The following is a 70,860-nucleotide window of genomic DNA, read 5'->3' on the forward strand; positions in this document are numbered from 1 at the left end:
TAATATATTAAATATTTTTTTACTAAAAATATATTATTTTATTTTTATTGATCCGATTTGACTAACAAGACGGACAGCGACGCACACATGTGGATATGAGTTCGCCTGCTCACAAAATTTGAGTGTCCCTTAGGCCCAAATTCAATATTAAGATTTGAATTATTTATATCAACTTTAAATTTTCTCATCAAGCAACGTGAAATAATAAATATTCCACACACTTAGCACACATACACTCACACACAACGAGCTCGGCCAGAGTAAGACTTCTCGTGTCCATCACAAGGGTCAGGTCTTCTCGTGTCTATCACAGGGTCAGGTTTGTTAAGGTAAAGCGTATCGAAGAGCACTGCGATTGTAAAATCTCCATCGATACGGAGAAAGACTTCAGAGAGTTGGGCGAGGAGAATGATCCTGAAAGTCCCTGCTAAGAAAAATTTTAGTTCCAATGTGCCTACGTACCTCTCGTTAACTTAGTATGGCTTAATTGTCATTCTATGTGATAAATAATGTAGGATAAAACTTTATTGTTAGCAAATTTGACATCTCTAAATTAAAACTTAATTGTTACAAATGTGTCTACAAAATTCTACATATATAAAGTAAATGTTAATCAAATGTGTCCAACTTAATGTTAATCAAACCAAGTAAAAAAAATTCTAAATACAACTTAATTGTTAGAACTTAATTGTACTCTAAATTTTAGAGTACAATTAAACTTATAATTTGTTAGACGTGCCCAAGCTTACTTTTTCTTTTTTTGCTTTTGTAATCAAATGTATTAATACAGTGAAAATGGGTATTAGAGCGAGCACCTCTGGTTTATTCTTCTCTTGTCACGGGGTATTATCCTAATTGTTATTTTAATTTTCAAGTTGAAATAATCTGATAAAAAGCCAATTAACAAAATAGAAAAATCAAAATTTAGGACCTAGAATAAGAATAAAAAGATTGATAATAGTTTAGAGTCCAATGCAGCCGAACCACTCCATCAAACCAATTATTATAAGAAGATAACAATATTACACTTTAATTATATTAGGCATGTCACATTGTACAAAAGTAAGACAAGAGATTCATAAAAAAAAAAAAACAAATTTGACAAGTAATTTCAAATAATTATTATTATAACTATAGTACCAATTATAATTAATTGAGTCAAAATAAATCACAGTAGAAAAAACAGTCAAAAAGATAGCAGCCTACCGAGAGTCAATAGAGTCTTTTCAATAATTTTTTTTTATAAAATAATAATGGATTTAATTTTAGGTTTAATAGATAAAAATATTGAAACTATTTATTTTTCCTTAACTAAGAAAATTAAAAATTAAGTCATGGATAAGAAAAGATATGGTTGGAAGGGGTTATTGCATCGCCTAATTGCCCAAGACTTTACTGTTTAGGGATCTTATTTTATTTGAAAGAGTAATAGTCAAGTCAGCTACACTTTGTCTTCTGCTTTGATTTTCTCTCTCATGCACTCTTTATCTTATAATTTCCCGGAAGAAGAACTGCATACACAGAGAAGCCCAACTGCAAAAAACAAAGAAAAAAAAAATGAATGTCAAAGGCATATGTGCTCTGGTTCTGTGTGTATTCACAATTTCTTTGACAATCGAAGCACGTTTGGTGCCAGTTCCACCTCTCTTGCAGAAACTCAGCTCCAATATCTTTGATACTTCCAAGTATGGCGTTCTGCAGCTCAACAATGGCCTGGCTCGAACTCCCCAGATGGGGTATGCCCTTTTTCTCTCTTGTCATGAAAGCACAGAACTTGCTTGTTGATTTTCTCTTATTTTTACCCTTTAATAGATTAGGTTCATAGAGTAAATCAAGGTCCATTCTTTTAATCTTTTTCCGGATTTTAGGGTTATTATGATGGTTAGGTAAATGTTAGAAGTTGGCTTTGGGTTATAGAAAATTTGCTTTAATTGGTTGAGGGAGGAGGGGGTATTCCGTTCCTTTTGTGTTTTGAATTTATTCGTTGGAATTGGGTTTTGCACGTGATTGAGCTTTGAATTTCTTAAGTTTTTTTTTTTTCTGCAAATGTTCTTTAGTAAGTTAAACTGCTAATGTTTTAGCATGGCTTCCAGATATGCTTTGCTACTTTAGAGTTTTAGATGATTTGATTTTGTTGGGTCTGTGTGGGGCAGATGGAATAGCTGGAATTTCTTTGCCTGCAAAATCAATGAAACAGTTATCAAGGAAGCAGGTATCATCTGGTCCTTTGTTAGCTTGTGAATTATATTGGGGAAAATTTTGGATGCGGGATTGTATGGATTTGTTGATTTCAATAAGTCGATCATGGTGCAAAGACGCCTTAGAGCCTGTGATGTGTTTGCTATAAAGTGCAAAAATTTATTGAGAAATAGAAACAAGAATATTCTGGATGGATCGTGTTCATTTCTTGTGTTCATTTGTTATCATAAGAAATTCATATACACCCACTGAATTGGATAGTTCACTATTATGGATATTTTATGATTTTCAATATGTTTATTGCAAGACACGTTACTGGTGCTTCTGCAGTCATGGCTGCGTAAGGCACTGAAATGGAAGTTGTCAGTTAAAAATGGTGGTATGCCAAAGCAAATGAACCTATATTAGAAACAGCTCCATACCTGTCTGGAACTCCATTTTTTTGGGCTGCCTTTTTGGACTATCATGCAGGTCCTACATATCTAGAACAATATACGGACTTGGGCTTTCTTTGATTATTATGTACTGATAATTTTATCAATGTATCACTCTAAGAAATTGATGCCTGTGAATTAGAACAGCAAATAAATGTGCACATGCTTGAATTTCATTTCCTCTGAATGCTCAATTGGAAAAGTGATCCCCCATCAAAAAGACAAAAGAAAGAAAGAAAAAGGGAAAAATTACCTATACCCGATGTATGCCATTTCTATTATTCCGTCTAAACCAAATGTCCCAGATACTAACATCTCTTCTTCTCATTGATAGCTGATGCACTCGTCTCCACTGGTCTGGCCGATTTAGGTTATGTTTATGTTAACATAGGTAAATTCCACAAAATTTATACCTCTGTCTCCTCTATACAATTTGGTTCTGTTTTATGCTAATTTAATTGCATAAAGTGCAGATGATTGCTGGTCGGCTCCGCAACGCAAGGAGGTCAATGCGAATCTTATCAGATTTTTTGTTATGGTTGTTCCAAAGTTAACTCTTTGTACCAAAAACTACAAATGTGCCAGCTAATCTAGCTGGTAATCTGTTGGCAAGTTATTCTACAGACATGTGATTGAATATCCCCTTCTCCCGTGGGGAGGGGGTGGGGAGTGAACCTTCACCCTGTCAGGCATGGAGCATCACCATTGTACCAGAGCAAGAATTGAACAATGTATTCCTTTCCTTGTGGTCTATTAGGTCACACCATCCTTCTCCTTCTCGGACATTCTAATGATTGCTTTAGATCTGAAAGCCATTTTGTCTTCCTTTTCTCTTCATCCTTGAGCAACATTTCCCCAGTGCACACAGTTAAATTGACTTAAAGGGGTTATGTTTTTATCTTTATTTTTTGTATACATATTGGTTGTTAAGCTCAGCATAGTAGAAACAGAAACATAGAGCTGAGGTATGATCCATAGCCTCTACTTTTTCTTATTTTGTATTTATTCCAAATTGGTTTTACAGGGTCAACTAGTCCCCGATCCAAAAACTTTTCCCTCAGGAATTAAAGCTCTTGCTGATTATGTACATGAGAAAGGTCTCAAGCTCGGAATTTATTCTGATGCTGGGTAGGATGAATTCCCTATTCTAGGGTCTGAAAGTAAATGTTAGAGCATGGAGATGTCTTTATTTTGATTGTTCTGTATTGCTGGTGTGATCCTCTCACTCTTGTGAGTTGACTGAATTTTGTAGGACTTTTACATGTCAAGTACGACCTGGATCACTTTACTATGAAAGTGGTGATGCAGAGCTCTTTGCTTCTTGGGTTAGTTTCTGTTATGTCTTATCAAATACGAGAACTCATTTTTTTTAGTAGATCTTGGAATTGTCACGTTTCTTCAAGTTCATGAAAGTTACTATAAAATATCTAAGAAGCCACCATTGGCAATTTTAAATTATATATGACTTTTAATCATTTAGTACAAGATGGACATGGGGTTTATTCTAAAGGTTTAAGTTTGGTAGTTTGCTTTTAGGGTTTTAACAATCAAAGAGTAGTCAGAACAACTAAGTTGAGTCTGTTCTGATTAGCAAGTTTCAGGAGAGAACTTACTAGATATTGGGGCTTCAGGAAAATCTAGGTTTTCTTGATACACAGAAAATCTTAGGGCTAACATGTGAAGATTAGGATTTGGATCAAGGTCCTAGGGTATTAAAGCTTAACTTATGGTGACAAAAAAGAGGCTAGATGTTATTCATGCACGTGCTTTCTGTAATTTTAATTTATAAGAATCTTAGAATCTCGCTGAGTTTTTATGTGGGCGTCACCTGGAAGGATTTGATTGTGACCTAATATAAAAAGTGAGAACAAATCAGCAGACTTAATTATCTAAAGATTCTAAACTTTTATACTTGTCTCTGCAAGATAGCTTATAGAAGTACGAGACTCTCTTGCTATAGACTAAGAATTTCCTAGCAAAGGATTTTCAAAACCAACTTGACAATCATAAAACAAACACCTAAAAGATTAAACTATAAATTAAAAGGGTTATTGAATTCCCACATATCAGAATAACTACAAAATACCCCTGATTTAATAAGTTTCCCCTGTTTTAATAATTGTCATCAATGGATTCTTGGATTCAGATGAAAATTTTATTTCTGTTTACCACATTTTCTCTCCATGATCTTTCTTTATTTGATATATTGTTTTTCAGGGCATTGATTATCTGAAGTATGATAACTGTTACAATCTTGGAATCAAACCAGAGGAAAGGTCTGGCCCATTTTAGTGTGTTCCTAATCAGGATACTTCAGTATATATGGAGTTTGTTTTAATTTGGTTATGTAATTCCAGATACCCACCAATGCGTGAAGCTTTAAATGCAACTGGGCGCACAATTTTTTATTCAATCTGCGAATGGTAAAATAAGGTTCTTGGTTATGTTGTATAGCTATTTGATTTGATTCAATGCACCTTAAGAGCACTTTCTGTCTCTTCCTGGGTTGGCAGGGGTGTTGATGACCCTGCATTATGGGCTGGCAAAGTTGGAAATAGTTGGCGAACAACAGATGACATCAATGATTCATGGGCAAGGTTCTGAATTTCCCAAGCCCTTGGGTGGTATAATGAGCAAAGTTATTTGTTTCATGTTCACAATCACATTCACAATCCCTCTGGCACATTATCTTAGTTTTTCCCCCTTGCAACTATAATGAGAAGAGGAAGAATTAGATTTTATGTCCCAGGTGATGTCTCCCTGAGTTGAGAAAATTCAAGTACTTAATAGTGGTAAATTTTGAAGGTATATTTTCATTTTTTCTGTTTATCATTGCATTTGCAATCATGACCCCACCAATATTAAGTATTTACAAGGTCTGTGCACATGGGAGTGAACCAGACCAATGGTAGAGAATTTCTGGGCCCAACAAGCTTACGCAATGCTAAAATCAACCTGGTAATATTGACAATCATTGTACCCTTATTATCTAAAATCACTGTACTAGGTTGGTTAAGGCTAGCTACAAACTTCAGTTTTTGATGTTGCTAAATTCGGGAGTTACATACTATTATATGCAAATTACACACTGTTGCTTGCACCATGGAGGTAGCCACTCACATTTTTGCTTGCAGGAAAACAGATATTATGATATTATATGCATCAAAATTTGATTCCCGTCAAGCTTGTAGAGTAAATTTAGCTTCTTCCTGTATGATGTGCTCCCAATCAAATGCATTTTCCTTTTGAGATTTCTCCCCTTCCCAGATAATGTAATTGCTAGTTTTCCTTATGAATATATGCCATCGTTTGCTTTTTGTGACTGATGGATACTTTATAGGAAGGAAATGTAAGGGGATCAGGAAATTAATAGTTGAAGAAAGATTTTGATGTGCATGCACTTGTATTTATATCCACATTCAACTTGCTGAATAACTCTTTAGAATACTGAACCTTCTTCTCATTTCTGTCTTTAGCATGACTACCATTGCTGATCTCAATGATATGTGGGCAGCATATGCTGGTCCTGGTGGATGGAATGGTAAGAGTCATCTTTGCAAAGAGTTTTGACTGAGCTGACACTGTGTGGCCAATCTCCAATTATGTGTGAAAATCAGGATATATTCTGCATATCTACCCTTCTTGCAGATCCCGATATGTTAGAAGTTGGCAATGGTGGCATGACTTACCAGGAGTACCAAGCTCATTTTAGCATTTGGGCTTTGATGAAGGTGTTCATTGTGACCTTTTGGATTTTCATTTCCTATTTCTCCATATATCCTAGATCTTTCTATCATATTATTTTGATACAATTAGTAAGTCTTGTGGTATTCTACTTCTCTCTTTCTCTCTCTCGATCTCTTGAATGACTGTTGTGGCAACTTTTTCATATAATCTCCACTACTCCATGGTTCATTTCTGGGAACTATCTTAGTTCCATTAATTTATATGAGCAATTTTTTTCCCCAGATTTTTCCTCATGACAGCTGTGGCATATTCACATGTCCAACATGCCAGCATCTGTATCTGGACTGAATGTTTTGAATATTAGCATCTTTTAAGATTTCATTGATTTTGGCTACCTCATAACACAAGCTAAAAGAAGCAGCAATGTGATTGCTGGTTCAAGCCTGGTTAATAGAGGCATAAATTAATGCACTGCATATCTTACCTCTGACTGCCTTGGGGTCCTTTAGGAATATTTCTTGGACTATTTTAGCTACAACTTCTTAAAATTGCTTTGTCAAATATGCAGGCTCCCCTTTTGATTGGCTGTGATGTCAGAAACATGACTGCAGAAACATTTGAAATACTAAGTAATAAGGAGGTCATTGCCGTGAACCAAGGTGGATTTTGGCTTCTACCTGTATCTCACCCATCTATGTAGGAAGGAGATGGATATGAGGGTGTAGATTATGCTGAATTTTTGTGCTCTCAAGTCTTTGTTTTCATTTTCTAGTTCAAAGATACATTTGCATGTCAAAATAAATGCATATTCACATTGAATTCCACATTGAGATTATCTTAGGATTTTGCTTCTTTCCTCAGACCTACTTGGCGTTCAAGGCAGGAAGGTGCATGTTTCAGGAAGAGATGGTTGCCGTCAGGTCTTTTCCTAATTCCACCCTTCTGACATTTCAAGCATTACAGCCTAGCATATCTTTGATGGTGTCAATTTCAAAATTTTCCTGCTCATTGTATATTAGTCTAATTATGATGTTAGGATTTGGCCAATCACAGTGATGTGGTAATGTCCCTTAGCTTGAGTTTGTGTAGTCAAAGTTAATTAAACCCGAGTTAGATTTAATGATATTATATGATAAAGAGTATGAGTGATTTTAGAATTTGATGAGTCCTAAGAGTTTTAGGTGTTCATTGGAGGTTAAAACCTGGCTTATTTCTGTAAATCCGAGATTGAAATTTTGAGCATGGATGAATATGAAAAATCAGAAATCTTCTCCCTTCTTTCCAGAGAATATTCTTCTTTTGTCACCACTAGGAGCAGCTAGAAAATAGTATAAGAGCTGTTGTTTGGCATTTACATCACTGATCTACTCCTAAAAGCCAGAGCCTTTGCAGCTGGTGTTCCTTCTCCTCTGCCTTATTTCCTGCCATGGCAGTTAGGACTGTGAACAGCCCCTCTTGTTCCTCCACAGAAAGAGAGACCTCTCCTCTCTGTTGGATATTGACAAGAATGAGTTGTTGCTGTTCCAGTGAAGTTCCCATGTATGTTCCCATCATCGAGTAATTTTTTGCCTTTTTGAGTTCTGCCATCTCTCTCTCTCTCTCTCTCTCTCAAACTTTTCATATCTGGATCTCTCCCCCTCTTTGGACACAGTGAACCCCAAATCTGTTGCTGCTCTGTGAATGTCCCAAGGGAATCACCTCAACTCCCCCCATCTTTGGACACAGTGAACCCCAGATCTGTTGCTGCTTTGTGAATGTCCCAAGGGAATCACCTCAACTCTGGAAAGAGACACGATTGCATCGCCTTCTCCCCTCTGCGAGGCATGCAGTGCCTGCACTCAGCCATCCCACCTTTCAGGCTGGGTCCAAATCTTAAAGAAAACCAAGAGTCAGAGAAAAAAGTTGGCAAGGGCTGGTAACATAAATTGGAGTAACATTCATCCTGGAAAGTCATGGGTTCTGAGTTGTAGAAACAACCTCTTTGGAAATAAGTGGAAGGTTGTGCGCAAATCAACCTTCTGCCAATTCTCTCAACACAGGAAGTTTCGTGCGCTAGGTACACCCATTTATTCAACCACCTATTTTTTCAGGAGAAAATTATGATTTTTGGTAAATATGAAAAATGTATTCATCTCATTAGACTTGTGGGATTGGTGGAGACGGAATTTAAGAACTAGAGTCCATTGAAAACTTGAAAATAGCTCAACTGAAGGACTACGAGGAACAGACTAACAATGATGCTGGTACTTTTGAATCGATTCAAAGGGGAATGATTGGTTCTATTTTTCCAAGAATAATAAGAGTAGAAAGGCTAAAGAGGCATGGGATGTACTCTAGCAGGAATTTCAAGGAAGTGCGTAAGATATGATTCATGAAACTACGAACTCTTAGAAGAGAGTTAGAGAGTACGAGAATGAAATACAATTAAATGGTTCATAAGTTTTTTATGGGCTTGCTGAAGTGGTGAATCAAACGAAACATTATGGTGAAGCCATGAATGATAAAAGAATTGTAGGAAAAGATTTTGAATAGTGTGTCTAAACAATTTGATCCTATGGTGGCTGTTTTTGAAGAAACAAAAAAATCAGCAATTGTTCAAGCACTTGCACAATCCCTAAAATCTTACAAGCAAAGATTGGCATGACACTTCAGAAAGCAATTTAGAATGAGTTTCTAAGCTCAGTCTTGGCACTAAACCATGGGCAAAGAGAGACATAGCAGAGAGTCATGTAGAAGTAGATATGGAAGAACAATGAAAGATTTTATCCAGTTTAAAATAAGAGAAGAGATTAGTGATATACTTCCAGTGGGTGGCTTGTGTATTGTCTCTTGGCTAGTTAATTCAGAAGCAAAAATCTGAGTTCAAGTAACATTTATTGCAAATGGGGTTGATCTTGAAAACTGTTAATTGCTGACAGAACCTCTGATCTCATTGAAAATTTATGGCAGCTTGCCAAACAAATGCTGAGAAAGGTGGGAAAATTGGGGAGGGGGGGGGGGGGGGTGGGGGTGTTAGTGTATAGGTACATAACACTTCTACACTTGCACTTCAGTATCCACTCTTTAAGATACGTATATTTTTTGTGTTACTATGTTATCTTTGCCAGTATTTCCAGCATCCATTAATAATCAAATGAGTGAAAATGGTCCTGCCTACCTTTTCTGATCTACCTAGAGGCATCTGTCTGGAATTGTCACCTTGATGGCACTAGACAGGGATGATTGACCCAGAACATTTTCTAGTACAGATTCAATGTGAAGTTCATAGGTATGATTAAAAAAATAGACAAAAGACAAGAAAATATTTTGGAATCAATTTCCACTGGCTTAAGGAAAGGCGATTCGTTTCACTAGATTTTTCAAGTTTCCAGAATATTGGGGCTTTGTGCGGGCACAGTGGCTTGAGTTCTTTTCTCTTCTTTTATTTCCTTTCTAACTTAATGGGACTTGGAACTCTTGGTCGCTTTGCTGCAGTTCTTTTTTTTTACCCCAATAGACTAATTCCTTTTCTTGCTTTTGTTTCTTTCTTCCGTCTTATTTTACTGAAGAGAAAAGTGAAATTATGTTGGAAGTTGGTTCATTTGATATGATCCTTTGTTCAGGTTTGGGCAGGTCCGTTGACAGGGCTGCGTCTGGCAGTCGTTCTGTGGAATCGATGTTCTAAAGCTGCAACTATTACAGTGGCATGGGGTGCACTTGGACTGGAAGCCTCTACCAGTGTCTCTGTGAGAGATCTATGGAAGGTAATAACACACTTTTGTCTGCTCAAACACCTAACAAGTTAGGTCAAATTTTAGCGTGAGGTCCAAGCGCTAGTTCCTGGAAAACATCATTCTATACGGATTTAAGTTCTCATAGCCTATTGCACTTTCTCAAATGTCAGTTTGCTACAGTATAACTTGAAAAATACCCAGATTTTAGTCCATTGATATGGTTACTTTTTTCCCCCAAATCCTCCAAGCACTAAACTGGTTGTGTCAACAGCAAATGCATGTCCCAACCCGTAAAGATTGAAGACCTAGATGATACGTCCTCTTTGCAAAGGAATGTTAAGCCTGTGTACAAAAATAACCTAGCCCCGACCCTTGTTATCCATTAGGACAGGGACACCCTTGGTTATGCAATTTAAATAGAAAAGAAAAAAGGCAAGCGCATCACAAAGTTATTTTTATAAAGGAACATTGTTGTTTGGAAATCTGTACGTCAAAATCTGATGTGGTGTTGGTGGCATCAGGAGTTTCTGCCATCCAATATCCTATCATTCATTCATTAACGTTAAAGGCCTAATCATTTTGAGGTTCTTATCGGTTGCAGCATGAAGTTGTACTGGGCGATGCCATCACATCATTTAGTGCTCGAGTTGCTTCTCACGGCTGTGAGATGTACATTTTCACTCCCCAGATGCCCTCTTACTCCGAGATCTAAGGCGAGGCTCAACTTTCCAGCAGCCACGCCAACCACTTTCCGGGGATCTTAAAAATAAGTGCTGTAGCACTTGAACCCGGACAAAACGATGAATGACTATTTGAATTCAAGGTCTGCATGCACTGTACCAAGATCCAAATTTGGCATGTTCTTCCTATGGGAATAAAATGGCCAAAATTCCACTTTGTGTATTTTGAATGGTGCTTGTGTAAGTTCGTTCATGGATTCTTTTATAAAGAACACTTTTTTTTTTGGTTCACTCGTTAGCTTTTTTAAGAACATTGTCTTGTCATCAGATCCATTGCAGGAAGAAAATGGGGAAAAGTTGCCACGCATAAAGCAGAGCCAAGGCAAATCCACCAACACCAGAATATATAATAAATGATATATGCGCACATCTTGTTTTGGGTAGTCCGGAGGGCCCCAAAACAGTAGACCTGGTTTCGACATGGTACGAAACCATCATCAGTAACCATCTTAACAATCTTCAGAAGACCCTCCTGTGTGAGCATGTTACTCTGTAGTAGATATTTTTAACCCAGAAAATAAAAATAACTTCAACATCAACATCAGAAGACTAATTAATGCACAAGGAGGAACTCAGAAACACGGGCACATAAGCATGAAATTTCAAGTTGGAATATAAAATAAGTGAGCTCTGCTCTGTAATAATAGTAGCGGCCATATAGAAAGTTCAGCCACTTCGCAAACACGACATCAAGAAGCAAAGACTGCATCTAAAACGTGAGGCGCCACATCTGTATAACCTCATTTTATTATTATTCTCTTCCCAACTCAACCCAAGTATCAACATCACCTCGAAGCCCGTTGTCAAGGAGTTCCTTCAAACACACTCTTTTTCATACACTTCACTCGCATATTTCCAGTTTATAACTTTCCATATGTTCGTCAGGTAATCTGGTCTAACATTCTTGTACTGCATCATAGGGGGCAATAAAATCACATATTCAGAGCGCTGAAAGCTAAGCTAAGCACAGATTGAACAGGATGCAGTAAATTCACTACTTTTTTAACTTTTTGATTTTTCATCATGAGCTAGACAAGGCAATTTAATTTCTGGGCTTACAGCCATACATCAGATAAAAAAATACCTGCAAGTAGTATGCATGCTCCCAGACATCTATCCCAATAAGAGGAACTAATGGCCCTTTAGTTACCAGTGGATCCTGCGACAGTAGTTCAAACACATTAAAAAACAATGACATGAATTTTTTCTTTTCTTTCTTTCTTTTTTTTTTTTTTTGGGGGGGGGGGGGGGGGGGGGGGAGAAAATGACAACAATAATTACCAAACCACTATAAATTGCACATAATCAATTGTGATAAAAAGCATTAGAGTTGCAAAATCTACAACTGCAGCAGACGCGGTGCATAAAAAATAAAAGAGCAAGTACTAAAATAAGCAAAACAACATAGTGATTCCATTTTCCTAAAGGATCTCCAACATCGGTTAAAAGAGAGCCATTCCTTCCAAAGTAACAACTTTACAAACCACTCATCAATACTTTCTAATGCATAAAAATTTCTTCCCTATTGCACAAAGCAGCCTTAGTAGATATGTACCAGCAGTAATTTCTGCAAAGGAACTCAAATAAACATATATGAGTCTCTATCCCCTGGCTACCAAGTAAGAGTCCATAAAAAATCAAGCATCCAGGCATCTCAAATTTCAACCATTTATGCATTTGTCAACAAGCCAACAAATCAATTTTTAATATTGTCGGGGAAGGAGGAAGGAGTAACAGAGTTAACAGAACTGATACCAAAAGAACACAAGAGTTAAAGACCAAACTGTCATTATCATTAATTTGATTCCAATTGTTACTGTCTTACCTGATTTGCAGTGGTCTCTACCACAAGCTTTTTAAGCTCTTTATCAGCACCAAGCCACTGTCAATAAATATAACACCATGGGAAGATGAAGAACCCAGCAGAATAAAGAAGGAAAGGGCTCTCATGAACACACCCTAACATTGACAAGAAGTGCAACTAATATTACATAATTCAGCATATTAAACAACTAAAGCACTTACCACCCATCCAGAGCCTTGTAAAGCAGCACCTTCAGCATTCATCTTCTGCATCAACACTTCCAGAGAACCAAAATGTGTGTCAATGGCCCAACCCAGTGACCCCTTTGGAGGCTCACCACCTCCTTCCTGCAACAAGTGTTTGGCATTAGTTGGAGGCTAATTGAAAGAAAAAGGTGTAGTCAAGAAATGGAAAAGGGCTCAGCATATATCTTACACGAACTGGAGCAAGATTCTTCCAGAAAGTTGAGTGGTTCACATGACCTGTGGAAGAATATCGATGAGTTTTTTCTGAATCAATGAGTTGAGAAGAAAATAGAATGGAACAACAATTAAACAGCAAAGTACATCACTACCAATAAAAGACGACAATGAAATGAAATATGTTTGCCAATTTTCTGTTCAAATAACAACTCAAATCATAAATTGTACAACAGGTATCTGATTCAAAAGATCACAAAGATGAGAAGAAGCCGTTTCTGTTTTGTTTTCTTTTTCAGGTGACCAGCAACTTCTAGAACAACATAAGAATAGCGGCGCACATGCTTGCAAGCAACAATAAGTTCTCGAAAGGTATATCCATCTCCTAAAAGATGAATACTATTTTGCCATATATATAGCAATTGAAGGAGTCAACAGTTTATTCTATCAGATCTCATGCATATCTTGGAAAAACAGACATAAAGCCATAGTACAACATTTGTAAACTGAATGGGAATTTAAAGAGCTATTTTGCTAGAGCATGTAAATGCAAACACTGGTCCAAAGGTCGTGCGTAACTGACTCTTGAACAAGCACAAACATCTAATAATTTTAAAACAAGTAGTGTTGAGACCACCACAAGAGCAGCCATTAAGCAAAATATGGAAACAAATAAATGCGTAGTAATATATATGTAGATTGACATTTAAGGATAAATAATATAAGTCTTTATGAGTTGATAAAATGATGTGAAACCACAAATATGCAGTCATGATTTTTACGAAAATATTACACAATTACTCAACCAAAAAAATATGAAAAATTAGTACATTGAATAAATTAGTCCATACATCACGGAGCAAATGTTTTGACAGTCCAGTTATTAGCACATAGTGCCTTTAATTTGGAATAAAAGTTTAGTCTTGTTGATCACAATTTTGAATTTCAAAGAAGCTTGAAGCTGGCAGGGCCAGATGACATGACAATCACAAGTTGCTGCAGCTAGATCTTATTGATCTACCCTTACAATTGATATGTTGTAAATTCATGACCCCAAAATATATAATTCACATCCTGAAGTACAGAAGAGCAAATCACCCCCTTTCTCGCTTTTTTTTTTTTTTCTCTTTCCTCTAAAACCATTCTCTCTCTTCTATTTTCTTCTCATATTCTTCACTAGGACTTCCTACATTTCTTTTTTTCCCCAATTCACCTTGTCTTATTTACAATTTCTTCTTCTTCCACAAGTTCCGCACACCGCCTATTTTATAAGAGTCTTACGCTATCTTTCTAGCTAGGATTTGTCAAGGGAAAGAAAATAGAATGAAAACAAAATTTACATAGATGTATCCAAGTAGATATGCCAATTGTAAAAACTAAATTACGTAGTCCTATGTGGGCCGGGGGTTGGGGGGGGGGGGAGAGAGAGGAGGGGAAAACCTCCGCCGTTGAACTTGATGGCGGACTGCAGCTTGACGACGGTGGCGGCGTCGCCCTTGGCGAGGGCGGCGTCGAGCTGCTCGAGGGCCTTGTTGAAGTTGGTGATGTAGGCCTGGTGGTGCTTCTGGTGGTGGAGCTGCATGATCTCAGCGCTGATGACGGGCTCCAGAGCGCCATAGTCGTACGGCAGGTCAGGAAGCGAGAATGTCTGCAATCCCCTGATGCTCTGAAACCCTAACCCTAGGCCGCCTCTTAGGATTTTCCCGGCGGCCACCGCTCGAAGAGCCATTCTGGAGTCTTCTGTATGTATCTTCCCCTAGAAAGAGAGAGAGAGAGAGAGAGAGTAGGGATGGATCGATCTGTTTCTCTGACTTTATTTATATTGCAGATGATGATGATGATGACAACGATGACGAAGACGAGAGGAAGAAAATGTAATAAAATAGTAGTAGCAGTCTTGAGTTGAGTGAGAGTGCGGATAGCGCAGGGCTCGCCCTCCCGTATTCACAAAATTCACATTCCGCCATCCTCGAACCCTCCTTCCCATCTACTTGTACAAATTTTAGTATTTTTTTTATATTTTCAAAAATTCAGTGTCAAATTAGTTATTCAATTTTTTAAACATTAGATTGATTATTGAATTTTCAAAAAAAAATTAATAAATCATTTAACTTTTATAACTCAGATCTATGTTAGTTAATCATCAAATTTGTGTTTTAATGTCATTAATAATTAATTAATGGTCAGTCCTCATTTATAAAAATTCAATTATGTGCTTAACTCATATTAAAATTTAATGATTAATTTGGCCCAATTTGAACTTTTTTTAAAAAAAAATATTTCTAAAAAGACAAAATGTCAAATTGACCATTGTATTTTTCTGGGGGGGGGGGGGGGGGGGGTTCAAATATACTACTAAACTTTAAAATGATGCCAAATAAACCACTAAAAATTTATTAACAAGATTGGGCCTTGCTTTTCTTTCTCAAATTTGAGATTTAGAATATATTACAATGTTTTGTTTCTTATGACAATTAGTCAAGAGTTTGCAAGTAATAGACACAACAAATTTAAGATAGCAATTTTAAAATATTAGTTAGTCACTAGGTAGTAAACTATATGATTTAATCAACACTTCCGAGTAAAGTTTTATAGAGTGCATAAGTTGACACAAAAATTTATTTAAGCACTTGATAAGTGAATCTTTTTGTACCTTCTAAGAATTTTCTTTCCAATTTTTTGTAGGTATGAATTGATACCTTTGATTATCAGTGTCCTTACACAAAAAATAAATAAAATATAAATTTTAAATATTTTTTTCACAAGTTTATCACTATGATTTTGAATTTTATAAGTGATTTATCTGTTTAAAAACAAAACAAAACAAAACGACAAAATGGCCATAGTATTTTAATTTAGAGTCAACAACTTATTAAACTTTTATAAATTAAGTCATGTTAGCCAATATATTGATTGTGTCCAATGGCACTAAAATGGTTGAATAACCTAATTTTATTTATAAAAGTTTAGTAGTTTATTTGGCTCATTTTAAAATTTAATGGTCAATTTGACACCTTCACCTATTTTTAAATTAAGGTTAAACATTAAATGAGTTATTGTATTTTAAAAACTATCAAATAAATTATTATATTTTTTTTTAAACATCAAGCTACATGGTCATTATTATGATAGAGGGTGGAAGATGATGGCATCAAATGATCACTTTACTTTGAAAAAAGTTAAATAAACTATTATGTTTTTTTTTTTAAATCCAGGACTACATTATTAATTATTTTGATAAATGTCTTGATGTCATGGATAATATTTTAATTTCATTAGCGATGTTAACGTAGTCTTAAATAAAATTCTAATTTGAGTTTTATATCCAAAATTACATTTAAATGAACATAAATACAATATGAGATTATTGCATTGTGAGGTAATTACAATTGTGTGGTATTTTCTAAATCTTGATTTGGGTTTCAATTAGATCACTTTCCATCACTCTCCTGTAGAATTAAAATAGTCATTCTCATAATGTAGTCGCCTCACGATATAATTGTAAAAATCTAAATTTTATCAAAAAAGGTAAAAAAAAATAAATTAAAAAGATATAAATATTTATATAGATGCATACATACGGACAAATATCTACAACATAATTTGTCATACTAGAAATCTAGAATGTCATAACATACTGTCAATTTTAACGTACTATAAATTTAAAACCCAAAATGTAACCCCCAATATGAAGGAAAAGTTGGTGACTTGTATCTATTTGGTTAAGCTCGAGTTGTTGGAGACAGTCGTAGGATTGACAATTGCGATGTCCGACTAAGAAGGAAGTCTCTCCATCGTCGTCGGAGAAAAGCAAGTGCCTGGTAATGGTCGTTGTTCGTTTCCAACAAAAATAACCCACCAAAATCAAAGTAATTAGGACTAGCCGACTAGGAGGGGAACAAGAGATGAGATGGAGGGCAATAAAATCTCCCATTTAGTTTATGCATACGGGTTTGTATTTTAGAAAGGAAAATGCTATTTGTATAGAAGCTTGGTTACATAATACTTACAGGGATGATATATTGTGAAATATCGAAATATTTTAACATCAAAATATCACGATATTTCGTGATATATTGAGTTCATCCCCTCCTCCCTCTCTCCCCCTTTCCCTTGTCGCTACAACCTCACCTGCGACCGTTCTTTGCCTCTGCCTGCTCTCGCCATCGCCTCGCCTCGCCTTGTCGTTGTCGTCGCCTTGTCGTTGGGGCCTACGATATGAGAGGGAGAGTGAGAGTGAGAGAGAGAGGGGGGGGAGAGATATGGTATTGGGTGTTTGGGTCATTTATTGCAGGGGTAAAATGAGTATTTTTATTACCTCTGTAAGTATTTCTATAACAAATTTTCTGTACAAACAACATGACCCTTTTAGAAAATACGTTTAGTTTAACATATGCAATGAGTTCATTTCCGCGAGGCAGTTATTCAATTGAATTGCTGCTATTCCTTTCATTCCATGTATCTGATTTCCAGATACATCATTCACATGCAGAGGTGTTAACAAAGTTGGGCGAGGGTACCAGTCAAAATTTGTCAAGGAGGAGTCTTTGTAGGTCGGGCAAAACAAGCATGCCCAATAGCATCTAAGTGCCCGCTGGAGTTCGAGAAACATGACTGATCTCAAATAGCACATTGATTACCTCTCCTCTTATTGTCAAATGTTAAATGTGGTTTAATCAATCATCACGAGGCCCAATCCTTCACATTCCTAAACTGGCGTCCACCCTAAGTTCAAGAGAAATAATATGAAAGAGACCTCATAGTCAATCAAGGATGGGGAGGCAGCTAGTTCACCTGCCTAAAAGAAATAATATATAAGAGACCTCACAGCACACCAACATTCCTTTTTACAGCTAGTTGTCCAGGACTTGAAGATTCCAAACCCTTGCAGGCCAGCCATGCAGAGTTGGTATGCCACAGTATTTTTGAGATGCATAAGCAACAGTGCCGGTCTGAATTATTTAGGGTCTAGGACAAAAGTAAAATTTAGACTCTCATATATATTTAAACTTAGCGATGAGTTCATTTTTATTTTTCAACTAAGATTTAACCTATATAAATTAACTAAAAATTTAACTTTCAAGCCAAATAAATTGTCTCAATTTAGACTTCAATATATTAAAATTTAGAAATACTTTGACCCTTCAACAGACTTAAATTTCAATATATTAAATTTTAACATATTATTCAGAGGCCCAAAACACTAAGCGGACTTCAAGTCCGCTGGCCTTCAGCGGACTTGAGTGCTGGGTGGACTTTGAAATCCACTTAGTGCTGGCACTAAGCAAATTTCATGTCCGCTGACTTTTAGCGGACTTGAAGTTTGCCTAATATTATTAGGCGTTCAAGATCTTTTTTTTAAAAAAAATATTAAATTAATTAATAATTATAATAATATAATATTTACTAAAATCATTTTAGGCCCCGAATAATGAGCCCAGGGCGATCACACTGACCGCCTTGGCTCAGGCCGAGCCTGATAAGCAACTTTATACACAAACTATGAGAGAATATAACACATATGGAGAAATTTTTGAGGAGAACATATTCAAGAAAGAGAGAGTTTTCAGCTTTTAGCCAAAATATATTTTCTCTGATCACATCTTTTGGTGTCTCAAACTCCAGCCTAAATACTACCTACCTATTTAAAGTAACCTATAAAAATCATGATGGATCTTACTGTCTGAATTGGCAATCTCAATTTGAATTGATTTAGATTGCATTCCAAGTATGAATCTACTGCATGTATAAAAATGGCACCACAAGAGGACCAAGATCTTTGTTCCTAAATTTCCAATCCTGCCCTTAGTTATAATTTTGTTTTGCGCTCCTATCCTATTTTGTCTTGTGTTAAAATTTGTCCTCAACTATTGCTTTTATTTGCAACAAAAATCAATCCCACTAAGATTTGTCAGCTATATGAATTTTAAATCTTCAACCATCTCTATCCATTGGCCATATTCTCTATAGGGCCATTATATCACATGTCATGTTAAAGAGATTTCCACAAACTTTTATGTGATTCTCCTCTCACTCTTTTGATACAAACTTCCTCCATTCACCTACATGTATAATTGAAAATCCTCTATAATATTATCGTATCGGTTACACTTATGTTTGCACATGTTGCTTTTAATTACTCAACAATTTCAGCTATACAACAAAAACGGTCTTATAATTTTGTTTGATAAGTCAAAAAACTTATCTTTTAAGTTTAAAAGGATTTTACGATTGCATAAAATAATGAAAATATTTCTTCACTTACCATTATGCCTTTATTTTATGATTAATAACCTTTATAATCTCCCTTACTTTTTAAACAATTTATCCAAGATATATAAATTATTATTTTTTGTTTTTTGATATTTGATCCCCAAGTCTCACTGTAACTGTGACGTCTTGGTATTTTGAAAAAAATAATATTAATTTATTTCTATATTTGAAATAATTTATTTGATATTTATTGGAGATTTGTGAAATTTAATGGAGGAAATTAATATTATTGTGTTTGTGAATAGAGAGGTTATCGAAAGTTTCTAAAATTTTTGGGATCTAAGTATAATTTTGGAATCTAAAAGTTGACTTAATATAAAATTAATTATTGCATATATATAAACGAGGGAGCCTTGTAATCCGATGGTTATGTGCGCGTAAGAGATGTAAGAGGTCTTGGGTTTAAATCTTAAGGAATAAAATGTCATGTGCACGCAAAAGGAAGGAAAGGTCGCGGGTTCAAGTCCAAGTAGGTACGAATTTTCTAGAAAAATTGAGTAGAGATTTAGTGGGGAATAAAGAAGATTTAAAAGGACAATGGGCAATTATGAGACCTAAACAACAACATATTCAACATTTATTCTACTATAGATTTCATGTTTTTGGATTCGACTAGGTTTTACGTTGGCTGTCGGCTACCTAACACAACCCTCCTCCTTTATCCAGGTTTGGGACCAGCAGTGGATAACATCTCTAGGTGGTGTTATGAGACCTAGTGAGCAATAAATTAAGTAATAAATAGACTTGGTTGAGGATACCTACTTTTCAAAAAGACCCCATGTAGAATTAACTATGCTTACCCAAAACACTTAGTTTACACGACAAATATAACTTATAGCATTTTCATCTTCGCTTCTTCCCATTTTAAAAGTCAACTCATATTCTCAAATGTACCAAAGTATGTCTATTACTGCACCAATATCTATTTCAACAAGAGCATAAAAACCCTTATGACCTCCTCATTTTGTAGGATTCATTCCTAGTGCCTCGAATTCAAATGTGGACTCTTCAACCACATCGAATCCCTCTTTGTCACATCTCATTCAAATAACGCTTTCTCTTCAAGAATAACACTGCATACTATATCCACATAGCATATACACCTCTTAAGCTTCATCAGAGAACCCACGTGTGCTTTCTTATTATTTTTTATCTTATAGATCCAAACTAGTTGAGTACCTATCAGAAGACCTCTGCCACACATCCAGACCATTTATTCGACTAATACTACACAATTCATTCAGAACACTTTTCATCTAAATACCTTATTTTCTCTTTGGAGCTACTTTTCCACGAGCCCCACTCAAGTGAATCCCTCGAGTGACTCTTTAAAGAGCTTTTTAACTCTTCTTAGTTTTCCCATATAACAAATCGAGCTCTTTTGACTGTTGTTGACCATCTCTGAATGAACCTTACTTTCTCGCACATAGCCTTATCGACTAAATGTTGAATTTTTTTAAAATAAATAAATTTTAATTATTATAATTTGACAACAACAATATTTCATGTCAATAAGAAATTAGATACATATTATTGGTTTGCTAGATTATTTTTCTTGTACAGTACATACTTATACATGCTAATTTGTGTGAATGGCAACTAATCTTCCTTTCCCCATCTAATTTTTGTATATTGACACCCAATTAAGAAATTTTATTTATTGACTCAGATTTTAGGAATGGGAGAGCGAGCATAGCCTAAGATTTTAAGGACCCAATCCAACCCGACCCGACCCGACCCAATATCTCCCTGTGTAAGTTGAGAGTCGAGATTGGGAACGGGCAATTGGAAGAAAGGGAAAGGGTGATTCCGTCATTTTGCTAATTCGGCAACAGCAATCGGTGTCTCTCTTCGGCATTATTTTCATTATCCCGATGGGATGAATTATCTCTCCCTCCTGTGTTGTGCCGGGTGTCAAATGCCGAGAATTTGTCAATCATTTGTCGATCCTCTGGAGTCAATGGAGCCAATCTTTTTATAGTTCCTGCAATAATTAACCCCCCAATCAATGGTTCCGTGGTGGTTGATCGATTTGGAACTTCAGGCAAACGGCTGCTTTGAGGTCTGTGCGTCATCGAACGACATAGATTAAGAAATCTAGGGTTTTTTGCTTGAAAGATGGTTCGTAAACGTTTTAATTGTATGTGTTTGGGTGTTGACAGTGATGGAGAATACACGAGATCTTTGTAGCGAAGAGGGCGATGGAGATGGAAGGAACAATAGCACTTGTTCCACTTCTTCAACATCGTACCGTTTGTTCGGCCGGCAAACTACAATTCATCAGATGATGGGTGGTGGTAAAGGTAATTTTGGCAGTTCTCCTTATTGTTGTTGAAGGACATTCATATTTACACTTACACTCACGCATACAACGTTTAGTATATGAAATTATTATAGTAACTTTGTGTTGACCACATAAGAGTAACTCACTGGGGAAGTTCATATCTGTATCTTACACAAGTACTCATAAAAGATATATTTTGAACGCTTCATGGGAAACTTAAATGTTTTGGTTCTTTTTGATGCACAATTCTGTTGATAACTTAATGATTACACAAGAAAACGGTGGGAATGTCACGTAATCTGCGTTTGGAACTCGCAGTAAGGGAAGAAGAAAGAGAGGAGAAAGGAAATGAAGAGACTGAAACCCTTTTGTGTTTTCTAGGATCAACTCGGGGACCGGGGTTGTTGTTATTATTATTATCTCTCTCTAACATTCACTAGCTACCTTTACTCCATTTGTTTATTTTTAGAAGCAAATCCCGGGCCTGGAGTATTGTAGCCCTCATGCATACCCTGCTTCCTGTTTCATGGACTTTGACTAACTGTTTCTTGATTTACTTTATTGTTAGCTGCTGACTCTGTGCTGTGGAAACAGTGCCATTCTTTCATTGATTTTGTGTAATTTCCTTGGTTCACTTTGTTTTTAGCTGCTGATGTTGTATTATGGAAGCGGTGGCATATTTCATGTGGCATCATTGTTGTTGCTACTGTCGCATGGCTCATTTTTGAGTGGTCAGGGTTATCATTCTTATCAATATGTTCAGATGTCTTGTTAATCTTGATTGTACTGCTGTTTCTTTGGGCCAACTATGCTGCTTTCAGAAATAAGTATGATTCTTCTTCCCTTTTATCTCTTTCAACTGGAAGATCCTCAATGTTTTAGTTGAAATCATTACTCTTGCTGTTTTCTATTTACAGACAACTCCAGACGCTACCTGAGCTAGTCTTGTCAGAAGAAATGGTCAATAATGCTGCTGCATCATTTCGTGTAAAAATCAATTATGCACTGCTTATGGCTCATGATATAACTCTTGGCAAAGATTTTAGGCTTTTCTTCAAGGTAACTGACTCTAGCAAGCCAATATGAGGGAACATGATGTCTGGTCAGTGTACAATGGCAATAAATGGTTGATTGCTTTCCTCTATTAATATATTAATGTTTAGAAATTGTTCTAGAAATGATAGTTTGAAATTAAAAAAGGGAAGCTACAGAGAAGATGTTATATTCTTTTGTATATGTTTGTATGTGCATGCAATGTCAAACATTGGTGCTTGTTAAGAGGGTGGGGGGCAGGTATGTACACTCCAAAACCACTGTAGTAGTTGCATTGATTTTAACCTTAAAAATCTAGAAGATGGTTTGCTGGTGATAACTTGGATTACAATAGCAACAACATATCAAGCTTTAATCCCACTAGGTAGGTTCAGTTATATGAATTCTAACTCACTAATAATTTCTATCTATGAGCATATTTTATGTAAGACCCTTATAGCTCATATAACACCTAAGAGTTTTCCATCCAGTTTTTCTTCATCTTCCTCTACCTTTTTCAGTAAAGACTTATTCAAAAAGGTAGCAGGTGTTTGGCTTGGATTGTTCATGCAAAAGGTAGTATGAACCACAGGATGGTGTGTGTCATTCTGTCATACCAAAAGAGATCATCTTTACTTGCCATTAATTTAACTTGGTAATGCAATTTGATGGAAAGATATTGCCATTGATAGAGAGATTAGAGGTCTTTGATTTATGTAGCTGAATGCGTCTACTGAGATTAATGCTCGTGATTTTTGTTGTTATATGCAATATGATGGAAAGCATGCCCAGTGACCGACAGTAGGTTAATATAATCTTGCTTTATGAAGTCATTCTTATCAACCATCTACAATACTTGTGATATAGTGTAGTCGATGAAGATCCAAATTAAAATTATTGATGGAGTCAAATATGTTTATTTGAAGCATACATCTAATCATGATTCTGAATCTTCTTATTCTTGGAATTTACAGAGATTTTATTTATGGAATATGGTGTTTAAGTTGTTACTGAAATGAGTAGGGAATGTTTATATGGCCATTTTGGGTTTTCATAAGGTCTATAAAATGGCTCCTAGTGGAAGGATGGACGATGGTTTAAAGAATGAATGATTCCTAAATATTTGAAACAACTTTCTCTTTCTCCCCCGCCCCTCCTCTTCTCCAGCATTGTCTATGGATTTATCTATGCATTCTTAATCTTCTTGACTGCAAGGATGAATGATGGTTTAGAGAATAAATGAAATTTAAATATTTTGAAGAACTCTCTCTCTCTCGCGCGCGCGTGTGCTCTCTCCCTCCCTCAACTTCCTCTCCATCTTTGTATGTAGATTCATCTTGTCATTTGTAGTCTTTTTCTTATATTATTCTGTAATCCCTCTTCTTCTTCTTCTTCTTCTTCATTAGCTCTCTGTATCCCTCTTTGTTTGTTCTTTCTTTCTTTCTTTCTTGTCTTATCTGCATTGCATTTGTCCCTCTTTTTGTTTGTTCTTTCTTTCTTGTCTTTTCTGCATTTATTAATGGACTCCCTTCTTTTTCTTTATTATCTATATGCCTTCTCAGCTATGTTCTGGATCTTCCCTGATCACGCATCTTCTTCTTATCTTTGGCACATCTTTATAGTCCAATTCTAGTCTCTGAATTATTTCTATTTTGCTGCCTCACAATGGTAGCTTTCTTACTACTACCCGATAATTTTTCGTCGTCTGTGCTTCCCTCATCGTGGCTGCATTTGGTTTCTGTAAATTTAGTGGTATTAGAGCTGAAGATCCTTTGAATAAAACAATGTGAAAGATAAGATTGATGCAGCAAGTTCACTCAGGGGAACAGTTGCAGGAATGATGATGAAGAATAAGTAAGAAAACTACTAATTTAAGGCTGAAAGGTACAAGGAGATAGTATTGGAGCTGGAACCTTATACAAGTAAAAGAAGAAGTGGCAGGAATCAACAAAGAGAATATGCTGAACTGAAAAAGATGAAGAGAAAAGTTTGGGGTGGGGGACAGGGAGAGTGAGAGATTGCTTCTTGCACAGATATGTACTCTTTATTCATTCCTAAACAATCTTCAGCCTTAACTAGGATACCATTTTTATACGCTTTGCAAAATGCTAATAACTTTCCTTACCCTTCACGGTACTGCTTGAGCCCCAATATTCTATTGCTAAAATCGCAATAACTTCCATCATATGAAGATACAAAACTATAATTAGATTTATATTCATAATAAAAATCTTTGAATTGGCAATTTAATGCGAATCCTTCATCAACTTGGCAACTCCATCTTGCCTTATGATAATTTGTCTTGGCATACTGCAGTTTATTCTGTTGACTGAAATCTGTCTTCTACTTTTACTTGTGTACTATGATTCACTTTTTCCCTAAAGATGTCTTAAACCATTGTTCAATTGGCAGGTGGTGATCTGCCTATGGCTATTGTCTTTAATTGGCAGCTTAATCTCTTTTTTTACACTTGCATATATTGGTATGTATATTTTTCCTTACCCTTCATCTTATTCCTGTAGTTCAACACTTTGTTGGTTTTTTTTTTTTTTTTTACTTGACAGAATGATAAGGTTTACTCTCACATGATTCGTTACAAATTATTGCCTACTTACATTTGTAGTCTATTGGTATTGCCACAAGAGAGAGGCTGAGCCTTCAGGTCTGTTGGTATAAGTTTTAGGCTATTGTTTTAATTTTAAAAATATTGAGTCTTGCCTGATTTAGGCTGAATATCTAGTTAGCATATAAATTTTCTGCTCTTTTATGTGCCACGTTTTATGTGAACCATGATACATATGTGTCTTTGTGTGTGTCCATTTACATGCAACACTTCAGGGAATATGGAGGATCTGGTGTATACAACTGTACTCTTCTATCTGTCAAATGCTGTTTTCGACCTTATTTGACTTCCAATGGTCAACTTATAAACAAAATCTGGAACTGCATCATTATGTGTGCAGTGATGATAAAGTGGTTGTTTCTCCCAAGGCATTTGGAGTTTTTCTACCCAATCTTTTTTTTGTCAACACTTTTGAAATGATGTTTGGTAGTCCAAGTTCAGAGATTGATGCTCCTTAATTACTGTCACATTCCTAACTCCTAAGGGCAGGATGGTAATTATAGTTATTTCATAAGCTGGTTGTACCTAGTTGGTTAGGGCTGTGCAGTACCGGGTGTACATTCCTGGCAGTTATGGCAGCTGGAGGCTATATATATAAAGCCACAGCTGGTAATGAGATATATATGAATGAGAATACAGAACTTTTCTCTCTCTATTTTGTTACTCTCTCTCTCTCTCTTGAATATTCTTTCATGTCTTCCTCCTTGAATTCTTCAATTCTCCCAGCAGAATCCCTTGTCAGCTTCAAGGGAGCTGACAATTGGTATCAGATCGAGGCTTTCTTGGCCTCCTGCTTGCACTCCAGATGTTAGCTAACAGAGCTGAATGATAGAAGCCGCTGCCTCTGTGATCAGAAACCGATTCCGACCTGAGCCTGCAATATGCAAGTGATCGATTAAATCAGAAGAGTCAATGATGGAAGAAGGGACGAGGATGAAGCAGCTGGAAACACGTTTGGATGCTATGGAGCTGGGGTTCCGATAGCACCAAGAACAACTCGACGGTAAGATGGATATCTGCCTGCGCCAAACCTAGGAAGAGTTGAGTTGGACCCGAGCAGAGGGTGCAGCCACTCCAGAGGAGGTCACCAACCTTCAAGCTGATGTCATGAGTCTCTGTGAAGAAGTCTCTGGATTTGGCCAGCAATTGAGCATCGTGTTGAGCTTGTTCTTTCGGTTGCCAAATGCTAACCTTCTAGTGGACTTTCCTCCGAGGTCTACCACAGCCCGATCTTGACTGGGATGAGAGATAGGCCGCATGTCACCAATCCTCTTGGAATAGAGGAACGACCAAAGAGTTCACAGAGGGGACCACCAGTAACCATGAATCACATCCCTATGCCGAAGCTAGAAATTCTGGCATTTGAAGGAAGCAAGCGGTGCTGGTGGGTCTGACGTTGTGAGCGATTTTTCCATCACTACCGAGTGGAAGAAATCCAAAAGGTGAACCTGGTGACTATGTACTTGAATGATGTGGCTGACTCGTGGTTCCAAGGCTGTAGTAGCAGGAGAGCTGTTCTGGTTTGGGAGGAGTTTGTAACAGATTTTTGTGTCTGCTTTGAGGAAAGGACCATGACTGACATTGTGGAGGAATTTAACAAGTTAAGGGAGGTCAGTTCAGTGGAAGAATACCAAACCAGGTTTGAGGAATTGAAATATTTTCTCATGATTTCACATCCTACACTGGACGAGCAGTATTTTATGTTGAGTTTCATCAGCAGATTGAGTGATGAACTCTGACCAACAGTGAAGATGTGGCAGCCAGTCACTGTTGAACAAGCTGCAGAAAAGGCTCAGCTGCAGGAGTTAGCCTTAGAGGCAGTATTTATGAAGCAGAGGAACACAACTAAGCGGTATGCTGGGAGTAGCTTGCAGAATGGAGGACTCATCGTAGTTAAGCCCAGCCAGCAAATATGCATAAAGGGAATCCGTTTCCGAAGAATCCACCTAATCTAGTTCCGGTGAAGTCCTTATCAGTGGAACAGAAGAGGCAGCTGGGGTTATGTTTCCACTGCGGAGAAAAGAATTCCCTGGAGCATCAATGTAGGAGGCAGTTGTTACAAATGGAAGGTCTAGAAGTTGAGGAAGAAGAAAAAACAGAGGATGCGGGTGAGTTGGAGGACACCAGAAATGGAGTTGCCAGGGAAGAAGGTGGAGAGATATTGTTGCACGCCATAGAAGGCTGCCTATCAGAAAAGATAATTAAGGTGAAAGGCTTGGGGGGTAAGAAGAGAGTGGTGATCCTCATTGACAGTGGAAGCGCGCACAGCTTCCTGGATGAGGATACTGCCCACAACTTGCAGTGTTCTGTGTAGGCTACTTTACCGCTTTCAGTTACAGTTGCTAATGGAAGTTAAATGGTGAGTTGATTTAAGTGTCTGGAGTTCAAATGGATGATGCAGGGACATGAGTTTACTGCCTATCTGAGGATCCTTAAGTTAGGAGGCTGCCACATTGTATTAGGGGTAGACTGGATGAAAACGGTGAGCCCCTTGATTTTTGATTTCAACAAACTGGAGGTAGTCTTTGAATTGGCAGGAAAGAGGGTAACGTTGATAGGAAGCATGGAAGAGGGAGACTGTAAGATGTTGACCGGCTGGAGGATGCAGAGGTTATTCCAACATGGGGAAGCTGATATAGCCCAACGGCATTCCTTATATGGAGTGGAGATGGTGACTGATGGGGAAGAGGTTGACAGCACTACAGTGGCAGAGGAAGGTGATCTTTCATGGCTGAATCCTACTCCTAGTTTACATTCTCTTGCTGAGGACAAACTTACAAACTTGTGACTCTTTACATGCATTGTTGATTGAGTTTTAGGATCTGTTTGCGGAACCTACTGCCCTACCCCCAATCCGTTTCCTTGACCACGCTATCCATTTAAAACCCAATACCGAACCTGTTACTGTTCGATCTTACAGATACTCTCCTTTTCAAAAAGCTGAAATAGAGAAATTGGTCAAGGATATGCTAACCAAATCCATAATCTAGCTAAGTCAGAGTCCTTTTGCCTCACCCGCCCTCCTAGTTAAAAAGAAGGATGGAATATGGTGGTTTTGTGTTGATTACTTCCAATTAAATTCCCTCTCCATCAAAAATAAATTTCCCATTCCAATCATCGAGGACCTCCTAGATGAATTATTAGGAGCCACCTTCTTTCCAAAGCTCAATCTAAGATTAGGATACCACCAAATTAGAATGAGACCAGTTGATAGTCCTAAGATGGCCTTCAGGGCTCATCAAGACCTTTACAAATTTTTAGTCATGCCATTTGGCCTAACTAATGCCCTTGCCACCTTTCAAATCTTAATGAATCTTATCTTTTAACTCTTATTTGAGAAAATTTATCCCTGTAATTTTTGATGACATCTTAGTGTATAATCATTCCTTGGATCAACACCTGAACCACTTACAGATAGCATTCAAGATCCTCCAATCCAATTACCTATTTGTAAAGAGGTCCAAGTGTACCTTTGCTGAGAGGAAAGTGGGGTACTTAGGCCATGTAATTATGAGGGAAGGAGTGAGCACTGACCCAAATAAAATTGTTGTGATGGTGGAGTGGTTGAGGCCAGAAACTATTAAGGAATTAAGGGAATTCCTAGGCCTCATGGGGTATTATAGGAGATTCATTAAGGATTATGATGTTATTAGCATACTGTTGACTGAACGACTGAAGAAAAACAACTTTGGATGGAACCGCAGGGTAGAGACAACTTTTCTCACATTAAAGAAGGCAATGACACAAGCCCCAATATTAGCCTTACCTAATTTTTTGAAATCGTTCATCTTAGAGACAGATGCTTGTGAGACAGGGGTAGGAGCTGTGCTGTGTGATAGACCTTTGGCTTTTCTTAGCCAAGCCTTAGCCCCAAAGCATTTGGGACTAAACAACTACGACAAGGAGTTGATCACCGTATTGATGGTAGTGAAAAAGTGGATATATTATCTGGAAGGAAACTAGTTTGTGATTAGGATGGACAATGAGTGTCTCAAATTTTTAATGCAATAGAGGCTGCACATGCAATTGCAAAGAAAAGGGGTAACTAAACTGCTGGGGCTTGACTATACAATATAGTACTAGAAAGGGAAGGAAAACATAGTGGAAGATGCCCCATCGAGAAGGGAGGAGAAGGGGAGTTATCAAGCCATATCTGCAATGGTGCCTGATTGGGTTAAAGAGATCATAGCTAGCTACGAGCTATCTCCTTGGGCCAAGCACCTCATGACAGAGCTAGCAATCCGAACCACTAATTTAAAAGAATGCACTCTTTTAGTTGGGTTGCTCAGGTACAAGGGGAGGCTGGTGATCGGAGATGACGACTAGCTTAAGAAGAGGGTTATGCATTCATTGCACAGCTCACCCATAGGAGGACATTCAAGATTGAATGTCACCTACCATAAGGTAAAACAATTATTCTACTAGCCTGCACTTAAACAGGATGTAACTGCATATGTGCTAGGGTGTCCTATTTGCTAGCGCTGCAAGCATGAGTATGCTCCTTATCCAGGGTTGCTGTAGCCACTTAATGTCCCCAAACAAGCCTAGGAGCAAATTTCTATGGACTTTGTGGAAGGGCTGTCTAAATTGGAAGGAAGGGATGTCATACTGGTGGTAGTGGATAGGTTGACAAAATTTGGGCACTTCCTAAGTTTGTCCCACCCCTTCACTGCTCCAAAAGTTGCAAGGCTACTCCTAGATTCAGTGGTTAAGCTGCATGGGCTGCCTCTGTCCATTTTTTTTAACATAGACAATATATTCACAAGTAAATTCTAGCAAGAGGTTTTTAGAAGTTTGGAAGTTGGGTTGCACATGTCTATGGCCTACCATCCCAAAATGGATGGGCAGATGGAACGGGTGAACCAATGTTTGAAAACCTATCTAAGGTGCATTTGCTTCTCTAGGCCACGGAGTTGGAACAAGTGGCTGCCATTGGCCCAATGGTGGTATAACTCAAATTTCCCCAGCTCCTTGAAAAGAACTCCATTTGAAGCCCTATTTGGGTACAAGCCACCCCTAATACCTGCTGTCATGAAAATTCAAGGGCTCAGTGGATCAATACTTGCAAAAAAGGCAAGAGACACTGCAAGTTAGCGCATAACAAGATGAAATAGATGGCTGATAGAAACAGGAGTGAAAGATCATTTGAGGTAGGAGACATGGTGTACTTGAAGGTTAAAAGATTTTAGCAGGAACTGTTCTTGACAGCCTTTGCATCTAAATTAGGCCCAAAGTATTATGGACCATTTCCGGTAGTGGCCGAGGTTGGAGAGAGGGCTTATAGGTTACAATTGCCAGTAGGAGTGATAATCCACCTTGTCTTTTATGTCTCTATCTTGAAGAAGTCGGTTGGACCTACTGATTCCATTAGCTTGGAGCTTCCCCTTACGGAAGAGGACTTAGCCGCAATGGAGGAGCCTCTCGCGGTGCTGGATAAGAGGGTGACCTACCAAAATTCTCTCCCCTTAACACAAGTACTGGTGTAGTCACTTATACCTTAACACAAGTACGTGGGAATATTTGCCCGACCTCCTCAAGCAGTTTTCAAGGGTTGCCCAGTTTTTGTAATTTCTTGGGGACAAGAAATTTTAAAAGAGGGGGAGGGGGGGTTGTCACATTCCTAAGGGCAGGATGGTAATTATAGATATTTCATAATCTGGTTGTACCTAATTGGTTTGGGCTGTGCTGTACCGGGTGTACATTCCTGGCAGTTATGGCAGCTGGAGGCTATATATAGAAAGCCACAGCTGGTAATGAGATATATATGAATGAATACAAAACTTTTCTCTCTCTATTCTGTTTCTCTCTCTCAAATATTCTTTCTTTCTTCCTCCTTGAATTCTTCAATTCTACAGAAAAATCCCTTGTCAGCTTCAAGGGAGCTGACAATTACCTACCAAATTTGCCCCTTTTGAAGTTTTTTAATTAAACCAGTTTCACATGCAACTAGGCTTACTAACATTCTAATGATGGGTGGCAAGCCCCAAACTGAAATTGAATAATACATGATGATTCAAAGTCAAATAAAAAAATTAGCTTGCATGTGCCTATAGGAGAAGCTTATGCAGATTAGATAGCCTATGCCTGTCCTTGCGGCACATGGTAATGATAAAATAAGATTGACTCATCACTCTCCAATATGCACAAAGGGGCCATGCATACTTTTTGGGTAATGCACCCCTCCAAGGGCCTCTAAACATGCCCTTTGATTGCCTGTAGCCCCTTATTCTTAGGAACTCTTCCTCTTTCCTTGTCTCACGTTTTCTATCCTTCTCCCTTGTTCCTATATTTTAGAAGAGGATACACAGTTCCTAACTGAGAAGGAAATTACACTCTATGGTTGTCACCCTAGGTGGACTGTTCACATTAGAGATCTTCGAATATTCTTAATGCTATCCAAAAGCTCTGTGTAAACCTGTGCCATTGAAACTCAGAAAGTATGCTTTGTGGTATCATCTTGAGAACCTCCATGTCATGAACCTTGGAGATGAGCTAGGGTATGAAAGGAAGATCGAGAATGATAAGAGAATAATTTGGGGAAGAGATCAGTTGAGAGGGAGAAATCAGCAAGAAGATAAGGGAGGATGATGCAGTCACCAATCAAGACCGGGCGCAAGTTCGACCCTACCAAACCGGAACAGTATCACCGAAATAGTAGTGTCGAAACAATATTTTAATACTTTTTAAGTTTTAGAATTCTACTTGATTTAGGATTCTACTTCATATTTCTACTTGATTTAGGATTCTACTTCATAATTCTACTTGATTTAGGATTCTACTTCATGTTTGATTAGGGTTTTATTTTTATTAGGATTATAGTTGACTTTTACTTAGGATTTATTTCTATTATGATTTTAGTTGGATTTTGTTTACAAATATTAGATAGATTTGGATTGGCCAAATACTATAAATATGTCTAGGATCTAGATTTTGTAATCAAGTTTTTCTCAATCAAATTTTAGCAACTTATTTGGGTTTTCTTAGCAAAATAGTCTTGTTTTGCTTCTTCTTGAAAGCCAAGATTTGGTCATTGAAGTTTGTTCTTTCAAGGGTTTATTTTGGTGTGTTTTTTTCACACACGCGCTACACGTTGCGTCATGTGGTATCGAAGCGGTTCATCAACCAATCAAATGGCCAATCTTGACGGTAACGATAGCAACCAGCCTCATGACGGTGATCGGGGGTTGCTCGCGATTTGGAGAGTAATCGAAGAACAACGAGAAATAACTCATACAATGCAACAACAATTGGAGCGAATCCGCAACCAATTGGGCGTTTTACAACGAGTTAAGGATAATCGGAATTGAACTAAGGGCGTGAATCAAGCTGGCTACATTAAACCGGGAAGACCATCCATTAATCTTGTCCTCATTAATCCTAGAAGACCAATGATGGATGATAGCGACGATGAGGATGATCGTGGTCGTATGATAGCCAACCCTAGTGGTAAAGGGGTTAGGAGGAATGCGCAGCAACACAACCATTGGTGAAACGATGAGTATAAACTAAAGAATGGCTTTTCAATGAGTTTGGAGCTTGATTTCGAAGTTTATGTTGTCCCAGTAACCTCAACGTTTGCAAACTCAAGTCTGATTTATGCTGCTAACATGACAGAAAATCCAAGGTTATTAACTCATACTGGGGTATTTTCCAATTCCGAGGGCTCAGGCATTGCTTCGCAACCCAATGATGGTGGCGTTTCTTCTGATCAATTTGCGACTGTAAAGGAGATGGAGGTCATGGTAGCAAATCCTTTTATAGTTTATTCAAGCTCTGGCATGGTTGAATCGAAGGCAATAGGCACATATTTACCTTTGCGATTGCAAAAGCAAGATGATCACATGGGTCTCTTTGTGAATAGGGGTGTTGGATCTCCCAAGCTAGTAAACTCGGGTAGTGCAACTGCTTTTTGATATTAATCTGAAATTAAATTCCGAAACTAAGAATGCTGTAACAGTTGCTGCTATAGCTGATCAAGTGCTTAGACCAGAGGAGGATTCAAGCATCAGTATTTTAAGTGATGGAGAGATTGCTGGTAGTCATGGAATAAGTCTTTATTCAAAATAGTTGCAAAATAATGCTTCTTCAGGCAAGAAAAATCTACGAATGAATTCAAAAACTGATGAGGAGTCAAAATCAAGAAAGCTAATAAGAGGAGAAGGACCTGTGATAAGATCTACCAAATTAGAAAAGCGCTCAAGATGGAATGTTCAACATCCTCAATCTAACAAGAATAATACAGTGGAGGTAGAGGGCAAGAAACATGGCAATGGCTGGACCCATGCCAACGCAGATATGGCTAAGAAGGGGAGGAATGTCTTTGCCCATGTTCCCTTAGCAGAAAAGTTCAAGCGGTTCAAGAAAATGTCAAGCAAAAGTTGCACAAATAAGAAGTACAAGGCGACAACTGACAAGCATTGGAAGCACAAGGTATTTGAGGTTAGAGGTGAAGTCATGATATTCTTGAAGAAGGAACGGATTCCAACAGGAAAGCAGAACAAGTTCAAGCCAAAGAAGTATGTTCTTTACAAGATTCCAAAGAAGACCAATGATAATGCTTTTGTTGTGGATTTGTCTAATCATATGGGTATTTCTAAACATTCAATGTGGCTAATCTCTTTTTGTACTTGCCGAACGTGGATTTGTCCTACTCAGATCAAAATTTGAGATCGAATTTTTTCTTAAGTGGAGGTGAATGATGCGGTCACCAATCAAGACCGGGCCCAATTCCGACCCGACCAAACCGGAATAGTATCACCGAAATAGTAGCGTCGGAACAATATTTTAATACTTTTTAAGTTTTAGAATTCTACTTGATTTAGGATTCTACTTCATGTTTCTACTTAATTTAGGATTCTGCTTCATGATTTTATTTTATTTAGAATTCTACTTCATGTTTCTACTTGATTTAGGATTCTACTTTATGTTTGTTTAGGGTTTTATTTTTATTAGGATTCTAGTTGACTTTTACTTATGATTTATTTCTATTATGATTTTAGTTGGATTTTGTTTACAAATATTAGATGGATTTGGATTAACCAAATACTATAAATATGTCGAGGATTTAGAGTTTGTAATCAAGTTTTTTTCAATCAAATTTCAGCAACCTATTTGGGTTTTCTTAGCAAAATAGTCTTGTTTTGCGTCTTCTTGAAAGCCAGGATTTGGCCATTGAAGTTTGTTCTTTCAAGGGTTTATTTTGGTGTGTTTTTTCACACACACGCTACACGCTGCGTCAGAGGAGATCACCGAGAGAGAGAGGGGGGGAATATTAGAGAGAAATAGAGTATTCAATTCATTTTCCACATGCATCCTACAGTTGAGGCAATATATATATATAGTCTCACTTAGCTACCAAACAAACCTCTCTAACCACCTAAGCTATAAGACAAAAAGGGAAAATAACAGAATAACAACACCCATGTGCTGTAACCGAATTACAAAAATATCCTCTAACTGTAATTGTAACTCAATTACAATTTTGCCCCTATAATACCCAAGGTCGTGACAATTCTCCCTCCTTGAAATGTTTCTTATCCCCAAGAAACTTATTACCACCTAGCCGTTGCTTCTTTATCCAATGCCCATCTTCACCTAGTGGTTACTTTTTCGCTTTTCCTTCTTTTTATCTTGTTTTTCCCTTTTCTTTTGCCTTCTCTTTTCTTTCTCCTCAGCAACAACATTATGTCTTGTTGCCACACCAATTTCAGCCATCCGCCTCTTCCTTAGTGCCGTTAAAAAATGGTTCCAAATGTGCTATCAGCCCTATAACCCCATTCTCTAATTGTTCTTGCTGCAATGTTACCTTTGCTTTGTCTTGTGTGCCCGGACATACATGTTAGATGTTCCAAGCAAGGTGCTCGGTGCAATCCTTTGTTCCTTCTCGTTAGACTCCTTATTTTGCTATTTCAGGAGATCAATGGCATCAGGAATCTCAGCACCAGTGGCAGTACTTGAGAAGTTGCCAACTGATTGAGTGTTATCCTCCACTTCCTCCTCCCTAATCTCTTCTTCCATGTACTCTTCAACTCTCTCCACAGCCAAAACCAAGGGAGCAGTATGTTTAAACCCTTCCATATCTTCATAAGGCCCTCCTCGAGTCTAAATACTTTTACTTGCTAGTAGCTAGAGTACACCAAGGATTTACTTTCAGCAAGGTTGTCCTTCTTCAGCTGCTCCACTTTAAGGAATTCCTCCTTGTTAAAAACTTCCTTGATAATTATCGAAGTGTTCTGCGAGGAAGTTGTAATGATACTTCTTCGTCAATATCATTGCAAACTCTTGCAGCTTCTCGTGGAACATTCGACTGAATTCCTTGGTACTTTTCATGAATCCCATTTCTTGTTTCCTTGTCCCTTTAGCTGATCTCCTTCTCAAAATTCTTTCCCCATGTTTGATGCTTCTGGTCAACTAAAAATGCAGCATTTTTTGCTGCCATTGAGGATCTAATTGTCTGACGTGGGCACTGCTTCCCAAAACCTCCCGAGTAGGACATCCCACTAAAAATGCAACACTGTTCCACTGCAATTGAGGCTGCTCTGTTGTTTGAAAATTAACCACATCAGCCGAAAATAGCCTAAATGGATTAGAATTTACCTGACTAGCTTGCTGACGAAGTCCGGCTCACAAACTCCAATCCTCAGTGCTATGGCAACCGTCTATCACCCCAGGCATCGAATTCACTCTCTGAAAATCAAACTTGATTCTGGTACAGGATAATTTGCACGTTATAACAACTTTGGTTGGCCTTCAAGAGTTACCTAGGGCTGTCAATTCTCTTGTCACGCCTGCTGCAATAATTCCTTATACTTACTGGAATCCTCGTCGAACTCGCCTTATCCAACCACTCAATTGCACCCCAAATTGTTAAAACTCAAATGTATTCCTTCCACCCGTCAGAGTTCCGCCAGATCGCCGAAATTCAATACTAGAATGGCCTGGGCAGCTCACCTCCCTTGTTGGACTGTGTTGTAACCAAAGGAATTCCCCGTAATTAAGACCTGATGGATGCAGTAATTTTATGAATTGGTTTATAAATTCGCCAAATCTGCTTCAGCCTTCCATTTTGAGCAGTAACGGCTCTATTAAATCTACAGAGAGTCGGCCAGCAATAACCCTCACAATAAGATTGGAAGCAACTGCCTATCCGCCGTCAATCACCTTCATGCATCAGAATCTAACCACGAGAATCAATGGCCCAGAAAAATTGCTCACCCAATCACTGTCCGAGTAGTGTTGGAATCCTGCACCCGTCGTCCACTCCAGTTTGCAAATCCTCCTGGGTTGCTCGTCTTCAAGTCAGGTCCAGATTACTGGAGTCTTGGCCGCGATCCAATCCTCCTACTTCTCCTTTGCGTCTTCACTGGAAGTTGCTGCTTCTTGAATCGCCTTCAAGCGACAAACCAGGATTGTTGAAGTTTCGCCAAACCGACTTTGATCACCATCGTAGTTCGCGCTCGCCTCACCCAGATCTCTTTCAAAGCCTTCTCAATCTGGCCAAACCGGCTTTGATTTAAGAATTCATTCCATTCAAGTCTTCTCAATCTGGGCTCGATTAAATCAAGCAAAAGAAGTCGACGGCCCCGAATTTGCTCTCGCCTGGTATATCCGAAATCTGATAACAATTGCGATGGATTCAAGAGGTTGCCCAGATTCACTTCTCACCGTCTGCGTTGGAATCGCCGACCTATCAAGCGTCAACACCAGCAACGCATCAGTCGAAAGCTTCACTGTCTGCCGACATCGCCAACTCTAGTGGATCTCCTGCACCAATTGTTTGCTCCAGTCACGACCCTCCTGGCTATCTGTGTCACCACCTTCAACGGACTCTCACACTAATCGCGAACGTTGTTTGTTTGCATCGCCTCAGGTTAGCTCACCTATTGACCCACTCCAATCGCAAATGCTCATCTGTTCGCGTTGCCTCCGATACTCTTTGAATTCGTTGGAATGATGCCCGACTTCTGAAACTGTCCTGTGCTTAGCTTTCAATTTCGTACCAAGAGTTGTTTTGTTCTCTCAGTTATGATTCGTCCTTTGATTCCTCGGAATTTGATCGGAATCGCTGCTTGCACTCACCTATCAAGAGCTGAGAACCCCCAATTTCGACCACCGTCGGGATGCAGTCATTCAACCAAATTGCTATGAGTTTGCTAGAATCACAGCCGAGGAAAGATTGGCTCTGATACCATTTGTCATGAACCTTGGAGATGAGCTAGGGTATGAAAGGAAGATCAAGAATGATAAGAGAAGAATTTGGGGAAGAGATTAGTTGAGAGGGAGAAATCAGCAAGAAGATAAGATCACTGAGAGAGAGAGAGCGAGGAGGGGGGGGGGGGAATATTAGAAATAAATAGAGTATTCAATTCATTTTCCACATGCTTCTTCCTACAGCTGAGGCAATATATATATAGCGTCACTTAACTACCAAACAAAACTCTCTAACCACCTAAGCTACAAGACAAAAAGGGGAAATAACAGAATAATAACACCCATGTGCTGTAATCAAATTACAAAAATACCCCCTAACTGTAATTGTAACTCAATTACAGTTTTGCCCCTATAATACCCAAGGTCGTGACACTCCACATTGCAATCTACTTTTAAATTATTTTTGAACCTCGCTTTAATTAAAGTCTGAAAGTCATTGTTAGAACTCAATTCTGACAAGGGAAATTTTCTCGCAATTCAGTGGGAATTGATGATCCGAATGAGAGAATAGAAAGACAGAGGGAGAGAATTGAGAGGGAGAGAGAGATTGAGAGAATTTTAGAGGGAAAACAGAATCAATTGTATTTCCATTCATGCCTCTAAGGGTTGCGGGACTTGGTTTATGTACCAAGCCTTGGCACCACATTTGAATTACAATTACAATTTGAATTATTCTGTAACTACCTTCCATTCTTATTACAATAATACCCCAGCCTATAATACCTCAGCCTTCCCTCCCGATTAGTAACCAGCTTCTACTCCTGCCTTGGTATCCCAACTACTGGACCATGACAGTCACATTGACAAATCTTAAACTTTAGGTTTCTACTTGTTTCTGAATTTGGACTAGTAGCTTTAGAGGGTTCACCATTTCAAATTGTAAGACAATGCAGCAATGCTAGGTGATAGTGGTTCCTGCAACTAATCCGAAATAACCTTTCTATGACCAAGTCAGTTAAGATTCCCCTAATCAAACAAAGAGGTGTCTTAGGCTGTAGGTTTGGTAGACAGTGGATGGAGGAGGAGTTGTGAGTATGATGTCTCCCCATTCTTCCAGTGGGACGAAATTTTCTCATGGTCAACAGAAAGTCATTCATCTACCAGAGTCTCAATATGGTTTATTCTCTATTTTTAAGAGGGGTAGGGGAGTTCAAAGTTTGTTGTTTTCTCTCTCTAAAGGTTTGTGGATTTGTGATTTTTTGGTAAAGATTTATTGGTCAATTTGGAAGGTAGATGGGAAGTTATCTAAGTCGGCAACAAGGCAAGGCAGTTAGCTGTTTGGTCAAATAGTGAAGGCAGATTCTTGGGAGCTGTTTCCTTCTTTCAGTGCGTGGTTAGGTCCATAATTAGGTAGACTCTGTTGGATCAATGTTGGTTCAACATTTGCAGGGTTTATAAAGCTGTTTGAGTTGCTGACTTGACTGACTGATTAACTGGGAAGTTGAAGTTACCTCCTCAAGAGTCTGGTATGTGTGATTTCTGGTTGAATTATATGAATGTGTATGGTGTTTCTTGGTTTGAAAATGATTGGTTCTTACCAGTGTGGGTGAAGATCCTGTTGATGCTTTGGAGCTAAAGTTTGCACTAATCAAAGATGGGGAGCCCCTAAGAGTTTTGATGTAGAACATGTGGTTTTTTCATTATCTATATCTTTTAATTTCAAGGAAGAGGCTCTCAGGATTAAATATTGAGGCTTTTCCAGAACGACAAGTTTTGTGCTGGAGTGGTTGGGATCGTTTGTTGGCTGTGTCCCTTTCTTAATGGAGGACACAGTTTGGGTTTCGGTGTTGAATGGTCATCATTTGTCAGTGTGAAAAGGTCTTTAGAGATAGAGAGGTTGCAGACCAGTGTGGTTTCTAGAATCCTGATTTGGAGCTGGGGTGTTGGGCTCCTTTTGCTGGCTTTCTCCCTTCCGTATTGAAGGAGAATACTGTTAATTTGTCAATCAAAGCTTCAGAGAAACACTCAAGTCAACTTCGTCCTTCAATCTTCAACTCTCTCTCTCTACACACACACACACACAATTTGTCGGAAGGCTTCAGCTTCAATTTGTCATCATTTATTATCCTCAAGATGGAATCATATTCTTGTAGATTTGTGAGGTGGGCCAGGATGCCAGTGTCGTCATGGGCCAGGGGACTCCATTAAGTGAGGTTCACTAACCAGAGAAGCCCTCACACATGGAGGTCCATGCCCGTTCTTCTGCCCCCCTGATCCTCTCTGATAAACATATCAGAGCTAGGTGCACACTCCTGTGGGTGCTTTTGTTCTGGAGGATATTTATTGCCCTCAGTTGCTTTATCTCGCAACCTGTTCTGCTGCTTGCAGCAATTTCTGTTTCTCATACTCAATTCTTCAGATATTGTTCAAGATCCAGTAAGAGCCTTACCCAATTTCCCTTCATCCTGTTTCTCGCTTGCTACTTGCTGTTTCACAGTCCAAAGAATATATATGGAAGTTTCTTTTTTTATAGTTTAATGGATGTATGCTGAATTCATTTTTCTAAACAAATATTATTATTTATTAGATTCTGTTTTTGTGTCACTTCTTGAAATTTGTTTGATGCTTTTACTCTGCATAGAGTTTTCTGTTTTTTATTCAATATTTTAATTAAGTTCTTTATTTATTTATTTTTTAAATTTGGTTTGTTAATGTAGGTTTAATTCTATTTTTATTTCTTGTTTAAACAATTTTCTTTAAATGTGTTTTTATGCCATGATGAAACTTACTTTTTATTTATTTTTTCTATCATTTAGTTGTTACTATAGCATGGTTATTTGTCATTCATGAATTTATAATTTTGCATTTACCTCTTTATAATCACAAATTGAAAATAATGGTGTATAAGTATTTTATACACATTTTGAGTAAGTGTGTTATGTCTATGAGGTGCTCACCTGTGCCTTGCGCCTCCCACCTTGGCTTCAAACACTCTTTGTGCCTCACTGTACCTTGCCCCTTTGACAACTATGATCCTTTTGACACTTGGTTTCTATCAAAGTGGGCTTGAAGTTGTAGTTCTGGTATTTTCTTTTCTCCCTTGCTAAGTCTCTTTTTGCTTTGGTGCTTACACAGCCAAAAAACTAGATAAGTGCTCCTGTGCCTAGTTCTTAATTGAGAATGGCAGATGATTCTTCTTCCTCTTTGTACTTCTGCTGCTTTGTATCAGTAGTAAGATTGAGATTATTGTTCCTATGGAATTGCCAAGGGATGGCTGTGGTACTGATTTTTTGGAATCAGATATTTAGCATGCTCTTTCATTTGGTCTTTTAGATGATTGGAATTGTTAGGACTTTAGTCTAGGGGCTAATTGGTATGGGGCTGTATTCAACACTTGTTTAGATTTTTTGGAGAGTCAGCCACTATGGGTAAAGGTTGAACAGGATGGTGGAGTGGCTGGAGCCCTCATTAGGGTCAGAATTGTAGTAGCCCTGACTCAAAAAGGGTGTTTTGGTGGTGTCTCTTAGTGGTGAGTTGTTCTTGAGCTGGATCGAGATACGGATTTACTTGTTACAATCATTGCTCTCCAAGTTGGCATCTTGTCATGTTTTGAAAACCCCACACGTCCATTTGGTATGCATTTTGACCAACTAGTCATTATGTTGCTCAGTTGTCACATTTTCAGTTAACTAAAACCCTTAGATGCTGCCATTCATTATGCTTTAATTGATTACAACTGTTATTTGGCATTGTTGTCACCTTAGATGACCATTTCTAGTCCTAGACATCACTTGGTGCATACAACTTTGAATGGTTCAGATTGTTTATTCTGTCCAATTATTGTGACAACTTGGGAGTCAAAACCTCTAAACATTATGCTAGGGAGCATATTTGACCATCATGTTGCTGCAGTTAAAACTTGTTTGCTTCTAATAGTGTAGGACCATGAATCATCTATTTGACTTTGACCTAGCATTAGTCTTTACCCCGTGGGGGTGTCAACATTATTCCTGTCTCTCCTTTAATTCCTACTCTGTCCTGGCTCTGGACAAGGCATGCACTCTGGTTTAGTTTTAACTTGTAGAGCTTAGTCTAAGCTCTATGCCGGTACTACTACCTTTCACTTGATTAACGTCTCAATGGCAGGATGAGAGCCTTCTCCAAATGTAGTAATTTCACTGTATCTTCCAGGTACTGTCATTTTTCCACCGTATATCACCACAATGTTTGGAGGGAAGGTCATGGGTTCGAATTGTGGAAACCAGCTCTTTTCAAAGCAAGGATGGGGCTGTGTAGCCCCCAGGGGCATATCTCTGCTGGCAATAGGAAGACACGGAAAGTGCTTGTCGGGGTGATGCTCTTGGGGCCCCCCGGTTATGCACCCGTGTTCAAGCCCTAGCCAGTGCGAGGCGCATCCCTGATTTAATCTCCTATCATGTTGTGGGGCTGGCAGGTAGGGGGCGCTCGTAATGGTGCGAAACCAAAAAAAAAAAAGGATGGGGCTGTGTACAACAACTCTCCTTTGAATTGCCTTGTGCAATGGGGACACCTTTATATCACCATGGTCTAACACTTCATTCCTGCGATCAATATCCACAGACATACCATTTTGTAGGTTTATGATAAAATTTTATTCCTGTCTTTGTGTCATCACTTCTGGAAGTTGTGGTGATCCCTACCTTGGTCGTACTGAACTCCACTTGACCCAGTTCCTAATGGAAGCAGGATATGTAGGCAATTTACATGCTTTTTCTGAGGTTAGTTTCATCACTCCATCACTTACCAGGGGAAAATAAATAAATAAATAAAGACTTACTGGATTTCATCACTCTGTCACAATGTCCTCATATTACGGGTATAACAAGCTACTCAATTGTAACTTCTTGATCCAAAAAACATGGGTTGAGTCACCCTAGGTAGTGAAACTTGTCCTAGTCCAATCAAATGGCCCACTTGAACCAAAGTACCCGACCTGATTCTTGCCTTAAGAGCGGGAATATGTTGGGTCCTAGGTATTTTTGTGAGTTCAGTCTTGCATCATTGCATTCTACAATTGCACATCACCTCACAGCATCATTACCTCACTCCAGTCTTGCATCACTGCATGACACGCACTTCATGAGTCCCTGTTTATTTGCATTGCATTCAAGCAGAAAATTGTGGCCTAGCTTCTTGTCATCTAGGAAAGCAAAGTGGGAGCCAGAAGTCGAGCTATAACTATCATGCATGTATAAAAAAAACTTGGTCTCTTACCTTAGTTCATGAAAACCAAGATTTGACTGGTTATTTTGCAATGCCCCAAAACCATAGGGCACATGGGATGTACTGTCCATGCCATAAAGTGAGCGAATTTATTAAGTGCGGTGGTTGTATGGAATTATGCAAGATTCAAATGCAAGCAGAAAGAGGATCTTATATTCTTAATACTCTTGCATCTTTCTATTATTCTTATAATCTTAATACTCTTGCATCTTTCTATTATCTTCATTTTCCCCCTCAACAGTCATGTTTATGTATTATTTTTTTTCCTCCTCACAACTTAGCCAAGAGGTAATTGGAAACAGTGACTTCCTATGAACTGCTAGAATTTTGCGTTAACATTTGTTTAGACATTGGAACATCTGGATGTATGTCCATATGGTATGTTATTTGAGTTCTGACATTTTTGTCATTTTAATTGGTCACAGGAATCATTTTATTCATAACAATTCCTGCCCTGTACAATAGACATGAAGCCCATGTTGACCGATTTGCTGGTCTGATCCACCAAAAATTTTCAAATCAGTACAAAATAGTGGATGAGAATGTCATTAGAAGAATCCCACTGAGTTTATCCAAGGACAAAGATTCATGAACCGGGCCATTTGCAGTCACAACTAGTAGCATCGTGTGAATTGCAGACTTATGAAATGGACTGGAACTGTTAACTTGGTTCTTTTTCCTGGAATTTGAAAGGCGAATTCTCTTCTGATTCTTGCATGACTCCGTTTTTTCAAATCCTTTACAGAATGGCCTTCCTTGTAAATAACAGACAGACAGTCTGAATTGTGATCACCTAGTTTTCTTTATTAACATTGTATGAAGCTGCTGTTGGAGGTAGTCTCGCTGTTCTGAGTTGTGGGCTGGTGCTCGTGAATTTTGTGGAGTATTTTCCTGTGTAAGAAACCAAGCTGGCCTAGCAAAATAGCTTCTGCCAACCAGCGAATCCAAATTGAATTTCCATTTCCTTATTTTCTTAATACTCTTGTACCATATGCGGCTTAAAGGCCAAAGGCAATGAAACAATAGAAGCACGCTACACGCTCCAGATGCGCACAATGATGGCGTGCATATTGTGGCTCGGTAAAGCGTACTTCTGCTTGATTTGAATGATAATGTCGGAGCCATAAACGACTACATAATTTGCCACCTACACTCCGTCCCACTAGCATGGCTTCTCAAGTATTAACTGAATGGTTTGTTCCGATTGTTGAGGAATGTTGTTGTTCCCGTTGCTTCCTTTCCTACTATTTACCCATCAAGTTATTCAGGGCCATTAACCAAGCGCTGGCCTAGCAGCAGAGGTTTTATTTTTAAGCTTACGGGGGGCAATTGCAACAAGAGTTGGGGAACTCTCGTCCAATCCAACCAACAATAACAAAACCCCCCAAGCTGGACCATTACATTTTCAAAGCAACCAACAAAAGTTCTGAATTTTTTGAGACATGCCAACTCAATGTCTGTGATCCAAAACCAGGACGACTGCTAACCAATTTACCTTCTCTTGCTTCATCTTCCTTTTCCCTCCTTTTCTTTTTACATATCCAAATTCACCCTGCCACATTTCTGTGTCTTATCAGATTCTTTTTAGTTTGGGGCAAGAGAAGCATCGAACATTAACAGGGGGCTTCAATCTACAAGGCAACAGGCAATCAGACGTAACTAAGTACAAATTATTATCACAACCATCTTTTCCAGTAAAAAAGAAACTACAGTACTTTAAGTTCAACTACTGCTTCTAATATGACAAGTCCACAAGCTTTTCTTTCTTTCTTTTTTTGCTCGTCATTTGCACAACACTGTTATTTTCAACTTTCGACATTAATATCCACATTCCAGCCTAAAATTCTGCTTCACAAGTAACCATGGGGCACTGATGGACATCGTAATCACTGATCTTGGAGCAATTCATTTGCCTTGTTCAACCAAGCATTGTATATATCATCAGAGAACAGAACAAAATGCACCTGCAAAGAGCATTGAGATAAATTTGCAAAGTTCGCAAATAGGATTCACAGCTAAAAAGTAGATTTTTTTTTTTTTTTTTTAAATTTCAAAAGAATTTTACATATCAAGAGCAGCCTCATGTTTTCTTCTGTTAAAGCAGTCAGATGCTCCCATCTTCTGTTTGGGAAGCAAATTGATGACTAATATGCAGGCAACTAGTAGTTCAGATATTCTGGGATTTCCAAATGGACCAACACTTTTAAGAACATCAATAACAATTACAACCCTTAATCTCACTAGGTGGGCTGGCTACATGAATTAGGATATTCATTACAAATTTCTCAACCTCTGAATGGTAAACACTAAAGGGCAACTACAAATGAGAACAAGGCCAAATTAAAGAAAGTGAGCAGTTCCTTTTCCTTGACTTCAGGGTGGAGTGATGGGGTATGAAAACTCCTTGGTAACATTGGCACAAGGTTATCTGTACTTGGTTGGGTCCAGCAATGAAATTAGCATTGATAGAAAATTCTATATTTCTTATTACAAAAATATATATACACGTATATTTCCCATAGTTCAAAACTACCCGTCACAAGGATATGGACACAAACATAACATGAGGTATGGTAACAACGTACCGAGCCTCTATTCTACTATGTGGAGTCAGCTACATGAATTTTATCTTTCCACTTATTTCAATCTAGTCTTATCTTCTATAAGGCACACAAAATTAATATTGAGCCTAAGTGTCTCCACCAAAATTTTCTTGTTCCCCTCTTTTGCTAAATACTTATTCCATTCCAAAATTCTCCTTGTAGGAGCCTCTATAGGCTTTCTTCTTACATGACCAACAATCTCAATTGTGTCTCACACATCTTATCTTTAATAAGAGCCACTTTGACCTTGTCATCAATAACCTCATTTATAATTTTATATATATATATATATATACATATATATATTTCATATAGTTGCCTATCCATCTTATCATACACATCTCAATTACACTTATGTTGGTGCTTTATTGCCCAACATTCTATGCTATACAACAAATTTGGTCTTATTTACTGTCTTACAAAATTTCCCTTTTTTCCTTAATAGAATCTTTCTATCAAATAAAATGACATACACTTTTCTATTTTAACCATCATATCTTAATTCTATGGATAACATCCTCATTAATGGCCCATTTTTTTGAATATGGTGATTTTTAAAAAAAGGGAAACAAATACAAGGTTACAACATCACCACCAAAATTATCGAAAAATAACTTTAGATCCATAATAGATATATACACATCATTCAACATTAGAGGTGATCCCAGTGTACGAGGCTCTTGTATTGTGGGCTATAGGGAAGGTCATTTGTAAGCAGCCTTACCATTGCTTAATGCTTAGAAATGAAGTTGATTATTAACTTAAACCTATGATTGCCAAGTCACAATGGAGCAACCTTACTATTGCACCAAGGGTGAGTTGCTATATTTTTTGAAGTTCTAGTTAGGATCAATTGCTTCTTTTTTTTTTTTTTTTTTTTTACCAAAAAACTTATTGCATTTGTAGATTTTACCACTAAAAGCTTCTAAGAGATCCCTTAAAAACACTTTTGTGTCCTCAAGTGTGTCCAAATATCCACAAATTTAACAATTGTATCCATCACGTAACGTAGACATGTCCAAAAATGAAGTAATAATACAATACTAAAACATGCCATTTAGTGTATCTAGCATGTAACCAAAGCGTTCACATATAAATGGGTAAAATGTGTACAACATCCCAAATGTGTTTGTGCTTCCCCAAGCAATAATGGTTAAACACTGATAATAACTTCTCTTTCCACAAAAAGAAACCTTTAAATCTTCTATTCTGGATAAGTACACTTCATTATTCATGAAGATGCTATTTTAGTTTAAGTTCCAGCTTATGAGGTCACATTTGTTTATCCTTTTTTAATAAAGCATCACACCAGGGAAATGCGAACAATGGTTAAAGCATGAATAAAAGTAAATCAACCAAATAAAGCATGCAGCATCCCAGCTGGAAAGTGAAAGAAAGACTGCCATCACATAAAGCAATTAAAGGACATGTTGTACCTCCTTCAAGCCATTTGCAAACAGTCTAACTGTAGATAGAGCTACAGAGGCAGCTTCATCAATAGGATACCTGAAAAATGTCAAATGTAAAGTGGCCATGTAACTCTCCATAAACACCAAGAACAAAATATTAAAAGCAATTGGTATGGCCATTCATAATGTGTGGATTAAAAAAGTTTTTAAACATAAGATCCCATCCATTTATTTTCTATGTTGAAAAGCTTTAACATCCTAATAATTTGTACTTGACGTGATGTCACCTAATGCTTTGTTTGAGAGAAAGAGCAGTTAGGAGAAGGAAAGGTACATAGTGTAAAGGGAGGGAAGAAGGGACGTAAAAGTTGTTACTTTCCCTAGGGAACATAAAAAAGGTAATATAGCTTCACTTTCTTTGAATAAAAGAATGGGAGGTGAGTGAATGGTATCTACAACACCCCCCCCCCCAAAAAAAAAAAAAAAAAAAAAAATCAAAGGGCCATTTTGTCTCTCTCTCTCTCTCTCAAATTTTCACTATTTCTCGATAAACCTGAATTTTTTTTAGGTTAGCTCATGTGTACCTCATATCATATGTGCCCTAACAAGAAGCCTTGGAGCAGGGTTTGGCTGTAGTATTCATTGGTGGTTGATAGGCCTTTCGATGGGTTGTTTCTAAGCTTTGGTCAGCTAAGCCGTGCTTAAAATGGTTAACCTCTGTGTGTGTGTGTTTTCTGGTCCAAACCCTGAACCATTTCTGTCACACACAAAACCCTAATACCCCTTCGTGTCAAGACCTATCCTCTCGGTTATACTTATATTCCTATCCACCAAAGCCCTCCCTCCACTGTTGCACACTCATGGCCACCCTATAGAGACATGGCTAGGCAAGGCAAGCTCAACCTCCCATGGTTGGTGGTCACCATCAAAGGTAGATGACATCCCCCATCACTAGCTTGCAAATGCCTCACATCATGCAAATGCATGCACCCACTCACCTATGTGTGCTCTCCTGCTTCTTGAAAATCCTGCGGCCATTGGGGAATTAGAAAATCCTAATTGGGCTTTTTGGAATCTCGGAGGGTGTTTGGTTACAAGGTGGTGGTTGTTGCTCTATTTTAGGTTTCGCTTGTTGGGGATTTCATAACTAAGTTATGCTAACCCCAACTCCAGGCAAGCCACCATGGGCCTGCTCGCAGTCCATGGTTGAGGCCCAACTAAGCCAAGTCATTAACCTAAATTTGTCGATGCCCAAACAAGCTAACCAATGCTAGTTAGGTCCATAATTCCAACCAACTTGACTCAACCATCAATTCAACTCGTTGGTCTGATGATTCAACTGGTTGACCTGACCTATTAACCTGTTGACCAACCTATTGATCAGTGACCACTAACATCAAAGCTAACCAAACAACTGCCCCCACATTATTTTTCATGCTCATTAATTTGCATTACAAGTAGTAGAAACACTAGGTATGGGTCAATAGGTATTATTTTAGAAGCTAGAACATTTTATTTCATTAGTTATTGCATTCTTCTTTTGATTTAGTCATATTTTATGATAGGTGATCCAGGTCCATCCAAGGTTGGATCCAATTGACCCATAAACTACATCATAATAACGTGTAGATAGCATGAGTTAGATGTTTATTTTTCTATCTTGCAGATCATGGCATTTATCATGCCATCTAATTTAATTATATGTTGTACACTTATTATATAAGATTTTCCCACTTGACTTTTTTCTGATATATCCTTTCTTTTCTGTGTCTACACATCTTAACTTGACACCTGATACGTATCCAAATCTCATCATTGACTATGTTATACATGGTTTTATGATTGACTTATGTTACCTGCATTGCTAGGAACTTATGTTTATTTTCTAACTTCATTGCAAGTATTCCATTAAGAACATTTTATGCTAACAACAGGTGATGTTTGCAGTTGGTACACCAATTCCACTCTAGTTAGCAAGGGAGCTGCTAACCATGTGCGTAGGACAACATGTGGCTCAATTTATATTTCAGGGGATGGTCCATTTCATAGTGGATTATTGTTCACATGTATACTCCCTATCTATGCACTTTCTTTCCGTGTGCATGCTTCACAAACAATTCCCTCATCCCATGCACATTTACTGATCTTGCAGATTATGTGCATTAAACATTTTATTGCATTCAGGCTTATTTCCCCTGCATCATAATGCATTCTATCTGCACACTCTGTTTGTTTAACATTTTCAGATTCACATACTCAAGTTAGATCCATTCTACCAATCATAGCAACTGTTGTGGTAGGATGTGACCAATCCTTGGGTTCACTAGACCATAGTAGGCACACTTTTGGAAATGTATACTAACCAATCAGACAGATACTATGAGTTAGTTTTATTCACTATACAATTTGTAATGTGTATATTTCTACAGCTGGCTATTTGACTTCTGGCATGTATGTTATGACTTAAATATCTGGTAGCTGACCGATTAAATGTTCAGACAGTTCTGTTGGCATTATATTAAAAATAATGAATTAGAGGTTATTCAGTTATATGATCGGTCTTGTTTATTAGTCCATGGTTATTTATGATTGTGAATGTTGTTAGATGCTGTTTTGACATCATCTAATGCTTGCTGACCGTTGGTGGATCCCATTGTGCCATTAGGGGGCAACACCAGACGCCAGTCATGTCCTCCAATTTGAGGTCGTGACACCCCTTCTCTTCCATGACAAATTGCTCTCTCAACTCCATTTCCCTTGGTATCCTCCATCCAAACAAGGGGTAAATTGATGAATGATGCATTCACATATAATCAACTCAAGTTAAGGAGGTCCAGGTCTCCTAGTAATCCCTCCAAGACGATTTATAATATATGTGCAAGAGATGTGAGGAGGGCAACTGGAAAAGTTCATAAAATCATTGCCCTTTAAATAGTACAAACTTTTAAGAAGTTACAATTCATTTAGTTAACTCACCGAAATACACCGCATGATATGGCAGGAAATGCAACATATTGAATGTTGTTCTCTATGGCAACACGCAAACTATTTCTGTAACAAATTAAGGTAAAAAAGAAAATATTAAAGAAATGACAAAACAACACAAATAAAAGTATTACAAGTATACATAGTGAAGTATAGGCAGAAATTTACTACCTGTACGCGTTTGTTAAAGAAGCTTCAGGATTACTATCAGCATCATATATTGGCCCAACAGTGTGAATTACATGAGATGCGGGTAATCTAAAGCCTCTGCATAAACAGAACATCTTAGCCCACTAACAGTGCTTATATCTACAAACTTGTATAATACAACAGCTATGATGGAACTGAAATAGGAAAACCTACGGTGTAATCCTTGCTTCTCCAGTCGGGCAGCGAACTCCAGGTTGGACTTCTGGTACTTCATAGCATGCTGCTCGAAGTTCGGGACCAGCAGCAGCATGAATGGCTATGACAAGACAGACACTTATCAACCGTTCATAACAAAAAATGATTACTAGGAAATAATAAGAGACTTACCTCCATCAGCTCCACCACCTCCAAGCATCAGTTGGTTTGCAGGATTAACCTATAAGAATGTTGATAGTGATACAAGTTTAAAAAAGGACAGATGAATAAAAAAGAAAAGAAAAAAAAAAAAAAAAAGAAGGTTGTGCAAGCAAACACTGACCCAGTAACTTGAATTCAAAACACTTAAAATTTCATAGAGAACTTGCATATGGTTTTAACCCCTAAAAATAGCTATGTAAGGGCTGAAAGGTGAAAAATACATGCAGCCAAATTTTAGGAGCCCAAAGCATAAAATAAACTGCATTATATATAGTTTCATAATTATCTATAACGTATTAACTAATAGTAGTATCTAAATTTGATATATCAAGATGCCACATGGAAATTGAATGGCACCATTGTGTTTGAAATAGCAATACTTTGAGGTGTAAACATAAAAGTCACCACAGGCACCACTCACTTCAGCTAATTGGGCCTTGCAAAAAGACAGGATTTCATACTTCCACCCATTTCCAATCAAATTGGTCATTAAATTCCAAAAGGAATACAATGGTAATTCAACTTCAAGCTGAAAGCAACACCTCTCCCAATCAGTTGAGCCACCGTAGTTAAGGCTGCTTTTGCAAATAAATATATTGAAATCATTAATAACCTAACACAATGTTGTAAAAACTAGCTTCTGATCAACAATTCCCATTAACATTTTCTCTTCAACTGCAGCATAGTGATGCACATATTCATATTAAAGCTGATAGTAATACCACTATGATTTAATCATTCATCATGGGGTTTGCTACAAACCAAATAGGCTCCAAAGAATGCTCAATCATGTTGCCATCATATGAGATCTTGCAATTACAGTAATAACTTCAATCACATACATAAGTAAAAACTCAAGCAATTAGCATCAAAGTAGTAACAATTCTTAAGTGAACTCAACCTTCAGGTCTGATTTTCAGTCATCAAATCAACAATTGCAACTCATACAGATGGAATTCTCCAACTTTTAATCATCTACTTAAGAAAAGCAATTCCGAAAGATTGAATTTGTTGAACATAATTTGAAGTTCCCTTAGTGTACTTGCCACGTGCAAATCAATAAAGGAGCATCAAACTTGCAATAAATATACAATGAACTATGTTTGTTAGGAAATGAGAAGAAAATGAGTACATATATTAACAATGGTTGAAATAATGAGATTTTGTGCTATACATTAGTATTATCTTGCAATTCAACTGCACTGCAAAATGCAAGTATGAACATTCCACACCAAGATGATAACCATTGTGATTTGAACTGTGGTTCCCGAAACTCGAACTAGGCCATGACAATGCTCAAATCACAGTGACATTTAAGCCCCATTCTGACAATTACAGTCAGCTTCAATCACCTAGTTAGCTTCCATGTTCTGACAATACTTGAATCATATGAACCCAACTATTAAACGCCATAAAAAAAAAAAAAAAATCCAGCACAGAAAATGGAATGGAGTTGCTAGCTCATACAAACTAAAAACCCCTTAATATAAGTAAACTGGAAAAAAAATCATATAACAGCCTTGAACTTCAAACACACTAATGCCATATTTGAAACTAGGATTTCTCTAGTGAAAAAGGGAAGTGAAAGGAAAATAACATATTTCATGTACAGAGGTCGATTCACTAACAAATCAAAGGGTAATAACTTCGATATACATATATCTATTCATTTTACATTCAATTTCAATTCGAAACAAAGCAATAATTAAATCATGCTACGTTCATTCATTTTATTTTCGCATCACTTTCTATACCCCACGAATCCTAGCTTCAAACACGTCCAAAGACGAAAAGAAGAGAACTTACAATAGCATCAGAAGAGCCATCGACGAACCACTTGGTAATATCTCCCTTCTGGATTTTGAGATCGCAAGTTGGAGACAGCTTGAAGTGAACAAGTCCCTGAGTTTGTGCTCTTTCATTCGACATCGTCGCCAGAACCCTAGAAGCGCTCGATCTTCCACCGTTATTTAAGCCGGAGATAAAACTCTTTTGAGAATCGAAGATCGAAACAGGTCCCCCCGCGAGGGTTCGAAGACTACGGTGGCTGTGGATCCCAGAAGCTCGCCGTGTGCAGTGGAGATTCCTACTCCCAGTGTTTGAGCGAAAGAGAACCTTGGGCAATCGAAGGCTAAGATTAAGCCTCGAAATCGAGCCTGGAAGGTTCGTCATGAGAAAATAACCAATGTCACTGTGATACCGAGTCATTGGTGCGAATTCCAATCATTGAGCGGAGAAAATATCCAATTTCACTGTGAAACCGATTCATTATTTTTCAAGTCATGCTAATACTACGTCACTTTTATAAATTTTAAGTTATATAAAAAGATATTATAATTAAAATATCTCTCATTTTCATGTACCTTATGCGTCTTTATGCATCTCATGAGGACTTTTTTGTCATTGATACTATTTTGAATAACCTAAAGTGTACGCAAAAATATACTAATAATATTTTTCTTATTTTGCTTTGATTCTTGATAAATGTCTTTTATATATTTATTTTGGTCTATAAACTTAGGATTTATATATTCAATGAGCATAATTTCTACTTGATTTGGTTCTATATCTGCTTATGTAGATGTGGAGCATGTGTTAAAGCGAATATGGAGAAAAAGAATGATTTTGACATATGATGGGAGTGAAATAAAGCTTGGAGGCATGGTTGGGTACCGAATTAAAAGAAAGCAAAAGCGTATCGAGCAAAAAGTGTAAGATGATGAAGAAAGAAGCAAAAGAAGAAGGCTAGCGGCCTTACAGCGGTATGCATTCCGCTGTAAGACCGCTTTAAGATTTAGTTGCTGGAGCTTACGGGTCTGCAGCAACAAACATACCGCTGTAGGACCGCTTTAGGATTTGATTTTTGGAGCTCACGGGTCTGCAGCAACAAGCATACCGCGGTAGGACCGCGGTAAGATTCAAAGCTTCGTTTTAAGCCCGTTTCAATCCAAATAAAAGAAAGATGGACTCCTTCAAGGTGGAGGATTTTGATAACCTAAAGAGAACTATATAAAGGCTCATTTAAGAAAGATTGGGGGTTTTTTGAAAAGAGAGGAGAAGACGGAAGTCGAGGCAAAAGGAGGAGATTTTTTTGAAGATCTTCGGTTTTGGTTTTATTTTTCTGTTCTTTCTTCTTTACAACATCATGAACTTCGTTTTTATTACTTTTTCATTGGTTAAAACTATGTTAGGTTAAGTACTTTGTGGTTAGGGTGATTGATGAAACCTAGTTAAACGATGGTTTAATCAAAAGTATTTGGGTTTTATTATATTTTTGTCTTTCGGATTGATCATTTATTATACACTAACTCCGTTTTGATGTTTGGCCGTCATTAGAACGTGTTTGTGATTTATATTGCTTTCGAGAGATTCAATATAGATTAGCACTTAATAATAAATGACATAAGGTTCGATAATAGGTAGAGATATCGTTATGCCTTGTGAAATCTTATTTTGATGATCATTGTGGATAAATGCATATTTGTATATTTGTAGATTAATTAGAGATAATTAATCTCATATGTGAGCATAGATTCAATCGACCATCGAGAGAGGCTTTTGATTAAATTAAGGTTATTGATTTTCAGTTCAAAGCAAGAATTATAAGACCCAATCATTGAAAGATTAAACCATTTATAGAACTACAGTGGATTCATGAACCCTAGTGCATTAGATTTTTATATTTAAAACCTAAAGAGTTATTTTGTGTTTTCCTTTTGGTGAGTTAGTTTTAACTTATATAAAACTTCTATTGAGTATTCTTTTAATTGTGTGTGACTTATTTAAGTTAATAGTGGTTAAAGTATGGATTAAAAGCTAATTCTCGTGGGAACGATACTTGATTCATCATTATATTACTTGTTACGATTCCGTTTACTTGCGGGAAAGAATACGCGAACAATTCTCGTAGCCTTTGATTCTCGTAGCATCCATTACACAAAATATTTGTACGATAACTTTCACAAATTATTTACCAATTATTTTTATATTTCTTAAAGACATTTTTAGATCCCAGCTTTTTAAACTCAGAAAAAAATATAATCATTCGTCCCTCCACTAATTTATACTTATTGTTTATTTTTAAATAAATATTTTATATCATTTTTAGTCTAAAAATTAATTGAGAGTAAATGAAAAGGTGAGTAGGAAAGAAAGTTAACTCAAAACTCATTATTACACCACTAAGTGGGGCCATAAGAACAAAACCCCAATAATTTTTTAGATAGATTCTCAGTACATAGAGATTTGAGATAGAGAAATTTTTTGTCATGATTGCGAAAATACACCTATGGTTGATGATTTTTTGTCATGAAATGATAACAAAGTGAAAATGACGACGAAAATAAAGAGAAATATTTATTCACTGTCGAATAAGGTTGTAATTGAATTAAATTATGTCGAGATTTGAAAAGTTCAAATTTGATTCATTTATAAACGAGTCTGTTCATTTATAATTGAGGTGAATATCTTGTGACTCGCATTAAACTCACGAGTCTTATCGAGTTTTAATTTTATTTAATAAAGTAAATAATAAATTAAACTAATAATAAATTTATTCAATAATTTTAATATTTAATACATAATTATATAAATTCATAAAGTATTATAACTTTTCTATACATATTTTTTAATAAAATTACTTAAAATATATGATTTTATAAATATCATAAATAAATATATGAAAATTTCAAAATATATATTAAATTATTCACGAATTTTTATATGAATTAACTCACGAATTTATAATCGAGCAACTCACGAGCCTTATCGAGCCAAGTTTTGCCTAACTCAGATTTGGCTCATTTATTAAACGAGTTTTTATCGAGTTGAGTCCCAAATAACTCACGAGTAACTTAACTTATTTACAACTCTACTCTCAAAAATATGTTAGAGCTAAAAAAATAAGAGGAATGCTTAAAGATAATGAAAGACAACCAGAGACCGAATGTACGTGGATACAACTAGGAAGTGAGCAAATTAAAATTTGGGGAGCCCTAGGGGACGTCATCCTTCACTTATTTTGAATGGCATGTGATTTTAAGCACGTTATGGTCCTTAACTTTTTAATTAAAAATGATCTAAAATATTAATTTAAAAATAGATAGTAAACATGAATTAGACGGGGATGAATGAAATATCATATTTTTTAATAGGTCAAGGAGTTTCAAATGTATAAAGAATTTTAAAAAATATTACTTATATCTTTTATTAATTTTGAGTGAAAATTAATTTTTTTTTCTACTTTTAATATTTTTTCTTGTTCTTTCTATGTGTTCATTGTTTATCTCCTCTCTCATCTCACATTGATTTTTGGCAAAGACAACCATAATTGTCGACATGCTCCCTCTTCTCTTCCTCTCATGCTAAAAGTTTGGTGGTGGGAAAAACTCCCGTCACAAACTTATTGGAGGTGGCTATCGATATAAGAAAATTTATAATCTTTTGTAGCAATCATAATGATAGGAAAGTGATGGAGAATACTAAGAATATGTTTGATAGCATTTAGTTGAAAAAAAAATATTTTTCAACTTGTATGGAAAACAAAAATTACCTCTCTTAAATGGAATTTTTATGAAAAAAGGTAAAAATATGATTTAATGATTGTATCATGCAATTCAATTCCATAAAAAATACAATGTGTCAAATAGAAAAATGAAATTCTATTTTTTAGAAGTAACATGATGAAATTTTTATGCTGACACATCATAAGAACAACAAGAGTCACTAAGGGGTGGGGGAATGGAGAACAATTGTGACAAGTCTCTCTCTCTCTAGTAACCTATAAAATAGATTTGATGACCTAAAAAAATTAGATTTCTATTGAGAGTTTTGGAATCTGAAAATCTGAGCTATTCATCTCGATCGATTCAAGAGAAAGAACCCATATTTTTTTAAGTTCCAAAACTCTATTGAAATCTAGATTTTCTAGGTTGCTCTCAATTGAAGGCAAGGCATGACCATCCCTTTTTTTTATGTTTATTTCTCAATCTCTCTATTATTGCTCATAATAGGAAAGAAACCACATTGCCTATTATTTCTCTTTGCATCTGTATTTATCTTTGCTTATTCGTCCTTTTATTTTTCTCCTTCTCTATATATATTTTTATATTATCGACAATAGAATTTTTCTCTCTCTATATATATTTTTATATTATCAACAATAGAATTTATCTCTCTCTCTTTCTCTCTATATATATACTTCTATATTTCAACAATAGATTTTCTCTCTCTTTAACAAAAATCATGTGATTTGACTATCTTGGGATGATCGCTCTTGCGCGGCTCTAGTGCTTGTACATTCGATTATATCAGAGGAGGTAAATCACAGATTAAGTTTTTAACGCTTGGACAGAGCAAGAATCGAAGTCGCAACCTACTAGATTAATGCGGGTATATTATTCATCTAACCGCTCGATCTATGCCTTGGAGGCGTAATTTGACCATCTTATCATATGCTGAGGTTGCAAGTTCTTACTACCATGCCAACTAAATCATCAACATGGCTTCCCATGTTAGGAATTAATGATAAAATGTACCTGCAACAAACTACAATCTTTTGTTTTTTTTTTTTCAAATTGGAAAATTCGAATGACAACAAACAATAGTTTAAAATTGAAATTATATAAAAAATTAAGTGTAAAATTAAAAAAAAGGGTAAATCACCAAAAAAAATATTAAACTTTTAAACCGATTTTAATTTTATAATAAATTTTTTTATTTTTTCAATAATAAACCCAACTTAGTTTTTAGTTTTAGTTATGCAATATTGTTAACCTCGGTTCTTTTAGATGCTTATGTGATGATAAGAGTTATTTTTTAATAACCTTTAGATAAGGAGATTACAAAAATAACTCCCTTGACCATCGGGTCATCAAAAAAGATTGCTCTCATACAATCCCCCATTATTGGATGGCTAACAAATCGAAGCCATCTTTGCACTTTTACTCTTATTATTCCACCTCGCCAAGTTTTCGTTCCTTTTTGGTTTTTATTTTTCTCTTCAATTCTTTCAATGCCACCATTGACCTCCTGTAATTTGTTGGCGATACTTGCGTTGACTCCATCATCTAATTAACCAACACCACCATCCATTTATCCATTGGTCGAGGATTTTATTGATCTCAAGTTCAAATGAAATCCACCTCTAATTCAACTTCAATTCTCTCTTTAATTCTTTCAATGCCACCATTGACTTCTTGTGACTTATCGGCGATGCTTGTGTTGACTTTTCCATCATCTAATTAACCAACACCACCTGTCATTTCTCCATTGATTGAGGATTTTATCGATCTCGAGTTCAAATGAGATCCACCTCCAATTCAACCTCAATTTTCTCTTCAATTCTTTCGGTGCCACCATTGACCTCTTGTAACTTGTTGGCAATGTTTTGCGTGGACTCCTCCATCATCTAATTCACCAACACCACCAACTCTCCATTGATTAAGGATTTTACCAATCTCGAGTTCAAATGAGATCTACTTCCATTTGGTTCTTTCTCCACCTTGTTCATGTTCTCAATCTCATATGAGATGAACTCTTATCCTGATTTCAACTTTGTTTCATTATCTCTAACTTGATAAAACCCATTAAAACTTTGTTAAGTTAGTACTTGAGACTTTATAACCTTCGTCGATGTGTGATAGTTGTAATATCAAATTTTTTTATTAAATATAAAAGAAAATTATCTCGTGACAATTGATTTACATGAATTAATTAAATAAAATTGGGAGATAAAATTTAACTAGTGTCCGTGTGAACTATAAAAAAGTAGTTGACTTAAAAAATTAATTCGGCTTAGTGAATTACATATGAATTAAATTAAGTTGGGAGATAGTGAAATATATATATATATATATGTATGTGTGAATATAAAAATATAAAAAAGGAGAAAATAAAAAAAGTAAAAAGGCCTAGATTTGCCATGTCAGGCGCGATAGCCAGCGCCTGGCACAAGCAACCCTTACGGCTGGCGCAAGCAGGCCCCTACCCCCAAGAAATGGAAGGGTCCCCCCTTTCAAAATTGGGGAAAGAAGTAGTCAAAACCAGCCAAACTTCTCCGTATGAGCTCTTGTGTCTCTAGTTTTAGGTTAAAGGTGTACATTTATATAAAAATAAAAGACTTTAAATAAAATTTTAATTTGCATTAGTTTTTTCTCAAAATGGGAAATTAAGGCATTTGGGGTATATATAAGGAAAAAATTGGGTGGCTTTCCATCCTTTGAAGAGAGAAAGAAGTTGGGAGGGAGTTTATAGAGAAAAGAGAGAAGTGAAGAAAGTGCTAGCTTGCTAGGGGATTAATCAAATAATTTTCTTTTAAACAAGACAAGTTGGGGGGGGCCTCATTGTCAATTTTCAACTCATGTTGCATGATAAATTTTATTCTTGCTAATTATATGTGTATTAAATCATGAAACACGTGAAGTTATTATTATTGAAAATTTGTATATAAAAGAAATAATTTTTTTTTCTTTGCTTGTATATTGCTATAGGGTAAAGTCAGTACTTCACTTAATTTATTTTATGGATATAGTCAATCCATAAAATAATTTATTTGAGTCAAATTCGAGAATATTAAAACTTAATAAAATTAATTGAATTTTGGATATATCAAACTATCGAGTAAGCTTTTCATTCAATGGCGTCACTTGAAAATACAAAGATTTAGTCAATCAAATACCTAAACACAACAACTATTATTTGAATGGCTAAATTGTGTCTTTTTGAGTTGATATTTTTATTTGAAGTAGGAGTGTTTAAATTTTGGTATGAATTGGATTAGATTGAGGATCAGTTTAGTCCAAGATTAAAGAAGTTCGGTCCAATCTTTAGTTTGAAAAATAGTATTCGATTCGTTCCTAATTTTGGATTGAAGATTGAATAAATTGTTAAAATTAAAAAAATCCTAAAATTAAAATATAACAACATAACATTGCTGCTTGCTTTTCCAGTTTTCCTCAAATTAAAAACCTTCCCTATTTTCAATTGAAAAGCCTCACCTGCTAATGTATATACATATTTATATGCTTGTGCCTCATCCTTCATGACTAATTTGTTCATTGTTGGCCCCACTGTCCATTTAAACAATTGGAATGTGTAGCTCAAAATTTGTTCAATTTTGATCCTCACTGCTTTGAAAGAAAAAGTATTTGATGCTCAGTATTGTTTTATATTTTGTTTGGATGTTTGTATTTTTTAAATTTTATATTAAAAATAAAAAATCAACTTAGACTAGATTGAATCAAATATATCTAGTCTGATTCGACCCCCTTTTAATTTGGTTTGGTTTTCATTCCAAAATTTTTAAAGATTAAGTCTCAATTTAGTTTAATCTACAGTCAAATCTAAACTTAATGAACACCCCTAATTCATGGCATATGGGTTTCTAGTCTCTATAAAATTTCTAAAACATTTTCGAATAATTTAAAGTTTTTATTTGGTGGGATGTCCAGTGGTGATTCTTAAGTTTAAGGGTGGACCAAAAATAACTTGAAAGTAGTATAATATATATAATAATATCACAGAGATTCAATGTAAACATATTTAAATGTATTGAAACTATGATTCTGCCGTTAATCAAGATTTTAGATAAATTTTGATTTCTTTTAAAAAAGAATTAGGGGTGAGACTCTCTAATATTATTTTTATAAACTCAACCTGAAAAGGGGTGGCTTATATGAATTACTAAACGAGCCAAGGGGAGGAACATTATTTAATAATGAAGGTTAAGATAATTAATTTTTTTCAAGAGAAAATAAATTTCTAAATTTTTTATTTAATAATATACTCGAGAGAATAAAATATTATAACAATAGACTTACGTTCTCTAGCCCGGGAAAACCTATTGCTAATGGGTTGCAACAAGTTCCTCCCTAGCAACCACAATTGAAATTAAAGCTAAGTAGGTATGCTATTAAAAAAATAAAAAAATTATTACAAAATAAAAATTAAACTAAAAACTTAATATTTTTTAATAATTTACCCTATTAAAAATAATATAAAAATTAAGTATTTTTTTAGTAAAGAAATCGTACTCATATCACATGCATGTCTAAAGGCATCACACCTAGCTAGTACGTAATACCTTAATAGATTTTTAAATTATAATTTATATTTAATAAAGTTAAAATAAAAAGAAAAAATAAATTTATCCCTACTTGATTCACTCACATAATAATAAAATGTTACATTGAATTTTTAGTAAAGAGCAGCGTTGTGGCAATTGTTAAGTGTAGCCCAAAAAATTCAGTCTCTTAATATGAAGAGAAAAGTCATTCCGACATATCTAATTGCTTGATAAATAATTGGATTTGATTATACAATTTGACTTTTCTTTATAGATAGATAAGGAATCTTTTTATTTAATTAATTACGTGTGCATGCATCTTATGATAGTTGTCCCACCAAAATTGTGCTTATTTCAATGTCAAGCTAAGCATTTTTAATTAGCGGTCCTAATCTAATGTTAGCTCTCACATTTTGTTGCGCATATTTTTTATAACTGCTTACTTTACTGTTTCAATTTTTATTTATATGATATAATTAAATCGAATTTAACTAGGGTTTAAATGCTTGGATGGATGGAGTACACAATTGGATGTGGAATTTGACAATTTCACCACTCAATAATAATACAGAAGGATGGATTCAATTTTATTAATATATATCAAAGGTGACCCCAACTTGGGGATTAAATCTACGAGATTAATTAATAATTATGCCACTTGACATATCAATCCAAACAATCTACCAATAGACTTTTGTCTATTTAGTGAAAGACCTAAAACCTAAGTATGTGTAGGCCTAAGCGGGTGCCAATAAAACCACCAATAATCCACCACAGCCGTAGACTCTCAACGCCAATTTTGGGTCTTTTGTCTTAAAAGCCTAGCTAACCCCACCTTCAATTAAATATCATACACAATTTTAGCTTAGCGGACTGTGACTCACCCAACCCAAGTCGTGAAAACTTCTTCAAAACTGGCTGCCCTCAAAGGTCTGGCCAAACTGCCAATTAGAGGGCGCCACGTTGTAGCTGGTGACAGTCCTTCCATCGCTGGCGGTGAGCTGCAATGAGAGGGATTGGCCATTGAGGTAGTTGTTGCTTTGCCAGTTCTGGCCCCAGTTTCTTGACATGGGTTGCCACCCTGTTCTGGACCCCTTGATTGACACCGCATGGACGTCCCCTGCGCCGCCGACGTTGCTAATCAAAACCAAGTTGAAGTAAGAGTGGCCGTTGATTGTGAATCTTATTCCACCCTTTTTCACACAGGGCACCCTGCCAACATCAAGACACACCCACCACACATGTAATGTTAATTTTGTTCGTAGAATAAGGTTGTCTCTGTCGGTTATCTAATGTAAAACGTTTCCTGAATCACGTAGTTTTACCTTTGGAAAGAGACGGGGACAATTCCAGCTCTGTATTGGGCAATTTTGAGGAAGGCAGGCTCAGCAAGATCAAAGTGCTGGAGGGGAGGGTTGCACCAGCCGCCATTGTCATTGGGGAGAGAAGGGTTTGGAGGGCAGAAGTTAGTGGCAGTGACAGTGATGGTGCCAGGGAGGCACCACCTCGCGTCATCGTTGCACTTGAGCTCGTAGCAAGCCCCACAGCTCAGCCCATTGTTGAACAGGGCTGTGCTTAGTGCTGCAGTGGTGGTGCCATACCCTTGGCTGTACAGGTTGCCATACCCGCAAGCTCCTCCTACAACACACAAAAAAGTCCCATTTAGAATGATGAAACTCCTATTTACAAAAATGCCACTGTCACATTTTCATTTTTGGTAACAATAAGAAATTTGGGTCGGAGATGATGGATACGAGTATAACTTTTTACTATGTTAAGACTCATTCTTGAGTAGATTATTACTATCACAAATTTAATTAAGATGAATCAATAGACAGTATTTTCTAATATTGAAGCTTACCCATTGTGCCAGATGCATCGCCACCGCCATAGAAAGTAGCATGGCCACCTTGCCACCCTCCGTAGTCACCGGAAGTGCCTCGGAGGCCCAAGATGAAGAAGAAGAAGAATAGAAGAGAGAAAATGGAGGTTGCAGGATTGGCCATATTGAGAGAGAGAGAGAGAGAGAGAGCTTCTTAGTGCAAGGAGGAAGAAGAGGGCTTCCCTAAATAGAGAGGGGAGGGTAGGCTGAAGGGTTTGGGGACTTAGAATGGTAGAAAGTGACAACTCAACGAAAAAAGAAAAAATATTGAGGTGATATATGCAAGGATGAAGCTGCACATGCAAATGTTGCAATTGTAGTGCCTAACTCTCACAGGACCCACAAAGCTTGCAGTTTTAATTCCTTGTTCCAATGCCTAGTTTACATGGCATGGCATGTGGCAAATTGTCTATCTGATTAACTAGCCTAAATTCATGGCAGTCAAACAGACAGCTAGCTAGTTAGTTTGTGTCAAATGGGCTATAGTGTGGACACATTAAATTGCATAGTTTGTGGTAGATCTGCAGCAATATATATTTTATATCAACAGGGTCTTTTACACATTCCAATGGGAAGAGCCCCGAAGCTGATTAGTGCTCTCAGGCGCTACCCAGCAAGTAAATCTTCTTTTGAACCCTTTGAGGCCTTGACTCATCATTATAATAGCATATTTACGGTCAAAACAGTGCTTAGAAATGAGGTTTCATTTGGGACCAATTTTTTGTGGACGTCCTTTGGGGATTCTAGCCGTTTTTGTACTAAATTTTGTTTTTGTTTAGAGAGTTATTTTCGCAAGTTAAATTTATTTTTTAAAATAAATAATTTTACCGAAGCTTGTTCCATTCTTGTTTGCTATTTTTTTTGAAAAAAAATATAAGTGTTTGCATTTTCTTGAAAGAATTTTTTTTAAGATCAAGAAAGCAAGAATAGTTTAAAAAGGAAAAAAACTTTTTTACTATGATGGAAAAATAATTTTTAGGCAACTTATTTACATAAAACATAATATTTATTTTATTTAATATTATCATTTTTATAATGCCCACTAAAAAAGACCAAAATTTTTATGGTTTTTTAAGTATTACGAGACCATTTTATAACTTTTTGATTTTTTTTTCAACTATTGTCTTAAGCTTCTTTGAAAAATAAAATAGAAATTAAGGAAAATAATTAGACAATAAAGTTTCTAATTTAGTTAAATGGGAACTTATTTGAAGAGACGTAACTCTTCATATTGGTCACATGTGAAAAAGTGTGAATCTTAAATGTGACTTTTTATCATTCATAAATAGATGAAAGGTCAAGACTAAAGTATTATAATTTTATGAAGAGAAAAATCTTCGAATATTGTCACAAATAGATTTTATAATTAACTTTAGTTTACTCTGCAAGTGCTTTGTTATTAATCTTGAGATAATTTGACAGAGACTAATGACGTATCTTAAAAATATACAAATTTATTCACTAATAAAGTTAAAGATATTATATGAATATTTAATTTTGACATTCAAAGTAATATTTTGTATTAATGTATTGTACATTTACATTATTATGAAATATAATAGGCTTTATACATACGACGAACGCTTAATAATTTAAAATTTGGCATTTGATCTTTAATGTGTAAAAAGTTAATATTCGATATTTTAATTATTAAAAATTATTATTACTTTAAATTCTTATCGTAATTGAGAGTAAACAGAACTGTTATATACGTCACGTAGAATACTACGTTAACGAGACACATCAAATTAAGTATTATACATTTATTGAATCTTAATATTTTACACATTAAAAATTAAAAAATATATTTCTTAATTGTTGAGGGACTGTCATGTGTATTAAGTCAATATAATATAATACATTAATGTATAAATATTATATGAAGTATCAAAATATATTAATATAAAAGTGTTCCAATTTAAAAGAAATTAGTGAGACTTTTGTTGCCTCAAAAGTGAGGAAAGAACCACAGCCTCCTAGGACTATGAGCAACCAATTTGTCAGCAATTAACGAGGCTCCTGAAATTAAGAGAGACCTATGAGCCCCATGTTTAGGCCACAACAAAAACAATGTGTCCATTATTTGTGTGGTGAAATTAATTAAGAGCCTTGAGATCTGCTTAAACTCCTATTCGGAACTTGCAATTAATTAAAACCATGTTCACTTAATCAATTATCACGCGTTAACATCAAGCAACACAGACCATGTATCTGTCTGAAATTTTGCATCTTTTATAGCCTGGTTTTGTCACACTATATATATATATATATAAATCAACCACAAAAAGGATCATTACCACCCATCAAAAAATTAAAAATTAAAAAGAAAACGAATAAAAGGACAATGACATTTGAATATGTTCGATAAAAGAAAAATGTGTAAAAAAAAAAAAAAAGTACGGACAGGTACAAACTCAATTTTTTTCTTAAAATTCGTGACTAATTTACAATTTGTCACATCACATGGGTACTCTCCTTAAATCACGTTAGTTAGTTTACTTGGAAAAAAAATTATGTTAGTCCGATGGAATAATCATTAATTAAAACCCGCCCTGAGCTTCCGGAAAACGCCGGCTTTAAATATATAGAATCAAGTTGTTTATTATTGTAAAGCCATCAAAATCATATGGGTAGTAGAAAGATTTAATTAGACATTGCTTGTATAAATAGAAGATGGAGATTGGAGAGGAATTTGATTAATTAATTAATTGAGGACCCAGCTGCATGCATGCATGTTAGAAGCACATGCAAGCAGCAGCGGGGGATACGGGCCTGCCATGGCCATGCATGCTATATATATATATATATATATATGCTTGCTTCGGGACTCATAATTTTCAATGAATAATCAAACACCATTAATATTGATATGATGCCAAATTAGAAAGAAATTGTTAATTGAGCAATGAGCATGTGGGAAATAATAAATCAACCATTTTCTCATTTTGTTTTTTAATTAAATAACTCACAAATTAATCACATGCACTAAAACAAATAAATTAATGTAAAAAATTATGTGTAATTAAATTTTACTTTTAATTATGATATAAGAAACTATTATAATTCTTATTTTATATATGAAAGGAAAATAGATATGCATATGGTGGTGAGAGAAGGAAGGAATAATTAAATTGTTGATCCAAATCCTCAAAATTGTCTGTTTTGGGTTGGAACAATATTAATTAATTATAGGGTGGAGCTCCTTGTATATATATATATCTCTGTATATAATAAATAATGATATCATTTCTCTTTTATGTCTTGAATTCCTGACCAAATATTAACAAAAATAGAATGCCCAAGATTCAGTACTGAAACTAGGCTTTGCTGTCACTTTAAAATTAAAAAAAAAAAAAAAGAAAAAGAAATCGTTGGAACCAATTGATACCAGAGTTACAATTATAATATATATATTTTTATATATTCAAGATCACATTGTATCTTCTTCTTGTTAATATATATATTTACAGAAGGATCCCTTTTAATAGTTTTCATCAGAATAAAAATCACAAAACCATTGTTAAAGAGCATGAAAACAATTAATGAGCATAAGATTTACGTGATTCGATCATAATATTTGATTTACATTCGCGAAAGGAGATAAATAATTTTATTATAAAAAAATTAAAATAATAAACTTAGAAATTTCAACACACTCAATTACCCTCCCTAAAAATCAAAATACACTTCCAACACACAAAAAATCAAAGGGGCATTATCCAAAATGTTTGCTGCATTTATGTAAGTTGATTAAATAGGAAACAACGAAAGCGCCCTTCACAAGGGCTTGTCTCTCAGTTCCAATGGCCAGACAGTGTGTGTGTGATCTCCCAACACTGAAAAGAACGTAAGCAAAGAGAGTACTCTTGAATGGTTTGAACTCCCTATTCCCACTTAATATAAATACTAGAAAATCAACTCACAGATATGCGGGCTTAAATACATAAATTACTTTTATATAAAAAATTATATTAATTTTTTGTTAATTTTAAAATATAATTCAAATCTATAATTGTAAGCAAATCATTTTTTTTTTCATTATAGTTGAGTTTTTAAAATAGTAATATATGTTGAATGAAATGTTTTATACTTCAATTACTTTTTCATTTAAATAAATTATATTTTTAACATTCATAAAACTTTAAAATTCTTTTGAATTTACTTTACCGCACCAAATTTATTTTGAATAATAAAAATGAGAAAATAGAAAAAGAATTTTTTTTTTTTTTATGATTTTAATGTGTGTCAATGTGATTTTATACTTATTCGAACATTATTAAAATCTTTTTAATAAAACAGTGTTTTAATTAGCTATTAGTTTTGATAGGTACGACTTATTCGAACAGACACTCCACATGGAGCTCCATTGGGGGCCTACCATGTGCATGCATGCATGCATGGTCCATGAAAGTGCCATAAGTTTATATATATATACATATGGTCCAGAAGTAAAGTCTTCATATACGTTCCTGGTATATGAGTGTGTGTGTGTGTGTGTGTGTTGGAAAGGTGGCCTTTCTGATTTAATCTCAAGAATTGCAAATGCTCTTTGGTTGGTTCATTATATATATATATGTGTGTGAAGAGAGAACGGAGATTATGCCTGCAAGTCCTTGGATTATAATTAAGAAAGACAAGGCACGGCAACAAATTCACAGTTCTTTTTCAGGTTCTCATCGTGTTGCTTTAATAAAGCAACATTGCGCGGGCAGACCATATGCAGCCATTAACATCTGGTTTCATGGCTTGGAAGAGACACAGTTTGGCGTTGGCCCCATGCATGTTGTTCCCGAACCAATAAAATTAGTAGCGTAGGAAAGAAAGACAGACAACTGGAGATGATAGCAGTGACGATAAATAAATATGCGTTTCAAAGTTTGTCGGGTAGGGTTTTGGATAAGCTTTTCCACTTCTGTTTCCTTTGTTTCGATTGCTTTCTGAATATCAGTGTCACTCTAAATATCTAAACAATTAATTTATATCTTTGTTTTTGTACAGCTTCTATTTTTGTATAATAAAAACTTTTGCAATGGTTGAAACAGTTTTTTTAATCCATATAATTAATTGTTTTATTAATTTAATTAGTTGGTTCTTTTTTCAATCTGTGTTTTCTATTAAATATTAAATTTTAATTAATTATTTATCCATGTTTCCCCATTAGTGGGAGGAAGTCATTATTAGGCAGAGGTGTTGGATAAATAAATACTGGCTAGCTAGCTCGCTATATATGCAATATGTTGTGATTCAACACCACCCCTCATGTATCAAATATTAATTTTATACTAAGTGAAGTAAACTACCTGAATTTTATCTTTTTGATTTTATCAAGTGATAATTTTTTATTCAGTAAAAAAATTTATATAAATTCTAACTAATTATTTTTTATATGCTGTCGTATATCTTCTTTAGGATATTATAAGACATACTTAAAAGATTTTTCAATTAAGTTTTTCATTATAACATATATTTACAGAGTTTTTTCATATGGAGTCAAGAAATTCCAGCTTTATTTGTATTTTTATTTTTTTAATTTTGTTTTTTTGCAGGAAATGCCAGTTTGAATGAAGGCAACAACAGAGAGAGAGAGAGAGAGAGAGAGAGAGAGAGAGAGCGCTTGATACAACACATCAGTAGTACGAGTTGGTCAAATTGAGATACAAAATTAACAGAACAGTTCCCATGAATTGAGATATCTCGGATGAAAAAACCTAAAAAAAGAAACCAGGAACTCATTGCATGAAAGATGCAACTTTCCGTCCAACCTTGTATTCCCACACACAGCACCAAAGAAAATGGTTTCTTTCGCAACGAAAAAGTGAAGAAATCAGGAATATCACCCAAGAACCAAGTCAAAGCAGCAGCTCAAAAGACCTAAGGTTCCCAATTAAATTAACAAATGAATAAATCTGAACAAGTGGTGCTAAAGGTGTCAGCCTATGAACAATTTAACAGAGCGGGTTGGTGTCACGTCTGGATCAAAATGTCGCACTGCTTTCACTGGCGGAAATAGAAGGGCCCTCAGATTTCACAAGATGAGAGCCTCTGGCATTGATGTTGAGGCCCTGCAATCGACCAAGCGAGTCCTGCTGCAACATCTCGGAGAGGGCCTGCGTCTGGGATGACACGAGCAGAGGGTGCTGGTGGTTCATCATGCTCGACTGGAGGGGATGGAACTGCGGCATTGCGTTCTGGGGGTCGCTTGGTTCTTGGTGCGGCTTCTGTGAATAGAAGGAAGAATGAGCATATGGAATATGCTGCATTCCGAAACTGTAAGTATCTGATGAGGATGTTATTTCTCCAGTTGCAATCTTGAGCCTTTCCACTTCTTGCTTTAGTGCTTCATTCAGCGCTGTAAAGTAGACATGTTATCTCATTCACGATTGCATATAATGAATTTTGGAAAAGACATGCAAAAAATAAGATAACAATACATATTGTAAAAATCTGTAATGAGATTTGATAACTTGCCATCGCGTAACTGAGCCTGTTGCTCCATAGCTTGTAACCGAAGCTTAAGCTCTGTATTTTCATTGCTCAGACCTGTTGTATCTCTCTATGAAAGAAAACAAGAACACCATGAGCTCAAGTATTATATTCCAGTAGAACTAGAAAGCAATAGATATTGAGAAGTTCAAGAACAGAGAAAGAGGGTCTAGTTAAGTGGAGGTATGAAATACTGGAGGCTGTAAAAGAGATCACATGAAACTCATAACCCAAACTCATAACTCTCTATATTTCTAATTTTCTATTGGTTGGACCTGCTGTATCTTCTATATAAGAAAACAAGAAGGCCATGAACTTTAGCATATTCTGGTCCAATAGAACTAAAAAGACAATATATGTTGGGAGAGTTCAAGATAGAAAATTAGTCAAAAATGGAATTTTTTACAGCAATAGAAACCATAAAAGTTATCACATGAAGCATATAAAACAATTTCATTTGTCAAAACTGAAGGAAAGGTGTAAATGAGTTAACGGGTAAAGCGAATGAGGACTCGTTTGGCACCAGCCCATCTAAATTATCTTGTCAACTATCATTGGCAATTTTCTCCTCATAATTGGCATAAGGCCCAAGGATTTCCTTTTATGCTGGCCTGGATGATCTTGGCTTAACAGAACTGAAAGGGATTGTCACAAAAACAAGGCAAATGATTTCCAAAACCAAAGAACAGAGAGATTTGTGTGTGTGTGTGTGTGTGGTGGGGGGAGAGGGGTGTACTGTTCCACATTCTTAGGAAACAGTTGGGAACAATCTTTGTAGTGCTGCACAAGAAACCTAACTGCATGAAAATCAAGACTTAAACACGGAAAGAATGAAAGCACAGAAGAATTAGGGCATTTGATAAAGGGGAGAAGAACCTAATTGAGCAGCTAGAACAGTAATAGGGGAAAACAAACTAATCAGCCGCTAGAACAGGTGATCAAAATGAAACATCCTATTTTGTTAAGTCTTATAAAAAGACTTGTCTTTCATGGCATGAGAGAGAACCGAACAACCATGGATCTATGACTATCAAGAAGAAAAAACATTGAATTCAAGCACAATTTGGTTAGAGCACTTAAACAATCGCACAAAACTAGAATCTAGTAAAGCAAACTATTTGCAAGCAGCAATTACCTGGAACAATGTGAGTTGTGCAGAAAGGGTGGTTGCTTCTGTTTGAAGGGTCAGAACTTTTCTTTCAAGTTCAGATATATAACGAGCTTTTCTCTCCTTTGAACGAGCAGCAGACTGCCGATTTGCCAGAATCCTACACACACACTTATGGCTCAGACAACATGAAAAGCAAAAGGCCAAAATTTGAAAGTTCTTCAGATTATTATAACTTGTTTTTTCGGCACTAGTCTGAGTAATTTAAATAATTTTGCAAATCCTACATGCACAGTTAAGGCTCAGACAACATGAAAAGCAAAAAGCCAAAAAGTTGAGACTTCTTCAGATTATTAAAAATATTATTTCTGCACTAGTCGGAGTACTTTAAATAATTTGCATTTATCTATGAAACAAGGGACAGATACATTTTTTGTTTTTTAATTTATATATATATATATATATTTTTTTTTTTTTCGGGGGGGGGAAGAGGTTGAGTTGATAAGTAACAAAGCAAAAAAGAAGAGGAAGAAGAAGCCTTAAGGGGGCAAACCCTGTACAAAATCCTGTGAACTGTTACAAGCATAAATCATCTAAAAGAGCAAAGAGGGCTCTAAGAGGGAGGAATACCTATACCCCTAACCCATAAAAAGAGGACTATGAAAAATGAGAATGGTTTCCTAGACTGAAGAAAGAAACCCTTTCTCACACCAACCAACCTATCTATTTCTAGCTAATGAGGTCAGAGAATAAATCCCACAATGACTAATCTCACCCCAAACGCCAAAGCTAAAATCTCATTCAAACCTACCAACAATCTCAAAAGAAACAAACTTGAAAAAGTCACCTCCTAACCCGCCACCAATCTCAAAAGAAACAAACTTGAAAAAGTCACCCTGCACCCTTCATAATCCTCTTGTACAGCCCAAACCCAAAAGAAGATGTAATAGAGCTCACAAAACCAATCCCCCACTAAGTGCCATACTAGCCCATAATGACCCGCTTACAAAGACTATCACTCTCACACAACTTCCACTGTCATTTATCCAAGAGAACTGTTTCAGAAACTCTCAATTTCCTAATTCCCAAGCCAGCACCCTATATAGGGAGGCAACTCTTCCAACTAACTAGATGGTATTT

General features: G+C 36.4%; 6 protein-coding genes across 8 annotated transcripts in view; 2 read left to right on the forward strand and 4 right to left on the reverse strand.

Moving 5' to 3' along the window:
* The first annotated feature begins 1,434 nt into the window (after window positions 1-1,434).
* Window positions 1,435-10,936, forward strand: LOC127797107 (alpha-galactosidase 3). The gene is made up of 15 exons (XM_052329644.1): window positions 1,435-1,736; window positions 2,154-2,212; window positions 2,968-3,024; window positions 3,107-3,138; window positions 3,658-3,761; window positions 3,886-3,958; window positions 4,851-4,909; window positions 4,991-5,056; window positions 5,147-5,230; window positions 6,110-6,174; window positions 6,282-6,364; window positions 6,889-6,979; window positions 7,182-7,240; window positions 9,923-10,063; window positions 10,635-10,936. Exons 1-15 carry the CDS (start codon window positions 1,558-1,560, stop codon window positions 10,743-10,745), a joined length of 1,263 nt encoding a protein of 420 aa, XP_052185604.1. The 5' UTR covers window positions 1,435-1,557; the 3' UTR covers window positions 10,746-10,936.
* A 426-nt stretch (window positions 10,937-11,362) lies between these two features.
* Window positions 11,363-14,903, reverse strand: LOC127797108 (superoxide dismutase [Mn], mitochondrial-like). The gene is made up of 6 exons (XM_052329645.1): window positions 14,437-14,903; window positions 13,013-13,059; window positions 12,799-12,924; window positions 12,599-12,655; window positions 11,858-11,932; window positions 11,363-11,682 (listed from the first exon to the last, which is right to left on the reverse strand). Exons 1-6 carry the CDS (start codon window positions 14,723-14,725, stop codon window positions 11,590-11,592), a joined length of 687 nt encoding a protein of 228 aa, XP_052185605.1. The 5' UTR covers window positions 14,726-14,903; the 3' UTR covers window positions 11,363-11,589.
* Window positions 14,904-21,131: 6,228 nt separating this feature from the next.
* On the forward strand, window positions 21,132-43,597 carry LOC127796581 (reticulon-like protein B16). Of its 3 annotated transcripts, none has more exons than XM_052328774.1 (6): window positions 21,132-21,331; window positions 21,432-21,572; window positions 22,200-22,380; window positions 22,471-22,612; window positions 24,998-25,067; window positions 41,550-43,036. In XM_052328774.1, exons 2-6 carry the CDS (start codon window positions 21,434-21,436, stop codon window positions 41,711-41,713), a joined length of 696 nt encoding a protein of 231 aa, XP_052184734.1. In that variant the 5' UTR covers window positions 21,132-21,331; window positions 21,432-21,433; the 3' UTR covers window positions 41,714-43,036. The 3 variants fall into 3 exon arrangements, with proteins under 3 accessions (XP_052184734.1, XP_052184735.1, XP_052184733.1); XM_052328775.1 differs by lacking the exon at window positions 41,550-43,036 and adding an exon at window positions 43,046-43,597 and having other exon boundaries at window positions 21,136-21,331; window positions 22,317-22,380; XM_052328773.1 differs by lacking the exon at window positions 41,550-43,036 and adding an exon at window positions 43,046-43,597 and having other exon boundaries at window positions 21,144-21,331.
* A 655-nt stretch (window positions 43,598-44,252) lies between these two features.
* LOC127796580 (uncharacterized) lies at window positions 44,253-52,410 on the reverse strand. Its single transcript, XM_052328772.1, has 7 exons — window positions 51,991-52,410; window positions 50,155-50,203; window positions 49,981-50,083; window positions 49,789-49,884; window positions 49,609-49,683; window positions 46,660-46,729; window positions 44,253-44,584 (listed from the first exon to the last, which is right to left on the reverse strand). Exons 1-7 carry the CDS (start codon window positions 52,390-52,392, stop codon window positions 44,507-44,509), a joined length of 873 nt encoding a protein of 290 aa, XP_052184732.1. The 5' UTR covers window positions 52,393-52,410; the 3' UTR covers window positions 44,253-44,506.
* Window positions 52,411-60,810: 8,400 nt separating this feature from the next.
* On the reverse strand, window positions 60,811-62,289 carry LOC127796460 (expansin-A8-like). Its single transcript, XM_052328614.1, has 3 exons — window positions 62,109-62,289; window positions 61,573-61,885; window positions 60,811-61,459 (listed from the first exon to the last, which is right to left on the reverse strand). The coding sequence occupies exons 1-3, from the start codon at window positions 62,251-62,253 to the stop codon at window positions 61,156-61,158; spliced, it is 762 nt and encodes a 253-aa protein (XP_052184574.1). The 5' UTR covers window positions 62,254-62,289; the 3' UTR covers window positions 60,811-61,155.
* A 5,454-nt stretch (window positions 62,290-67,743) lies between these two features.
* LOC127798455 (transcription factor RF2b-like) overlaps window positions 67,744-70,860 on the reverse strand; it is a 7,239-nt gene continuing 4,122 nt past the window's right edge. Inside the window, exons 2-4 of the mRNA XM_052332028.1 lie at window positions 69,748-69,880; window positions 68,598-68,682; window positions 67,744-68,478 (exon numbers count right to left, since the gene is read on the reverse strand). Coding sequence (XP_052187988.1) covers window positions 68,105-68,478; window positions 68,598-68,682; window positions 69,748-69,880 — 592 coding nt within the window. The 3' untranslated portion in view covers window positions 67,744-68,104. The remainder of the gene's footprint in view (window positions 68,479-68,597; window positions 68,683-69,747; window positions 69,881-70,860) is intronic.

This window comes from Diospyros lotus, chromosome 3 (genome assembly GCF_014633365.1).
Source record: "Diospyros lotus cultivar Yz01 chromosome 3, ASM1463336v1, whole genome shotgun sequence".
NCBI lineage: Eukaryota > Viridiplantae > Streptophyta > Magnoliopsida > Ericales > Ebenaceae > Diospyros > Diospyros lotus.

Excerpts from the sequence above, each read along its gene's own strand:
- LOC127797107 (XM_052329644.1), top strand. The coding sequence starts at position 1,558 with ATGAATGTCAAAGGCATATGTGCTCTGGTTCTGTGTGTATTCACAATT. Across the intron at positions 3,139-3,657 it reads CGGCTCCGCAACGCAAGGAG|GGTCAACTAGTCCCCGATCC; the intron begins GTCAATGCGAAT and ends TTGGTTTTACAG. Across the intron at positions 6,365-6,888 it reads GCATTTGGGCTTTGATGAAG|GCTCCCCTTTTGATTGGCTG; the intron begins GTGTTCATTGTG and ends TCAAATATGCAG.
- LOC127797108 (XM_052329645.1), bottom strand. The coding sequence starts at position 14,725 with ATGGCTCTTCGAGCGGTGGCCGCCGGGAAAATCCTAAGAGGCGGCCTA. Across the intron at positions 13,060-14,436 it reads CATCAAGTTCAACGGCGGAG|GTCATGTGAACCACTCAACT; the intron begins GTTTTCCCCTCC and ends ATTCTTCCACAG. Across the intron at positions 11,683-11,857 it reads AGCATGCATACTACTTGCAG|TACAAGAATGTTAGACCAGA; the intron begins GTATTTTTTTAT and ends CCTATGATGCAG.
- LOC127796581 (XM_052328773.1), top strand. The coding sequence starts at position 21,434 with ATGGAGAATACACGAGATCTTTGTAGCGAAGAGGGCGATGGAGATGGA. Across the intron at positions 22,613-24,997 it reads ATTTTAGGCTTTTCTTCAAG|GTGGTGATCTGCCTATGGCT; the intron begins GTAACTGACTCT and ends TTCAATTGGCAG. Across the intron at positions 25,068-43,045 it reads TTTTACACTTGCATATATTG|GAATCATTTTATTCATAACA; the intron begins GTATGTATATTT and ends AATTGGTCACAG.
- LOC127796580 (XM_052328772.1), bottom strand. The coding sequence starts at position 52,392 with ATGACTCGGTATCACAGTGACATTGGTTATTTTCTCATGACGAACCTT. Across the intron at positions 49,684-49,788 it reads TCTTTAACAAACGCGTACAG|AAATAGTTTGCGTGTTGCCA; the intron begins GTAGTAAATTTC and ends AATTTGTTACAG. Across the intron at positions 46,730-49,608 it reads ATATCATGCGGTGTATTTCG|GTATCCTATTGATGAAGCTG; the intron begins GTGAGTTAACTA and ends GACATTTTTCAG.
- LOC127796460 (XM_052328614.1), bottom strand. The coding sequence starts at position 62,253 with ATGGCCAATCCTGCAACCTCCATTTTCTCTCTTCTATTCTTCTTCTTC. Across the intron at positions 61,886-62,108 it reads CGATGCATCTGGCACAATGG|GAGGAGCTTGCGGGTATGGC; the intron begins GTAAGCTTCAAT and ends TGTGTGTTGTAG. Across the intron at positions 61,460-61,572 it reads GTCCCCGTCTCTTTCCAAAG|GGTGCCCTGTGTGAAAAAGG; the intron begins GTAAAACTACGT and ends TGATGTTGGCAG.